At 45.1% G+C, this 72,089-nt stretch overlaps 2 protein-coding genes across 2 annotated transcripts; one reads left to right on the top strand and one right to left on the bottom strand.

Moving 5' to 3' along the window:
* Positions 1-16,995: 16,995 nt before the first annotated feature.
* LOC308157997 (prostaglandin G/H synthase 1-like) lies at positions 16,996-46,028 on the bottom strand (the record flags this gene model as incomplete). Its single annotated transcript, XM_080531590.1, has 10 exons — positions 16,996-17,345; positions 19,967-20,114; positions 24,613-24,899; positions 32,276-32,522; positions 33,444-33,527; positions 33,810-33,991; positions 36,333-36,476; positions 41,648-41,788; positions 43,388-43,504; positions 45,905-46,028. 10 exons carry the CDS (start codon positions 46,026-46,028, stop codon positions 16,996-16,998), a joined length of 1,824 nt encoding a protein of 607 aa, XP_080387716.1.
* Positions 46,029-64,049: 18,021 nt separating this feature from the next.
* On the top strand, positions 64,050-69,975 carry LOC308157996 (LIM/homeobox protein Lhx6-like; the record flags this gene model as incomplete). The annotated part of the gene is made up of 8 exons (XM_080531589.1): positions 64,050-64,127; positions 65,517-65,687; positions 65,908-66,029; positions 66,889-67,109; positions 68,149-68,249; positions 68,539-68,634; positions 69,167-69,341; positions 69,848-69,975. The coding sequence occupies 8 exons, from the start codon at positions 64,050-64,052 to the stop codon at positions 69,973-69,975; spliced, it is 1,092 nt and encodes a 363-aa protein (XP_080387715.1).
* Positions 69,976-72,089: the final 2,114 nt, after the last annotated feature.

Raw genomic sequence — 72,089 nt, 5'->3', positions numbered from 1 at the left:
TTGGGAGGGGTGGCTCCCCTGGTGCTAGGAAAGAAAAAAAAACTAAAAAAACAAGAAGGGAAAGGAGCTGGTTTACATAAATAAAGGCTATGTACACTATCCACTATACTATACTGTACAGATAAAACACTGTGCTGTACTCTAAGCTATGCTATACCTATTCTAACATTTCCTATTTCTCTGCAACCTTATGTACCCTTGGGTTGTCATATTGCACATAGTGTTATTGCACATTCATTTAAAGTGTCGCAGTTTGCAGGCTTGAAATGTACACATTTGTGCCTCAGCACTACACCTGATTTTTCAATCCAGCAGCTGCCATCAATCTGTCCAGACTGTCCAGGGCCCAGAACCTAGGTATTTGCTGTGTTCAGGGCCTGGGTGGCCCTGGGGTAGAAGCTAAGCTTCAGTCTGTTTGTCCTTGCGGCCATGGTCCTGTACCGCCTGTTCGAGGGCAGCCAGGCAAAGTGTCCGTACCCAGGGTGGGATGGGTCTCTGGAGATCTTGGAGGCCTTCCTGAGGCAGCGTGTGTTGTACAGCTCTTCCAGAGAGGGGAGGGGGGCGCCGGTGATCTTCTGGGCTGTTCTCACGACTCTCTGTAGCGCATTTCTCTCTGCGGCTGTGCAGCTGGAGAACCAGTTGCAGATGCAGTAGGTGAGGATGCTCTCCACTGCGCAGCGGTAGAAGGCCACCAGTATCTCCTGCTTGTTGTGGTCCTTCCTGAGGACTCTCAGGAAGAAGAGCCGCTGTTGTGCCATCTTGATGATGGCTGCTGTGTTGTTCTTCCAGGACAGGTCATCCTGTATGTGCACCCCCAGGAATCGGAGGGTTGAGACTCTCCACGCTCTCTCCGTCGATGAGCAGGGGCTGGACCTCAGATTTTTTCCTCCTGAAGTCCACGAAGATGTCCTGGGTCTTTGACTGGTTCAGCAGGAGGTTGTTAACCTTGCACAGCTTGCTCAGCTGCTCTACCTCATCCCTGTACGCCGCCTCGTCCCCCCCCGAGATGCAGCCCACCACGGTGGTGTCGTCTGCAAACCTTACGATGGAGTTGCTGGGGTGGACGGGGGTGAAGTCGTAGGTGTAGAGGTTGTAGAGGATGGGGCTTAGCACGCAGCCCTGAGGGGACCCAGTGCTGAGTCTGAGGGCTGTGGAGGTGTGGGAGCCCACCCGCACCCTCTGGGGGCGGTCGGACAGGAAGTCCTTGATCCATGCACATATAGAGTGTGATAGTCCCAGGTCTAGTAGTTTGGTCACTAGCCTGTCTGGAAGGATGGTGTTGAAGGCAGAGCTGAAGTCCACAAAGAGCAGTCTCGCGTAGCTGTTTCCCCTCTCCAGGTGGGATAGAGTGGAGTGGAGAGTCGTCGCGATGGCGTCCTCTGTGGACCTGTGGGCTCTGTAGGCGAACTGGTATGGATCCAGGTTGGGCGGGAGGCGTGTGACTATGTGGGCCCGGACTAGTTTCTCGAAGCACTTCATGATGATTGGTGTGAGTGCCACCGGGCGGTAGTCGTTTAGGCAGCTCACCGTGCTTTTCTTCGGGACTGGGATGATAGTTGAGGTTTTCAGGCAGGGTGGGATGGCGGCCTGGGACAGGGACTGGTTGAAGATGTTGGTGAAAACCCCGGCCAGCTGGTCGGCGCAGTCCCTCAGCACCCGTCCCAGGACGCCATCCGGCCCTGATGCTTTCCTGGGGTCCACCGCCTTCAGCACGCGTCTCACTTCATGCTCTGTGAGGGTGAGGCTGCTGAGAGCTGGAGAGAGTGGTGTTTGTGTTGTGTCGTCGAACCGGGCGTAGAAGGAGTTCAGCTTTTCCGCTAGCAGGGGGTCGTCCTCTGCGGCTGTGAGCCTGTTGGCTCTGAAGTTTGTCATGTGCTGAACCCCCTGCCACACCCGCCTGGAGTCGTTGCTCAGGAAGCATTCCTCAATCTTCTCTCTGTGGTCTGCCTTGGCCTCCCGGATGCCGCGCTTTAGGTTAGCCCTGGTGGTGCTGTACAGCAGTGTGCCCTTCCCTGCGAAGGCGTTGTCCCTCTCATTGATCAGTTTTTGGACCTTCCCAGTCATCCATGGCTTCGTGTTGGGGTAGACCCGGACCCGTTTGTCCACGGTGACTGAGTTGGTGCAGTTCACTATGTGGTTCAGAACCGACGACGTGAACTGTTCCAGGTCCTCATGCTCATATTCCTGCCATGAGGTGTCATTTAGGCAGATCTGCAGTGGAGCGGACCCTGCTGGCCAGGTTCTGACAGTCTTAGTGGTGATGGGAGCACTTTTCCTCATGGTAGTGTAGGCTGGGATCAGGAGGATTGACACATGGTCAGACATGCCTAGATGAGCTAGCGGTCTAGCCTTGTAAGCAAGCTTGATGTTGGTGTATACCTTATCCAGATAGGTATCCGATAGCTATGGAGAAGAGGAGGGGTGACAACGGACACCCTTGGTGTGTCCCCCGTGTCAAGAGGAAGAATTTGAACCTGATAGTGTTGGTGCATACGCATGTTTGTAGGGACGTGTACAGTAATTGTACCCAGGAAATAAAGTGTTGTCCGAAGCGAAATTTCTTTAGGGTAAAGAATAAATAGTTTCATTCTACCCGGTCAAAGGCCTTTTCGACATCTAAAGAGATGACACCTTCTGAAACAGTCATTGAGGCTGGAGAGAAGATTATATTAAGAGTACGTAAAAAATGAGTAAATACGTAAAAAATAAAGAGAAAAAACACAACAACAAGAGTAACAAAAAATTCAGACAATATATCATATTTATGAAATCTTAATAAACAAATACAGCCTACAGAGTCTAAAAGAAAATTGGGCCCCATCAACAGGATTCAGCCCCTTGGTCAACAGCAGAAAGACCTTTGGTCATCATCTTATATACAGTGCATTGCTCATAGATGGCTATCATGTTATACAGGACATGCCAGGGTTTTTCCTGGGTCAGAATGAGGCCTTGGCGGTTGATCTTGTGTAATTATTGTGTAATTATTATTATTATTAATTACAATTTACAATACAAATACAACAATTGGGGGTCCCTAAAAAAATGATTATTAATGTACCTGGTTAGAAACAAAAAACAGTTACCAAAACTGTAAAGTTGCAAAGTAGGCCTATCATCTCACCCAAATTAAGTGAGTAGGCCTATTTAAGAAACTCTATGCCATAGTGTCTCTGAGATAAAGGATACAATCCGTTTTCACAATCGTGTTGAATAACAGAAGATTAATGGAGGGGAAAAACATGAGTGTGAGAGGACGGAGGATGATGAGAAAGTCCCATCATGGATTTTATCTGGAATTTCACTGCCAATCTCTCCTCCATCACCCCGAAAAAGAGAACAGAGAAACGTAAACCAGTAACTTATGTTACCGGATGAAACAACTTGCGATTTGAAAGTACCAGTACTAGGCTACCAGATACGATGTTGTATGCACATATGTTGCTATCAGGGTTGCCAGACGGAATTGACAATTTCCAGCCCAACCAGTCTAAAAGCTGCCGAATCCACCCGTCCAGTGTGACCAAAAGTAGCCCAATCTGGCAACACTGCTTGCTACGTTCTTACATGCAGCTTGCGTGAACACAGGTTCTTCCATCAGCGCACGCCTCCCGCTTCGATTGCAGACTCAAGTTAACGCGTGTGCAGAAAGATGCTGTAGAATATTTTCTTTGTTTGGTGATCAAAAATTAGGGAAAAAGTCCTGAACAAAGTTAAGACTATTTATTCAAAAAAGACAGGATCGGGTCATCAGATTACACAGGATCAGGTTACACACAAACAGAGGTCCGGGTAGGGTCCGAGGAAAAAGAGACTGAGCTTCTGTGTCTTCAGGTTTTATACCGGTCCCTGAGCCAACCACATCACAGTATGTTCAATGCTTCTTGGCCAATCGTGATCCTTCCTCCTCGGCCTCTGCCCTAGTAAGGAGCTGATCGATTGGCCTTTACCCTTTGTGTGTGTGTGTGTGTGTGTGTGTGTGTGCGCGTGTGCGTGCGTGTCTGACCATCTGTCCCCAAACCTCCTTGTCTCAGAGGAATGTCCTTGTAGGCCCTCAAGAGAGGTCAACCCTTTATAAAGCTATATATCCGTGTTATGTGTGTTATATGTGTAAAAATATACGACACATCCCCCCTCGGACCACCCAGAGGGTGTTCCGAAACTAAATGATCACATAAAACAAAACAAAAACACAAACCTCACATATCGCAGCTAAGAAAAAAAAATAAAAAATAAAAAATAACAACAACAGACAGAAAAACCATATCAACACCTAACACAAGAAGCACAATAACACAGACCAACCCAGGACCAGTATTAGGAACCCAAAGATATCATGCAAAAAATAGAAACAAACCAATAATAAAAAGAATCTTGAAAATAACAATCACAATTAAACTAAATACAGTCCATCATGCACAAATCAATATAGAAACTTCCAACGACCGATGTTTTCTTTGTCCTTGAAGCGCCAGGGACAGAGGTTACTAGCACGTGAACCCAGTTGGAGAACAGCCTTTACCGCTGTCTCAGATTGATATCACTTTCATAGTCAGGAGCTTCCATTTTCTTCGTTGCGTTAGGAACAGAACCTCTTTCCTATCTTTGCATAACCACCACATCACTTCTCAACTGACATCAATCACATGATATAGAAAGAAACAAACAATACACAAATAATGACATTCAGTTATCATAACACATAATTCCCCAACAGTAAGCACAGGACAAAGGGAATGCATTAATGCATAGATCTTCACCTCAGGTGAGGACTAGTCTTCTGAAAAGTTCATCTACGTGGACTGAGTGACTGATTTTCCAAAAACAGTCAATGAGGCCCTGTCTCCTAAGAAAGTCAAAAAATCATGTCTGCTATAATAGGTGCTCCTATCTTAGCAAAATAAGTTTCCCATGCCCCTAAGACCGTTTCCAGCCATGCTATCATCTGCTGTCCATTCCCGTCATTCCCTTTGATCTGCTGCTTCACTACCCTATTCATAGTCTTTAATCTTTTCCTAACTGGTCGTCGTCCGTCAGTGTCATTGAGGTTCAGGCAGCCGCCTGGTCCCCTCCCACGCTGATCAAGGTCTGGGGAGTCGCCCTCAGCATCATCTGAAGCATGATGCAGGTACTCGCCCGCATCCCCAGTAGCACAGGTGTCCAGGCTTTGGACACTCCCAGGCTGGACCTCCAGACTGTCAACACTCTCTGCTTCGTTGGTTTCTGGTTCATTGGCATCTGGACAGCTTTCCACTGTCCCACTGGCTCTGGCAACACCACAGCATCTCCTCGTAGCTCCTCCTTCTCAGGTTCTCTGGGGACCTCGGCACCTGTTGGCACAACATCCTGCCTACTCTGTACATCCACCCCCCTGTCCACCACCCGTGGCCCTATTGGGGTAGGGATATGCCCAGACACCACTGGTGTACCCACTCTGATGTTGTTTCTCCAACAGACCCCACATTGACCTAAAGCATGGTCAATCTGTTCCATCAAATATGGACTCCAAAACCCATATTCCTTGGTGATCTTGCGTCTTACCTCCCCCCTAGCCACATGTGCTAATCCATGAGCTTCCCGTATTAACATGCCTATTAAATCTGAGGGTGCTACAACCAACCCCTCATGATTCCTCCATAGACCTGTGTCATCCTGACTGGCCCCCCTTGCTAGCCAAACGTTCTTGTCTAACGTAGTTACTCTACTCTGTAACATCAATAAATCCTCAAGTGTGACCATGCCCTGTAATTGCTTTTCACGTGTGACCAGAAGACCTTTACCTGCCTTGTCTGCTCCTGTAATGGCTTTGGCTGCATCATCTGCAGCCCTGTTACCTTGTGTGACATGTGATGAGTCAGATCTGTGTGCGGCACACTTCACTATGGCTAATTCCCTTGGTTTCATCATGGCTTGTAACAGCTTCATGATTTGAGCGTGGTGCTGAATAGGCGAACCATCAGTTCTCTTAAAACCCCGCCCCCTCCATACAGCTCCATTAAAATGACAAACATTATATGCATAGGCAGAGTCGGTGTACACTGTCACTCTCCGTCCGGTTCCCAAGTTGCATGCTTCTGTGAGGGCAATCAATTCAGCCAACTGAGCTGAGCAAGGCTGAGGAACTGCCTCAGCCTGTTCTACAATAAACTTTGAATTCTGTGCTTTAACTAAGGAATACCCAGCGCACAAAGTTTCTCCTACCCCGTAACAAGACCCATCAACCCAATATTCTATATCAGCTCCCTTTAAAGGCAAAGCTTGTAGGTCTGTTCTATGCTTAATCACTCTGGCTGTCGATGGAATCTGAACATCGGATGGCACCGTCACCTGACAGCCGTCAGGTGTGCATTTTACTGTACAGTTCAATTGGCATTGAGCATCTTTCCCTAGCAGCCCTGTTGGCGTGTGTTCTGACACAAATGTTGACAGAGTTGCTCTCTGTCCCTTGTACTCTAAGTCTACAAGCTCAGTTGTAGGAATCAGCTGTTTAATTCCCTCAAATCCGATTGTCTTCACATATTCTCTAGACATAGGGAGGTGCGTGGCGCCTTCAGGCTTCTTTGTCACCACCAGCTGGCACCTCCCACTCGGATCTTCCGGTCACCCCTGTAGGCCAGCTGCTGGGCCTCCGTAAGGGTTCATCACTCCTGGAGCAGATGTAGCAGGAGGCCAATATCCTCCTCCTTGGCTCCCCCCTGCGCCCCCCTGGGGCCTGTTGTAGCAGGTACAGGCTAGATGTCCATTCTGGTCGCATTGGTAACACGGTCCTAGCATCTTTCTCCCTGCTGCTGTCCATCCCCCTGGTGGTGGTCCTTGGCCAGGCTGGTTGTACATCTGGTATGGAACCGCTTTCACCCCTGGTGGCCCTTGTGGGTATGGATACCCCCCTTGTGGCCCCTGTGGGTAGGACTGGTAAGTAGCAGGATACCCCCCTTGTGGCCCCTGTGAGTAGGACTGGTAAGTAGCAGTCTGCACTCCAGGTGGCTGTTGCTGTGGGGCTAAAGCCTGCACTCTGTATGCTGCGAAGAGCTCTGGATCATAAACTGATGTATTGATATATCTATGAAGTCCTGCCTCCAATCCTGCAATAAAGGCTAAGAGTCTTTTCAGGTCTCCCATCGCGGCCTGCGTTCCTGTCAGTCTCACGTCGACCTCAGTAGTCCACGAATGTCCTCCCTCCTCCAGAACTGGGAGTTTCTCCATCACTTCAGACAGATCTGCATGATGCCACGGATGATATTCCATCTTGTTACCCCGAATCAGCACTGGACAGTTCTTTAATGTATTTGATGACCTTCGATGATAATCTTCCTCTTCCTCCCTTTCTCGTTGCTCCTTCAGCCATCTGTGGTGTCTTTTTGCTGTGGCTATCATCTTCCTGACCAGAGCGTGGTAGCCTTCGTCTGCACTGTCGTCATCTCTTGAGTCTTCACGGCCATCTTTGCTGTCATCTTCCTCGTCACTCCTGTCGTCCCCTTTTCCCCTTGGCTCCTTCTTGGCCTTCTTCTTCTGGGAATGGTCCTCCAGTGCCTTAGCATATGGAGGGGGACTGGAGACAGGACACATGTCTGTGGATGGAATGTTCCATTTCTGTTCCAGTGTTCTGGCCAATTCATTTTTCTTTTCCGATTCCATCTGAGCTATTTTCTGTCCCTCTACCTTAAATAGATCTAAAATAGCTAACTCTAACTTGCGTTTCTCTGATCTAATCTTTCCTCTTTGATATGCTTTGTGCACATTGATAAGTATTTCCAATGTTGCAATTATTTGTAAATTAAGGCTGCCCTCTTTCGGCCACGGCTGTTCAATGTATGCCCAACGGCTATTCCATTTCGTAGACATTTTGCTAATTTCCCTAACAAGAGGATTCATTTTTTCCACTACAGCCATAGGGGATAACGTAGCCAACATTCCACTAGGTTCACTAATATCTTTTAACACCTTCGTTGAATTTGACCCCATTCTACTTGCTCAATATGCTGACAATATTCTATATTAGATAAGGTGTACGCTTCTTACAACCCACCTTCCTATTGTCTTGTTTGCTAAACAAATGCTAGTCCAATATAACTGTATTAACCATCCCCACAAAACCCTGCAACTCAGAATAACAGATTTGCCTCTTGTGTATGTCAGTGCAGTATTAACTTAAATCTAATATCTGTATAAGTACTTTATACTTAAATGTGTTTCCTAATTGTTTATGAATATGTGTCACTTAATTACTCATTCAATACTAATTACAGTTCTGGTCAACACAATTATTAAATCACAAAGGCTGGTCAACACCTAAGTATTCACTGATTTACAAAAACCCTTTTACTGCTTAATTATCAATACAAACTATTCTGCTATTCCTAATCAAAAACTGTGAAAAATAACTTAACTTGAAATAAAAAGATGTAAAACACGAATATTAATTACAACCTGTAAAGAAATCGACTTGTCATTTGGAAGGAATAAAATGATTAATTAGACTTAGTCATTGACACTTCATTGATGTAAACCTGTGAAAGAAAACGTTATCCTTAGACTATTATAAACCAATTGATCAAAGTTTTGTGAAAACAGAAAATGAAATGATCTGAATAATTAATTCAATCAATTTGTAATTAATTAAATTAATTGAATTAAGGTAATATATTACAATCATTTACAACCATCCATTTATTATTGTATAGGACTATTTCATCGACCTCAGATGGATCATATCAGATGGATGCACTGAGAACCAGTGTTCCAAAATGTCTTATCGTGTTCCGTCCACCAGATGGCAGCAAGCAACTGAAAATGTCTTATCGTGTTCCGTCCACTAGATGGCAGCAAGCAACTGAAAATGTCTTATCGTGTTCCGTCCACTAGATGGCGCCGGCAGCCAACAGCTCTATCTCACAGAACGACTCTATCCCTTAATCTTACCTAAAACTCACAATCTATCTTTTACTTTTACAATCTATAAATAAATCAACTGTTAAGTGAAAGGAATGAATGACTAGTTAGAATTATTTATTATATCATCATATACATTGATTTAAAACTTGTGGAATCAATCAATTGTTTTGTGAAACAGAAAATGAATGATCTGAATAATTAATTCAACTGATAAGTAATTAATTAAATTAATGTAATACTGAACAGTCATTCACAACATCAATCTATGCATTAACCTTTTAGATTCTTTCACCAATATTCTGTAAGCAGGCACAGAGCCGCTTTATTGAGGGTAACGACTGGCCTATTCGCTTCGCGTGCTCTCTGTGTGTGTGAAATGTGCCTGCGCTGCCCATGCGCGAGTCCCCGTGTAAACTCCTCTGTTTTCCGAGTAACCGTACCTTTAAACTTATTTAAAATACCCCGAGATCAATTCACTATATCTCTATCTTTATCAATACTAGTCTATGTGTATGGATTTATCTTTATCTTTAAGAGATGAGTAATGAAATCAATCAAACTCAGCTTCCCTTTTGTCTACAAGGGCTTTCTGCTGCATGTACGATACTATAGCCTATTGTGCGCGTGTGTATTTGAAAAAATGGAGGACAAAGGGGGGAGAAGGCAATTTAACAATCCTTTGTCTTACTTACCGCCTCTGAAGAAAACCGCTGTGGACTTCTTAGATTAATCTTTACAACATAACATTGCTTTCCACAATAATGTTATTTTCCACGACACAGCAATTTCAAGATTATATTTCAATGCAGTTAACCGTATTATTTGCCAAAATAATCTTATTCAAATACTCATACCATGTGTATGCTTTCTACTAGAGGCCCTGTGTGTCCACGTGTCTGAGCGTGCGTTCACACAATGGAAAATGGCGTCCGCCCTTTCTAAAGGGCTCTGCACACAGCGTTAGACACACTTCTGGCCACAGTTCTGAAGAATTGATTTCTTATTCTGCTTCAAATACTGCTCTCCACGTTTTTTCTCCGTGTTCTCAAGTAAATGAACAATGTGTATCTTAGAATAGAGCTATTTCCTGCTCACAAACACGGACTATGCTCTTTCAAACTAGGAATTCAGATTCCATACCATAACACAATTTATCAGACTCTGTTCTGATCCAACACACTTATATTCACAAAATACTTAATATTACCAACCCATCAACCCAACGTCTCAGGTTAATTTTCTGTCAGCAAGGCCTTCACAAAGGACCCTATAACAGTACGTCTTCCTGTTATACCACACACACGATAAAGTATCGTACAATTAAACCGTATCAAACAGGAATTCTCATTCCTTACACTCATCAGACTATTTTCTGATACAAAACACATTTATCAGCCCACTGGGAAAACGTCTCTCCCTCAGTTTTATGCTAATAGCTTGTTCCCAAAACAAGCCTACATGCAGGTCACTCTCTGCTGTACTACAAACACGATATTTTAACGTATCGAACAATCAAATCACTATATTTACATATACAGATTTCACAATCCGGCTAATTTGTCCAGCCCCTACCCAATCCTTCAAGATAATATACTTCAACACATCAAGATTCTTTTAAATATAGCTTAGAATTTCAACCAGTGTTCAAACACCTCCTCCGCCGGCCTAGCGGAATTTCAACGGAGAGGGGAGGGGAAAATCCCTTGAGACTCACCTAGTTTTGAAATGAAGAGTTTGAAAAACGGCCGGTCATCTGAAACTATGGATCTTCTGGATTTAGGCTCGCCACATATGTAGAATATTTTCTTTGTTTGGTGATCAAAAATGAGGGAAAAAGTCCTGAACAAAGTTAAGACTATTTATTCAAAAAAGACAGGATCGGGTCATCAGATTACACAGGATCAGGTTACACACAAACAGAGGTCCGGGTAGGGTCCGAGGAAAAAGAGACTGAGCTTCTGTGTCTTCAGGTTTTATACCGGTCCCTGAGCCAACCACATCACAGTATGTTCAATGCTTCTTGGCCAATCGTGATCCTTCCTCCTCGGCCTCTGCCCTAGTAAGGAGCTGATCGATTGGCCTTTACCCTTTGTGTGTGTGTGTGTGTGTGTGTGTGTGTGTGTGCGCGTGTGCGTGCGTGTCTGACCATCTGTCCCCAAACCTCCTTGTCTCAGAGGAATGTCCTTGTAGGCCCTCAAGAGAGGTCAACCCTTTATAAAGCTATATATCCGTGTTATGTGTGTTATATGTGTAAAAATATACGACAATGCCACGAAACTCATGTCCGGTAGCTTTATTTAAAGGAATTTCAAAAATAGAAGTCCCGCTAAACAATTGTTATTTCTCGGTGTGAGAAATTTGAGGTGTGGCGTGTGAGAGTGTGAACTGGTTGATATGCGTGTGTCTCACGGCCAAAGCGTGAGACTTGGCAGCTCTGTATCGGTTATCATTAACTTTCTTGCCAAACAATAACCCCGCTCCGTCGCACATAAAGATCAGTCAAATAAGTGAATTGCATTTATCCATAGGAACAGGAGTCTGACATTATTATTGAAAAGTATAGGCTTAACATGAAACCAACATGAAATCATAAACACTGGGCGATGTAGCCCAGATAAAAGAGTTGTAACTGCAAAAAGTCAAATCACGTTATACAGTTTCAATATTGTCAAGGTCTAAACCTCGTGAGGCTACCTTTTATGTCCATCCAGCTATTTGACAGTCGTAATTAAACATCGCTGGCGTTGATTGAAGGCGTCAGGCGTTGATTGAAGAAGCACTCCTCTGCATCGCTGAATTTGTAAGCCACTTGTTGATGAGTGACACATAGCACAGCGGGATAGCAGAGGGAGAATTTGAAGCCCCTCTGTTGTAGTTTGGACTTGACAGAGTTGAATGTAGCTCGTTGTTTAGCTAGTGCGCTGCTAAGGTCTGGAAAGATTAAAATCTTAAGCCCTCGATACATTAGCTGGCCTTTTTTCCTTGCAATCGCGAGGACTTGCTCTTTCTGCTGGAAGCGCAGGAAACGCACGATGATGGGTCTGGGTCGCTCTCCCGGGTGGGTTGGTAAACGAGCCATTCTGTAGCACGTCAACAAACAGCTGTGACGTGAAGGCGGCAGTCGTTCGTCCCTCACATCCCTCTGGTAGTCCAATGACTCGCGAATTGTTTCAGCGCGATCTGTTCTTGAGGTCCTCTGTTTTCACAATTAACTCCATGTTGTCCCTATGTAGCTTATCCATCTGTTTTTCGAGGTGTTCCAGCCTGTCGCTGTGATCCGAGAGGCACCCTTCAATTTAATTAATGCGAGGTCCATAGGCTTATTACGCACTGCCTCCAGTGATGTAGTTATTGGTGAGAGATCTCGGACATAATAGCTACCCCATTTTTCTCGAGTTCGGTGCAGCGCAGAGAGGGAGAGCGACATGTCCTCATGTGGCTGTCCCGCATTAGCTTCTTGTCCACAGCGTTAGCTAGCTTAATAGACTCAGTAGGCTCAAACATGGTTTTCTTTTGCGAGGTTTTTCCCATTTGCAACTTTTTTTGCTTAACCAACATTAATAAGTAGTTTAGATGTACAAATATATGTACCGGTAATTGTGCTCAGAGCTTCTCTCCCGCGCTTTATTGCGTATACCCTCAGCATACGCCCTCTGCGTGCTGGAGAGAGTTCTTGTCTGACAATAATAAAGTACAAAAAATAATAAATGCTGGTCGCCGCCCTGGCAACCACACCCTTCCGGGAAACGCTCGCTCGTATAGACACTCCCTTTCGGGACTCTCTCTCTCACACACACACACACACACACACACACACACACACACACACACACACACACACACACACACACACACACACACACACACACACACACACACACACAGCTGCAGGCCAGAACGCACCATGCTCCCCACCGTCGCCATACTGGAAGTCGCCAAACAACTCTTGTTGTGAATGTCTTTTTCCCGGTTATTGGCATAAGACGAAAATTGAAGCGATGAACAACCCACTCGATATCATAACCAACAGTTTTACATTCATTAAATACCTACAGTTTGTTAGCAAACTAGGTGAGGGGTAGTATTTTTATTTATGTCCCTTTCGGTAATCCTGACCCGCATCCTCATAAATAGCCATGTGCGTGTGTCCGTGTGTTGACAAGACTGCTGCCATCAAGGACTATGTAGTGAGTTACATTCCATAGCCAAACGTGTTCGTTTGTTAACTAGTGTACTGAGTTACATGCTAAGCTGTGTCAGTGTTTACTAGGCTAGCCACACAGATGTTAGCTTGTTAGCTATCTAGTCTCTTGTTGTTTGTTGTTTTTTGTTAGCGTGGTTTTGTTTGTTGTGTACGAACATACACTATCTATTTTGTGTGTGTGTGTGTGTGTGTGTGTGTGTGTTTACTATGCTAACCAAACAAGTGTTAGCTAGCTAGATAGCTTTGTTAGGGATATTATAGAAAAGGTAAATGCTTTTGTAATGTTGTGTGGAATCAAAAATAATGATTCATTCACAAACTGCACACATGTTGCTGATTTGTAGATTTGCTGTAGAATAATACTGTGGATTTAAATTATTTCACTAGCCTATTTCTTTCAGTGCAGTATGTAGGATGACTTCAACAAGTACAGTACACTATACTGTTCACTGTTCATGAGTGTATGGAAAGCATGCAAGCCTACACTATAGAAGTGTCCACACCTCTGACCTGAAATGTGTCTTACATAATGACGAGGTAAGAGGTTCTGAGAGATGAGAGCTTGATGTGAGTCACCAGCACTTCAGGTAGGCCTATGTGTCATTGTCATTGTATTAGCAATTCTATTTTATGAACATAGTATTTTGTAAAAATGGTGTGTTGATAACAGTGGGCAATCATTTTAAATGTACTGCCTTCTATTTTTATTACAGCTTTCATGCCCAGATGGGACGGGAAGGAACTACACAAGTCCCACTAGATGCATTATGGATATAATAATGATAAATGCATACACACAGACAAAATATTATTATTGTTTCCTTTTGCCATTTGTTCCATTGCCATTTTGTTTTCTCTTGCTGCTGCAATGTCGACTGAAACTGAAATTATAAGAATGTTACTCTCTTCTACTTATTATAATGGGATATAATAAACTTTGGCACATGTGGCAATAATCATGAATCTTTAATTATTATTATTATTTAGCAATTTAAACATGTCAGCCCTGCAGGTTTGTTTCCTGAGGGTTGCTGACAACCCCACTGACAGAACACGGGTAGATAATGAGAGGTAGTGTAATGGGGGAGTGGTTGTCTTGAGGGAGTGGTCGGGGTGGAGTTAACCAGCTATTGTTCCCACCCATTACCTACCTGTGAAAAGTGGCTGTGAATACTTTGAGGCTGAATTTCTCAGCTCGTTGATTTGGGGGATATCAACATTCAAATATGCATACATTCTTCAACTTATTTCAGATTTCAATGTATGACACATCCTTTGAAAGCTTACAATACAGATTTCATAATCGGGGAAAAAACTGAAAAATTACGTTGCCCTACTTGGGGACCTTTTCATCAGACCCAGTGGTGTATGTGAGAAAGAGAAAGAGAGAAACAGAGTCGTCGTCCTCTCACATTGCCATTCTTGCATTACCAGCGTAGTATCAGTAACTGTCACAACTGCCCCCCCCCACAGATTGATCCTTCCCTGGAGGAAGAGAAGGGCTGCACCCTGTCCCAACCCAGCATCCAGCTGCAGTGTGTGGAGGACTGGGGGGGGAGTGGTGGTGGTGGAGCGGAGTACACACCGTGCCAGGATGCCCTCCCGCCACCCCCTTCGCCCCCCTTGCCCCCCCTCCTCCGCTCTCCCTCCCCATCTCCCCCGGCCATGCGGGAGGAGGGCCTGCGCTCCTCCCTGACCCTGCAGACGGCCGATCCTGGCGCCCCGCCAGTCCGCCACAGCCTCAGCATCTCCCACGGCAACGCCCCCCTCCTCCTCTCCCACTGTGTCTCCCTGGGCCTCACCTCTGTCACCGTTGACGTCCACTTCTACCCGGCAGCCCCCGCTACAGCCTCCGTCCCCTCTACAACCTCCGCCCCCGCTACAACCTCTGCCCCCGCTACAGTCTCTGCCCCCCCTGCTACAGCCTCCGCCCCTGCTACAACCTCCGCCGCCATGCCAGCCACCACCACCACCGCTGCCGCTCCTGCACCAGGGCCTCAGCTTAGCTCCCGATTGGCTCACAGTCAGGAAATTGTCCAATCCACTCCAAGTGTGTGCCAGAGTAAGTAGCCAGAGCTGAGCCAGCTGGAATATTCCAGCACTTGTTTGTTTCTCTTCTGGTGGACATGTTTGGCTTGATCATCTTCTGGGTGGCTCTGTGTTTCTACACATGTCTACAACAGTCTTTAAAATGGAAGGACTTTACTCTAATGCCGGTGACAGAAACACATACTGCACCAGGTACTGCGCTCTGTACCATCGTTTTGTCCCATATACTGTATTCATGTAGTCAACAATACAGTGTACTCTATCTACACATGTAAGTATGAACAATGTGTGCTTTTATTATGGAGTGGTGTGACATCTTGAATATCTTTTGAAATTATTATGTTGAAGTGCTTAAGTCATGTCTCTAGGAAGCAAAAACTAGAATATCTCAGAGGCCAAAAAATAGCAAAACAGCTACAGCTGACTGCTGTTATGTCCAGATGTGTTTTCTCTCACTACTTAGTTGTTGAGTGTTCCAGTATATTCTCAATGTATCTCCTTCATTCGGTGTATCATACTGTAAAAACAAGCTGGTTTATGGGACTTTTTGTCAGTTGTAGATTCTAGACTTGAAAGAAGCCAAGGACGGATAAATGTGTACAGTCAAAAGATAACAATGTTTGTAACTGTACACTTACTATTCAGGTAAACAACTCACTCTGTTGCACAGTACGCTGACTGTTATTTCGTCGCTGAAACCAAAGGTTGTTGGAGGGTGACAACACACTACTAATTCTGGGAAACTAAGTCTCAATTTGCTCAATTACATTTTGTGCTGTAGGTACATAGATCACTAAGATATAGCATTTGATTTTGAATATTCTCTTTTTCTCTTATTCTCTATATCTGTTTTTCTCTGTATTTACTGTATATTAGCAATGTACTGTAATACAATAACACAAGTCTCAAAGTCCTTTCATTACCATGCCAAGTATAAATTGTGAAAAATACAATGACAACAATAGTAATGGTATTGGTTAAGGGTGTCTTTTTTAATTTGTAATCTTTCTTACAGTGTATATTGTTTATTTCAGTGTATACAAATACTTTCAGTGACCTAACCTTTTTATGCATTAAATTGGCAAAAACATCTTACATTCACATACTGTAATTTGAAAACAATAATACATACTGTCTACTACTGGATGGATTGCGCAACAGCCTTTAAAAGGTAGAATTGATACTGTATTTCTGTGTGTTATTAGACTGTTAAAGTGATGGGAAAAAAAAGTCCTTTTGGTTGGCAACACCTCAGGCTGGATGGGGACGACAATGGGACAATAGGATTTGTTCATACACTGGAATGATCTCTTTGTCACAGTTGTATATACTGTACTGTAGAGATATACACATAATAAAATAAAGACCCCTTAATAACTATTGTGCTTTGTGTTTGGCCTTGTTTTTTGTCCTAATGGTGATGTTTCCTGTTACAGATCTACATTGGCAAATGTAAATCTTTAATGTCACCAACAGAGTTTACAGTAAGTTGACAAAAGCCAACCCCCATTTATTTCACAAATCTATTCAAAGGCAACTCATTCAATCTGTCAGCATTTTCCATATAGTAAAACATGGTGCTGACTACTGTCTGCAGTCCTTGCATTGTAAACACGGGATGAATGAACGCTTTAGATTTTTTGACAAAAACAATAGTAGACATAGGCTGAGGTCTAACGCTTAGGTTGTGGGTTCGATTCCCGCTGGGGCCATACATACAAAAAAAACGACTGCAATGTAAGTCGCTTTGGATAGAAACGTCAGCTAGATGGAATATATTATTATTATTATTAATAATAATAATAATAATAATTATCATAATAACAATATTATTATGATATTATCTAAAGCTACAGTTCAGTGGATGGTTTCATTGACTTCTCCTCTAGACTGACTGAGGGAACTCGGAAGGCTACGTATGGACACTTCTTGCTGTTGAGGCACACCAGTCTCTCCAGTGTGGCTGAGTTGACTATGTCAAAACCTCTCTGGCCTCCGAATGTACTGGGCTTCCAGTACTCAGGGGAGCAGATGGGGTTTCCCAGGAGGCCTTTCAGGGAGAAAGGAGCCCCCATCTCCACCATGCTTTCGCCAAATATGGCGTTGGGGCGTGTCCGCTCCAGCATGAGGGCGGGGTAGAACTCCAGAGCGTCAATGTCACCGTAAAGCTCCTCCAGCTCCCTGGCAACCTCCTCCTCACCTTTAGAAAAACATTCCAACACATTCCAACAACAGCTACATGAACATGACCTGGGGGTATTCCATCAATGTCGCTAACTCAATCAGCGCTTCATTGAAGACGCCCAGTTACATTTAACATCGACTGTGACTTAAGGCCGTTCCATTAACACAATTTGTGTTTCGTCAACGTTACCTCTAGCCAGACTTGGCTATGTGTCCGGCTCTAAGTCTGGCTTTGGGTGCACACGCGGAGTACATAGCAGCCCAGAACAGCCGATTGTCGAAAAGAAGATACTATGACGGAAACGAGAGTGCAGAGCACTGTTCTTTGCAGCACCAGACAAACCCTGCTGATTAAGCTTTATGAATCACCAAAAGGGGCAATAATGCCGCAATTAACAAGGTGAGGGAGAAATTGCAGACAGATTAAATGCCTAAATTATACTAGCCTATTTATTGTTTTATTTACATTTTTAAATAAATTAACATTCACTACTGTGGCTATATTATGAGCAGGCTAGATAATAGTAGATGTACATGTATGTTTAAAATTATGGTGCAGGCTAACTTACAAGAACTGACATAATTACAATGCATTTATAAGAACATCATTACTACTAATGATGTTCTTCTAGAATTGTAACTGCTAATGGCTCCTGGTGTTGGCATAGATAACTATTTCTCATGATTACTGATGGAGGGTGATTCACTTACAAATGTGAAAAGGTGGTCTAGTGAAATGTGGTCTGGTGAAAAGGGCAGCATGTCGGCAATTCTCAAGAAAAGCAAAAAGCTTCTTTTTTTTTCATGTGTTTTCCGTTTATCTGCGTAACGTGTTTTAGGATGTTTTAGGACGTGTCTTATTATGTGTAGTTGAGTGTTTTTAGCATGTTGACGTTCTATCAGTGTGTTGTTGATGTGATGAACATGCAGTTAAATGTCCTCATAAGCATGTTGTATGCAATTAGATCAGTAGTTCTCAACCTTTTTTGGGCCAGCGCCCCCCTGTCCATTATCCAGGTCTCTTACCGCCCCCCATCAAAAAAATACTTTCCTGAATATTAATGTTGACTAATATTCTGTGTTATATCATTTTAAAAAGCATGTCACTGAATGCCACATAATAGATTTGATTTAACTGGGCAGTTGGAATATCATTATCATTAGTTTACCAGAGAGCAGAAAGGCCATGTGAATGTGAATAAAAATGCTGTTTATGAGTGTTAAACAAACTCAGACAACATCAGAGAATACAAACAGACTGTTTTATGATGCTAATATTTATTTTATTTTTTTATTTTTTTAAAATTTGTTTTTCAGATTTTATCCCTTTTTCACCCAATTTGGTAGCCAATTGAACCCAACCTAGCATCCAATTATCCAGTGTTTCCTCTATATGCATTTATTGGTGGCAGGCTACTCCTGATTGGTCTAAATGTGAACCGGCATGAGAACCGTGCAGACTCAACCATCCCTGCTGAAAAACTGTCGCAAATTGAAGAACTCGCGCAAGTTGGAAACACTGGGAAACTTTCGCCAAGTTGGACATACTTTTCCTGTTGTGTTTGAGACGGAGCCAAGACTGCTCGTTTGGAAGGACATTGGATCCGTGAGTAACGTAAACCTTCAGAGCTGATGGATGGAAACCGGTATCACAAGTTTATATTCTGTATATTCATTTTATTTTTTTTGCCATCCTACCTCTAGCTTTGGTTGAAATTAGTTCGTTGTTTTGAGCGCGCGGGAAAAAAATCGGATAGGGCTCTCCGCCACCAATTTAAAAATTCCTGGAGGAAACACTGAATTATCCCCTGCCTATTGCGAAGGATCCGCCGCACGACCCCGTGGCCGGCAGCCCCAGAGGAGATCGCCAGGCAGACTAGCTGACTGGCTCCTCGAGCCCGACACCGTTACTCCAGCACCAGACGGGGGCGGTGTTGCTCGACGGATCCTTGTCCGGAACTATTCCTATACCGCCCTCGGGAGCGGCCGCTCAATATGCCGCTCCCTGTGTGTGCCTCGGCCATATCCGGATCTGGCGAGCTGGGATTCGATCTCAGTCCCCGGTGGGCAGCTGCACTAGTGGTTAGTGCTTAGACCGCTACACCACCGCGGGGCACATATTTATTAATTTTTGATTAGACTTTGTTAACAAAGTTCCAAAGTTCAGAGCACTGCGCTCTGGGACCGCTCAGAGATGGGTGCTCTGACTGAAAAGACGGTTTGCCCGAGCGAACTGACCGTTCGTGCATTTACGAACGTACCTGTAATAACACTTACGAACGTACCCGTAATAACACAGCGCCCCCCGATGTTGTCTGAACGCCCCCGTTGAGAAACGATGAATTAGATGGCAGAATGGGTATCTTATCTGCCATCCAGTGGATTTTCGCGGTACTGCGTTCAACTTTTCACACATTTTGAGGTCCGACAAAAAAGCCCCGAAAACGTAGCATATATAATACGTGCAGGGTTATAGGGTTAAAGATTCCCATCAAGAGACAAACTATTGCCTGCAGACTAGGCTACATGAATAATGATAGCAAAATCCTCTACATGAAACAACAGGCCTCTTTTAGTATTACCTGCCTTTACTAGTCTTGTTTTACTGAAAAACGTAGAGATACAGTATGTTCTTACCAGTGAATTCTGAGAAGGACGTGTATGGCTTGAGGTTGAACCTCTTTCTGTACTCGTTGAAGGGTTGCAGACGGAGAGCTCTGGACTCCTTAATGACCCCCTCCGCCACCTGGCTCACCATCGGGTGCATGTTCTGACCACCACCTACCTATAGAGACAGAGAAACAGGATACCACAGCTATATACAATATACCACAGCTTTCAAATCCACCCCTAGTCCCTTCTCCCTATACAGTATATCTATATCTATATATCTACAAGATACAAGATGTTTATTTGTCACTCCGGTTTTACAAGTACAATTGTGTGAGGATTTTGGAGGAAAAATTAAGTGTTATTAGACCCCTATACTTTCTTTTGTTTCTATAAAAAATATATATAACCCAACCCTGACTTGTACTTCTCAACAACTTTGTCTCTGACTTGTTTGGAGAGTTCCTTGGTCTTCATGGCAGTGTTTTGTTGGTGGTGCCTCTTGCTTAGGTGTTGCAGCCTCTGGGGCCTTTCAGAAAAGGTGTGTATATACTGACAGATCATGTGACACTTAGATTGCATACAAGTGGACTTCATTTCACTAATTATGTGACTTCTGAAGGTAATTGGTTGCACCAGAAGTGTTTAGGGGCTTCATAACAAAGGGGGTGAATACATATGCACATGCCAATTTTCAGTTCTTTATTTTTTTTAAATTCTTTTTTTATATATATATTTCTCATTTCATTTAAAAATTAACACTATTTTGTGCAGATTCATCAAATAAAATTCTGATTTAAATTTTTTTTAAATTACAGGTTGTAATGTAATAAAATAGGTAAAAAGCCTATACTTTTGCAAGGCACTGTACGTCATATTCATAAGTATTCATACCCTTTGCAATGACACTCTTAAAATGTGCTAAAATGCTAAAAATGTCATCTACAAGTCACTCAATAAGTTGAATTGAGTCCATCTTAATGCAAGGATAATAGTTCATGTAATTTTGGAATCAATTAAACATTTAAAAAATATACCCATAACTTGATGCAGCTACCACTATTCTTCACACGAGAGATGGTGCAGAAATTGCATTGCATTTAGTGCTCAATTTGCACTAAACTTAATGCTTTGTAGTAAAACCAAATAAACACATTTCCAGGCACTTTCTTTGCTGTATCACTTGAATTCATTGTTGCAAACACAATTATGAATATGATTTTTTTTTTTTCCATTAAGGGATTCTTTTTGGCCACTTGGTTATAGACCACTTTTGTAGAGTGACTGAGATGATGTTATCCCATCGTCTGTGCTTTTTCCTCTCCACCATTCAACTTTGTAGATTCATATAGAAGTCTCCCCAGGCCTCAGGGTAGCATTCCTGAGCAGTTTTGTTCCTCTCCATTTGCTCAATTAATAATAAGTAATTGATTCCTATGCAAATCAGAGACCCTATAAAAACATTGGAAGATATTCATTCCAAAATGAGTTCTATCAGAGGCCATGCCTATCTCCTGTGGGGTCCCCCAGGGCAGTGTTCTTGGGCCGCTGCTCTTTCTATTATATATTAATGATATGAAGGCTGCCTGCAGTAGCCCCCTGTTCCTTTACGACTCGGCCATTCTAGTGTCCCATAAGGACAAAAGCTGGAGGAGACATCCCAGGATATCCTAACAAATGACATTGGGAAGATTAAGATCTGGCTCTCTGAAAATTGGCTGTCATTACACCTAGGAAAGACTGAGTCCATGCTCTTAGGGTCAAAATTTAGGCTGAATAAGGAGGGTAAAATGGTCATAAATACCAGTGGAGTGACAATAACGTCCCAGCCCTCAGTTAAATACCTAGGTTGCATCCTAGATGAGACGCTAGGAGGCGCCCCTATGGCCCAGAATGTCCTGAGCAAAGTCAATACCAGGACCAGGTTCCTCGCCAGGAAGTCCTCATTATTAAACCAAACATTTCTTAAAACCCTAGCCTCATGCCTAGTTCAATGCCATTTTGATTATGCAATCAGCTGGAACCTCAACAAAACCAAACTTCAAACAGCACAACAAATTAATTAGAGTGGTGTTGGGCGTCCATTACAAAGCGCATGTTGGAAAGGCCCAATTCATAGAGCTTCAATGGCTGCCAGTTGAAGCAAGATGCGTCTAGTCAGATGCGTCTTGTGACAGTCCACAGGGTCCTGAACAACAGAGCTCCAGACTACCTACATCATTTCTTTGAGAGAATAGCACACTCACACAACACAAGAAGAAGCAGCAATAATCTAGTCCCCTGTAGACACAGTAAAAAATAGGAGAAGTTTCATTCAGATATACAGGTGCAGTGGAATGGAACAACTTGCCTTTAAGCATCAAAGAAACTGACGGTACAGCAGCTTTCAAGGCAAAGATCAGAATACAGCTGTTTAGCAACATTCCACTATAAACCAAATAGAGAGTTATAGGACAGAAGAAGCACTTGTATGTTCCATGCTAAATTATATGCACGTAGTATGTTCTAGGACGTTTTTATTGTTTTAATTGTTTTATTGTTTTTTGTTTGTAGGAAGTTTTTATTGTTTTACTTCTTGGTTGTTTTGATGCGCTTCGTCTTTGCACATCAAGGACCTGTTTGTCTGTCTGTTCTGTTGTACTGTATGGGAGTGGCTGTTGTACTGTATGGGAGTGGCTGTTGTACTGTATGGGAGTGGCTGTTGTACTGTATGGGAGTGGCTGTTGGTACGGCCCCTTCCCCTCGTGGACCTTTGTAACACCAGGGACAGCGACGGAAACAAGTCACAGACTTTATCGCTCTATCCCTGACAATCACAAGTAGGATCATTGCTTGGCCTATGTATTGTATTTTTTGTTGTTGTCAATAAATCAAATCAAATTAAAAAAAAATTTGTGCTGGTGAAAGGTACGACCAACCCTGAAACACCTCAAAATATCTTCCTTTTTCATAACACGCAAATTGAAGTTTTGTACCCACTCGATAACAAACAACAGTTTTACGATCACTAAATATCGATCTGCTTTGTAGAGTTTGGGGGTGAGGGGCATATCAATCAAACCAATCAAATTAAAGTAGGGGTGGGATAAACAAAAATGTCACAGCAAGATGGCGGCTACTTCACTGGAAATGGGGATATCTTACACTACAGTATCAATAAATATACACTATTTTGCATAAAAAAAACAAAAAACACTTTCTAAACACATTCTCTTTTACTAGCTGTTACTACCATAGAAATGGCCACGAAGTTTGCATTCACAAAGTTTGCGTTCACAAAGTTTGCGTTCACAAAGTTTGTGTTCACGTGGAGTGGAGAGACGCTTCACTTGACACGGAAAAACCATCACTCTGGCAGAATTTTTTAGTAGATCATAGAATTCTGTTCTGATGAGGCACGAAACATCACATGCCCTCCACCAAAATCCCACTAGATACATTATGGACTACAATGATAAATGCATAAATACACACGGACACAACATTATAATTTTTTACTATTCTATTATTGTATTGCTCAATTGTATCTTTCCTGGGGCAGTGGTTGGGGGTGTAGTTAACCAGCTGTTGTTCCCACACATTACCTGCCTGTGAAAAATGTGAAGTGACAAAGAAAAACTTTAAATGGGAATTATCTCTGCTTTGTGATTTCACATGAACCAACATTCAAATACACATATGTTCTTCTTTTTTCCAATTTCAATGTATGACACATCCTTTTTAAAGCTTACAATCTGTTCCTTCAGAATATGTAAAAAACTGAAAAAAACCTTTGGCTACTGGTTGCACTTTTCACCAGCAAATATATATACTGTATATATATATATATATATATATATATATATATAATATAACATAATACAATATAATGTAATATAATAATAATATATAATATAGCCTAATATAATATAATATAATATAATGTAATATAATAATAATATTGTGGGGAACATGGCGCGTTCTGGCCTGCAGAAGGAGCTAGACTGCCGTTGGAGGGGGAATAATGGGCTGATTACGGACAGGTGTCAGTGATCAGACTCGTTGTCCCACTGGTCTATTTAACCTGTGTGTGTTTGTTCCCTCGGGAGATGAGTAGGGCAGGAAGTACCTGACCGAGTGCAGACACTGTGAGACAGAGAGAGAGAGAGAGAGAGCCGCGGCGAGGACGCACGAGATCCCGAAAGGGGGTGAGGTGCAGGGAGCCGGGCGGACGGAGCGGGTCCCGAAAGGGAGGAGCAGCGGGGCGAGAGCGAGGGTTCTGCCAGGAGCGGAGCAGCGGGGCGAGAGCGAGGGCTCTGCCAGGAGCGGATGGAGCGGTCCCGAAAGGGAGGAGCAGCGGGGCGAGAGCGAGGGCTCTGCCGGGAGCGAACGAGTCCCGAGAGGGGGCGGGTCGCGGAGCGGGTCCCGAAAGGGAGAGACAGCGGGAGCGGGTCCCGAAAGGGAGAACAGCGGGTGCGGGTCCCGGAAGGGAGAAGCAGCGGGGGGGGGGGAAAAGACTCGCTCAGCACGTCAGTGACGGTGCTGAGCTGTGCTGGACTAAATAAAAGCATATTCTGTACTATTCCTCTGTGTCGACCTCCCTCTGTGCCTAGAGACTGCTACAAATATATAATATAATATTATAATATAAAATTATATATACAGTATATATATATATATATATATATATCTACCTGTCCAGCTTGCTGACGTGAGAAGGCATCCACCAGCTTCTCCACCCCAAAGTGGGTGAGGAGGGTGGTGTTGAAGATGAACTGAGAGTAGGGGATGTCTTCCCCATCGATGAGCAGGCTGTCAGGCATGAGCGGGTGCCAGTGGTAGAGCTGGTTGAATTCCACAGCGATGCGGTTCCTGTACTGGAACTGGGAGTTGAACAGCAGCGCCGGGTCGAACTTCAGTTGCAGCTGGTAGCCACTCAGGTGCTGGACGTAGTCCTCAATCACGATCCGGATGGTCTCTCCTGGACAACAATGTTCATTGTTTACGTTAGAAGACAGAGAGATGACAAAATGTAACACGTTCTAATGCTTTGGTCTTCATATTGGCAACCAATGAAAATGTTCTGACTTTTCTTTTGAAACACGGAACTACATTGTGATTCTGTTGAGAATCACAACACAAAATCGCTAGTCAAGCCAAAACTACTGCAATGCAATGGATTCAGTTAGTAATCCCCACTGCTACCTAGTTAACTATAACACTACTTTACATTGTCAGCAGGCTCACAAAACAAGCTGTGTTAGTTGACTAGCGATGTGTCATTGATTATCAACAACGCGGAAATGAATTCACATTTTTCAAAGAAAAGTCATGATCATTACATCAGATCCCATGAGGACCAAAGCATTAGGACGTGTCACAAATAACATGGGCCCACATTAACCCACATTGCACTTTCATTTCCAAATCCATTCACCATCCTTGATGTTCCACTAAAAGTGATTCCAGAGGAAATACTGTTGAGAATAGGAGCCTCTGGTTTTAATTACTGAACAATACCAACACAATATGAGTTTGATGGTTTCCAATATGTGACACAATCTGATGAAAAGTTCTGCATGTCGGCAAATCTCAAGTTGCGCAAATGACCAAAAAGCTTGTAAAAATAAAAATAAAAATAAAATGTAAATTAGGTAGGGGTATATGCATATTACAAAAGTTTAAGTGTTGAAGAGCCCACTCGATATATAACAAACAACAGTTTTAAGATCACTAAATACTTAATCATTTGTAAATTGGATTCACTGTCTTGTCTGCCATAGGCTCCTGAGTGATACATGGCTTGTAAACAAACTTACGTTTTAGGACGTGTAGTGGCATCCCTCTCACTGTCACTCATGAGCCAGGGCTTCAGGACCGCGGAGAGCGACCACAAACCCAGAGACAGAACCGCTGGAGAGAGAGCTATCCGCTCGCGCAGCTGTCTCGCATTCGCCAATCAACGAGGCACCAACCACGGGCTCATCAAGCGGATGCGAGGCAGCTGTGCCCGGACCAGCCACCCCACATAAAGGGAGAAATGCAACCCATGGAAGCGGGAGAGCTACGTCCATGATAGACGCGATCAGGACGGGTGAGAGCCACGTCCATGATAGACGCGATCAGGACGGGTGAGAGCCACGTCCATGATAGACGCGATCAGGACCAGTGGCGTAGCGGACGGGCCCGCAAGCGACGCACCGCGGGGGGGCCCCAGCCACTAGGGGGCCCCCTAACATTGGTTGCTAGCACCCCCTCTCATTGCTCTCACTTGTTTGTACCTTTTGCTAAGTCAAGCATTTAGAATGTAGAGTGCATATTGCGAAATTTCGCAACGTCAATAATGCATCGGACAGTGTTTCCTCCAGGATTTTTCACATTAGTGGCGGAGTGTTCTTTTTTCGCGCGCGTAGCGTATGCAACACGCACTGGCGCTCAATACAAAGACGTAATTTCACCGAAAAATAGAGGGTGGCAACATTTTTAAAAAATGTGCCCTGTTTACCCGTACCTCCGCCGTTCTGTTCGTGGTGATTTGGGAGGCAATAGATTATTTTTGCCCCGCGCATATTGCCCTGTAATTAGACCACGCGACCACAGCTCCGTTGTGTCTCTTATTGTCCAAATGTTCCCTGAATTTTAGCTGCATGTTTTTCCAGCATGTAAATCCGTTGTCAATAAAAATTCGACTCCCCTTCTTTCCCCCTGCCAATACTGTGTCGTTTGTGACATTTACCAACGTTTATGCTATCAATAGTTCGAAGCTAGCGTTAGATGCGAGGCTGCTCGGGAACATTATTTGTTTCACAAAATAGCCTCATTTAGTTGACCATGAACATCAGAGACTAGACTACATTACGAATGTTCATTTAAAATACTCTATAGTGAGCACTGGTATAAGAACATGAACCAGAGAACAGCAGTAAATGCAAGAACCCAAGGTCGTCGCTGATGATGTTGCATTTTCGATTAGGATACGTATGGGATTAAAGGGACCGGCGACGGGCGAAGAGAGAGGGAAGGGATTTCCAGAAATCCAAATGTCCCGCTAAATTCGGACCAATCACAAAACTGTTTTGCAAGCGCGTCGCCGACGAGGTTAATTGCAACATTGTAACATATTGTAACTTACTACATCCTAAATCGGAACGAAATGTAGGTCTGAAAGCGGCCTAAACGAAACGAAACGAAAAAACGAGTCCAAGATGGCCGCGCGCTTAGACGCTGCAGCTGGAGTGGCTTCCACACTGGTGTTTCTTTGTGTTTTTAAGTACATTTGTATGTACACTTTTTTTTTAGTACTTATAGGGAACAGTTGTGTATATAGTACCTACAGCAGGCTCGACTTATTAGAAGTCGGCACGCAAAACGACAAGATAGTTACGGCGGAGTTTCTGGAGCAATACAGGATAAACAAAGAGATCGCCCGTCTACCGGGAGAACCTTGGTACACAGTTCCCTCCCTGAGGCGGAAACGCCGGCGGCGAGACCGTAGGAAACGACGAGGCCGCCGGGGAGGCCTGCTAGCAAGATTAAGACGTAGCCCAAACAAACCTGCTTTGCCAAGTATTTTCCTCTCCAACGTCAGATCCCTGACGAACAAGATGGATGAACTGAGACTACAGGTTGCCAAAAACAACATTGTAGGGGATAGCTGTGTGATTATTCTGACTGAAACCTGGCTAAATGACAACATTGTGGACGCAGCTGTTAGCTTGGAGGGGCGCACGCTACATCGCGCTGACCGAAAGGAGCTTAGCGGCAAGTCAAGAGGAGGTGGGATCATAATATCGACGAAGGATAGCTGGTGCTTAAACACGAAAACTGTAAGTAGCCACTGCTCCCCAGACCTGGAATACTTGACTGTTAAATGCCGACCCACATACCTCCCGAGGGAGTTTAACGCGGTGCTAATAACATGTGTGTACATAGCGCCTAGCGCAGACAGCAGCCTAGCATTGGCGCGACTATATGAAGTCATCAGTGGCCAACAAAGCACTGATCCACAGGCTATTCACATCATAGCGGGGGATTTCAATCATGTCGACCTGAAGGCAGTACTACCCAAGTTCTATCAGCATGTGAAATGTGCAACGAGAGGAGAAAAAACACTGGACAAGGTATACACCAACATCAAACGTGCTTACAAGGCTAGTCCGCTAGCTCATCTAGGCATGTCTGACCATGTGTCAATCCTCCTGATTCCTGCATACACTACCATGGGGAAAAGTGCTCCCATCACCACTAAGACTGTCAGAACCTGGCCAGAAGGGTCCGCTCCACTGCAGATCTGCCTAAATGACACCCTATGGCAGGAATATGAGCATGAGGACCTGGAACAGTACACGTCGTCGGTTCTGAACCACATAGTGAACTGCACCAACTCAGTCACCGTGGACAAGCGGGTCCGGGTCTACCCCAACACGAAGCCATGGATGACTGGGAAGGTCCAAAAACTGATCAACGAGAGGGACAACGCCTTCTTCGCAGGGAAGAGCACACCGCTGTACCGCTCCACCAGGGCCAACCTAAAGCGCGGAATCAAAGCGGCCAAGGCAGAGCACAGAGAGAAGATTGAGGAATGCCTCCTGAGCAACGACTCCAGGCGGATGTGGCAGGGGGTTCAGCAGATGACAAACTTCAGAGCCAACAGGCTCACAGCCGCAGAGGACGACCCCCTGCTGGCGGGAAAGCTGAACACCTTCTACGCCCGGTTCGACGAGGGGCAAACGGAGGGAACCGCAACACAAACACCACTCTCTCCAGCTCTCAGCAGCCTCACCCTCACAGAGCATGAAGTGAGACGCGTACTGAAGGCGGTGGACCCCAGGAAAGCCTCGGGGCCGGATGGCGTCCTGGGAAGGGTGCTGAGAGACTGCGCCGACCAGCTGGCCGGGGTTTTCACCAACATCTTTAACCAGTCCCTGTCCCAGGCCACCGTCCCACCCTGCCTGAAAACCTCAACTATCATCCCAGTCCCGAAGAAAAGCACGGTGAGCTGCCTAAACGACTACCGCCCGGTGGCACTCACACCAATCATCATGAAGTGCTTCGAGAAACTAGTCCGGGCCCACATACTCACACGCCTCCCGCCCAACCTGGATCCATACCAGTTCGCCTACAGAACCCACAGGTCCACAGAGGACGCCATCGCGACGACTCTCCACGCCACTCTATCCCACCTGGAGAGGGGAAACAGCTACGCGAGACTGCTCTTCGTGGACTTCAGCTCCGCCTTCAACACCATCCTTCCAGACAGGCTAGTGACCAAACTACTAGACCTGGGTCTATCACACTCTATATGTGTGTGGATCAAGGACTTCCTGACCGACCGCCCCCAGAGGGTGCGGGTGGGCCCCCACACCTCCACAGCCCTCAGCCTCAGCACTGGGTCCCCCCAGGGCTGCGTGCTAAGCCCCATCCTCTACAACCTCTACACCCACGACTTCACCCCCGTCCACCCCAGCAACTACATCGTAAAGTTTGCAGACGACACCACCGTGGTGGGATGTATCTCGGGGGGGGACGAGGCGGCGTACAGGGATGAGGTAGAGCAACTGAGCAAGCTGTGCAAGGTTAACAACCTGCTGCTGAACAAGTCAAAGACCCAGGAATTCATCGTAGACTTCAGGAGGAAAAAGTCCGAGAGCCAGCCCCTGCTCATCGACGGAGAGAGCGTGGAGAGAGTCTCAACCCTCCGATTCCTGGAACATCACATGCGGGATGACCTGACCTGGAAGGACAACACAAAAGGCACCATCAAGAGGGCACAACAGCGGCTATACACCCTGAGATGCCTCAGGAAGGAACACAACAAGCAGGAGATACTGGTGGCCTTCTACCGCGGCGCAGTGGAGAGCATCCTCACCTACGGCATCTGCAACTGGTTCTCCAGCTGCACAACAGCGGAGAGAAATGCGCTACAGAGAGTAGTGAGAACAGCACAGAAGATCACCGGCGCCCCCCTCCCCTCTCTGGAAGAGCTGTACAACACACGCTGTCTCAGGAAGGCCTCAAAGATCTCCAGGGACCCGACCCACCCTGGGCACGTACACTTTACCAGGCTGCCCTCGAAAAGGAGGTTCAGGACCCTGGCCGCTAAGACAAACAGACTGAAGAACTGCTTCTACCACAGGGCCGTCCAGGCCCTGAACACAGCAAAGACCTAAGTTCTGGGCCCTGGACAGTCTGGACGGATTGTATGGCAGCTGCTGGACTGAAAAAATCAGGTGTAGTGCTGAGGCACAAACATGTACATTTCAAGCCTGCAAACTGTGACACTTTAAATAACGTGAAAAAATACTATTGTGCAATATGACAACCCTAGTTGACTATCTGTGCAGTATAGTACAGTAGCCTTTATTTATGTAAACCAGCTCCTTACCTTCTTGTGATTTTTTCTTTTTCTAAAAGTGTTTTTTTCCCCTTTCCTAACACCAGGGGAGCCACCCCTCCTAAATTTCGTTGTTTGGTACCTGTACTGTAGCAATGACAATAAAGTCCATTCATTCATTCATTCATAAACTAGCTTCAATCTGATTTTTTTCTGTTCTCCGGTCATAAAGTGGACTGAATCAATTAGTGGCGGAGAACATGTATTCGTGGCGGCCCGCCACGCACGTTTTTTTTAACCTCCGTTGCGAAAGGGCCCCCGCCGCCACCTTGCGGGGGGGCCTCGGGATTTTGCGGTACGCCACTGATCAGGACGGGTGAGAGCCGTACTTCCGGCGTGTACTTTTAATCTGTTATAATAACGGGTGTCATTTATGTAACTGACCAGCGCACCGAGAGGGAGGGACGGAACGTACCCCCCCAGAGCCACAGAGCCGGAGCCAGGGTCCGACCAGACGAACCGGAGTGGGACCCTACAGATTAAGCACTGAGCGGGTGAGAGCTGCTTTGACGGCGCTAGCATTTTAAGCCTGCCATAGTAACGGATGTCGTTTATGTAATGGCGCTTTTCCAGGCTGGCCCGGCCTGGCCCTGTAATGGAAAAGTGCCATAACGGACCAGAGCACCGAGAGGGAGGGACGGAACACCCCAACCCCAGAACCACAGAGCCGGAGCCGGGTTAACCCCCAGCACTACGGAGACGGAGCCTGAATGCAGCCTACGGGCCAGTCCGACTGACCAGAGCGCCGAGAGGGAGGGACGGAATACCCCCTACCCCAGAGCCACAGAGCCGTAGCCAGAGACCGGCCGACGAACCCCGAGCAAGACCCTACGGATAGAGTGGTGAGAGTCGCCGGCAACGACGTGGGAACATTAACAGAGTAACGGCTGTCCTGAGGTAACAGACCGACGAACCCCGGGTGAGACCCGACGGACCAGAGCACCGAGAGGGAGAGATGGAATACCCCCTACCCCAGAGCCACAGAGCCGGAGCCAGAGACCGGCCGATGAACCCCGAGCAAGACCCTACGAATAGAGCGCCGAGCGGTGAGAGTTGCCTACGGCGCTATCCTTTTAAACGTTAATGTAATAACGGCTGTCTTTTAAACGTAAACGGCTGTCTTTTTGAGCAGAACGGAGGGCCCCGGGAGACCCGAGCCCAAGAGCTAGAGAGACGGATAACCCCAAACTAACCGGCGAGAGGTACAGAGTACCCCCCCCCCCCCCCCGTGCAAGAGAGCGGGGCGGAACGCCGCCTTATCCCCCCCGGGGCCAGCCGAACCACCCTGACGCCAGCCATTTTAAGTTAATCCCTTTTTTTGTGTCGAACATTACGGCAGAGCCGTCCTTTAGAGTGGCCGGTGCCCACCATCCTTTAAAGTTAGGAATAAATATGCCGACAAGGCTAAAGAAACCTATCGTCTCCTCGTCTCCCTAGCTCGTATGTGCAAATTTCCCTGGTCATAGTGAGAGATACCACAGTGTTCAAAAGCAAGGACTGTGTGATCATCTAATTATGGGTAGTTATGTGTTTCTAGCATGCTGATGTTCTCTCAGCATGTCGTGATGTGCAGTTAGATGTTCATAGCGATGTTCTTTGCTAGCTACTAGCAGCTGTTTTGCGTGTTGTTTTTTATTCAGGGCCAGTTTCTCCGGTATTTGGTTTGAGGGGTCCCAACATTCAAATGAGCATTATCTTCAACTATTTTCAGATTTTCTATGTATGACACATCATTTTTCATCACAATCGGCACTTTCATAATCCGGAAAACAAAACTGAAAAAACTACCATGCCCTAACTTGAGGACTTTTTCACCAGACCCTGTCACATATGGAATGTCTGAAATGAATTGAAATGAGTCGTAATGAGTCTGGCAGGAAGGCTGAACAAAGTCCCGACATATTGATAAAAAAAATGTTTTAAACTAAATAAAAAGACCCTTGGCTAACAGATGTCCTCCTCACCGATGATGATAAGCCTGGCGGTCTGGAACAGCTGCTCGTCCCCCCAGGTCGGGTGCTCCCCCCGCAGCACGTCACAGACGCGGTTGTGCTCCCGCAGCCACAGGGTGGCGTACATGGTGAGGCCTGGCAGCATGCCAAACACTTCCTGCCCGATGGCCATGCGCTGCGCCGGGGGCACCCCAGGAGGGTAACTCATATTCACAGGGGCCTGGGCCACCGTCGGGGGGTACACCTCTCCGTTGATCACCTGGTTTAGGAGGACGAGGGTGCACCGTGTGAAAGGAAAGGAAAATGAACAAAAGAAAACGACGTCCAGTAAATGAGTTCTTACCCAACAGCTCCCTGACCTGCTGTGACTCACTTGAAACCTTGCAGAGTTCCGTTCTGACCTGTCACATCTGAGTTCCGTTCTGACCTGTCACATCTGAACAATACAACATGTTCCTGGCAGAACCCAGTGTTTTGCAGCAACCACCCAGGAAGAACAAATACCTTTGGTTTCTGCCACTTTAAAAAAAAAAAATTTGGGAGTGGGGCAGTCTCATTCTTTTTTATCAGACAGAGACAGTGGAGAGAGACAGGAAAGGACGGGTCAGCAGGTGGCATGGGCTGGGTTCAAACCCATGCCAACACAGGCATATGTGCACTGTGGGCCATGGTGCTAGACCACTGGACCACCCCAGGCCACTCCCCACTCCCTTTCAACCTAACTTAAGTCATCTCTCCCTGAGGCATTGTTTTCAAAAACATTTCACTGTTTAGATAGAAACGTCTTTACCTACGCTATCTCTGACTCACCCCTCTGTTTCCCCCTAAACTGCTACCATTCCCTGAACTCTATGATGAAGTGACCGCAGGTGAATACCACCATGTGGGAATCAGGGGAAGCTGCTGGAGGTAGACATCGGAGGACGGGCTCATTCGAATAGATGAAATAGAATGCGGAATGGTATCAAACACACATGTTGTGGTTGTCTTCTGATTTCTACCTCCACCAGCCTCCCCTGGTTGGAATGCAAGAGATCAAGCCCAGGCAGGATCAATTGATTCATTATACACTTGGAGCTTGGAGTCAGCCGAGTAAGGTACGATGTATATACGTATATATATATATAAATCATTCCAGTTAGGACTTGGCAATGCACCCTCTGCTGCTTGAATCCTCTACCTGGTATTTGAGCTTTCCGTCTTGGTGAAGCCTGAGGTTTAGTTGACGTACAAGGTTATCTCCATACACATGTCCAGCATCGACCTGTGTGTGTGTGTCAGACATCTGGTAAGACTTTAAAAAGTAGATTAAAACACCCCACAACAGGGCAAACACAAACAAGACACTCAATAGACGCACCAAACACAAAAAATCACGAGATTTAGTACAGAGATTGACATTTCTCTTACATACACAAGATAGATGAGTGATAGTGATGGAGATCCCCTAGATCTCATGTCTCACAAAACACCTTGATCTGGTACATACCTTCGGCTTTCATGTTGTCCTGCAGATAACTAGACAATAACATGTGGACCCACTCACCCCGTGCCCGAGGGCCCTAGTAAAACCTAGTCCCATTCGCTTGTGGGTCTTGAAGAACTGGTGGGTGAAGTGTTGAGCAAAGAAAGCAAACATCAGGTTGGTTCCCTGAGGAGACGGTCGAAACGTCCTCCTCAGCAGAAACTTCTCCACCAATAACTTTGGATCTGGGAGTACCGATTTCCCTGGTGGAAAAGGAGAAACACGTTGGATTTTCCATGTCTCTGATCAGAAGTTTTTTTTTGTTTGTTTGTTTTTTTTTTTTTTTCAGATTTTATCCCCTTTTTCACCCAATTTGGTAGCCAATTGAACCCAACCTAGCATCCAATTATCCCCTGCCTATTGCGTAGGATCCGCCGCACGACCCCGTGGCCGGCAGTCCCAGAGGAGGGCGCCAGGCAGACTAGCTGACTGGCTCCTCGAGCCCAGTACCGTTACTCCAGCACCAGACGGGGGCGGTGTTGCGCGACGGATCCTTGTCCGGAACTACTCCTATACCGCCCTCGGGAGCGGCCGCCCAATATGTCGCTCCCCGTGTGTGCCACAGCCATATCCGGATCTGGCGAGCTGGGATACGATCCCAGTCCCCGGTGGGCAACTTGCACTAGTGGCCAGTGCTTAGACCGCTACACCACCGCGGGGCACGATCAGAAGGTTTTTTAAAGGTACAGTACACAGTATTTGTAAGTAAGTAAGTAAAACTTAAAAAATTATATAAACCCCTCAAAAAAAGTTCGGAAACACTTTTTTGTTGATTATTCCTCCCCTTTAATAATACCAATTGGTATTGTATTTTATATCGTTGGAAAGCCTGATTAGTCACCTTTACAACGAGGTACAACTTGTAAGGATCATGCATTCGTGGAATGAGCAACACAGCTAAACGTGTGGGTAGCGGCCCAAAAATATTTGCCAAAATCCCCTATATTCTTCTGTTGGACTCTCATCACACTCTCATTTTGAGTTGCTTGGTGGATTGGATGATTGCACTCTCCCACAGTAATAAGGAAAAAACAACACATTATTACACATATTGGCCATTTTTACACTTTATTAATTTTACATTGTCAGGGACCTCAGTAGTGTGTGGAAGATCCATACGCAGTCACAACAGCTTGGCACCTCCTCCTCATGCTGGTCACCAGCCTGGTCACACACTGCTGTGGGACGGCATCCCATTCCTCAACTAGGATTTGCCGCAAGTCAGCCAACATGGTTGCGTTGGTCACTGGCACGTACAGCACGCCCAAGCTGATCCCACAAGTGTTCAATTGGGTTGAGGTCTGGACTCACGGCAGGCCATTCCAACCTCTCCACTCCCAAATACTGGAGGTGCTCTGTGATGATCCTGGCTCTGTGGAGGCGAGCGTTGTCATCAGGGAGGATGGAGTTAGGTCCCAGATTCTGGAGATATGGGATCGCCACTGGCCCCCGAATATCATTCCTGTCAATTAGGTGCCATTCAGGTGCCAGTCACACACCTGTAACTGACATACACCTGCCAGCACTTGAAGCTCAAAACGAGAGTGAATACCAACAGAATATTCTGCAGGGGATTTTGGCAATTTGTTTTGGGCTGCTACCCACACGTTTAGCTGTGTTACTCATTCCATGAATGTATGATCCTTACAAGTTGTACCTCATTATAAAGGTGACCAATCAGACTTTCCAACGATATAAAATACAATACCAATTGGTATTATTAAAGGGGAGGACTAATCAACAAGAAAAGCGTTTCCGAACTTTTTTGGGGGGGTTTATAATATATATATTATAGCACCCTTCGCAGCACGGATGCCCAGGGTGCTTTACATCAAAATAAGAAAAGTGCAATCAAAACATACAAGGATTAAAAACAAAACAAACAAATGGGGGAACACCCCACAGGGGACAACATAAACAGAGCAGAAACAGGAACAATAAAATGGCTATGGGTGACTGCCGGCCTGCCTGAACAGATGAGTCTTTAATTGCTGCTTAAAAATTTGTTCTGAGGGAGCGGCTCTCAGGTCAGGGGGGAGGGCGTTCCAGAGTATTGGGGCCATCACCTCAAACGCTCTGTCCCCTTTAGTTCTTAGTCTGGTCCCGGGTACGACCAGGAGCTCCTGGTCGAATGACCTCAGTGACCGGCTTGTCTGCACACTAATAGCCCTAAACGCAAGATTGTGGCTGACCCCTCACCAGCTCACAGCTTGTTTGAATTACTCCTTTCTGGACAGCGTTCAAAAACATCACGCCACTTGAATAGTTTCTTCCACAAAGCCATAGCCCTCCTCAATAACTCCTGACCATTGCACCTTGCACTTTACATGTTTTTGCACTAAGTTGTACAGTATATTTATTCACTCCTATTGGTACTGTATATATTGTCTTGAGTACTGTTGTGTTGTGGTCTTGTTGTATGTACTGTAGCTTGTTCAGCATGGAGAATACCAAGTCATGTTCCTAGTGCACTGCACATGGCGAATAAAGTTGAATTAAATTGAAACTGGGAGAAAGACAGCGACCCCTGAATGCCCCTCTTACCTTTAGTGCCCATGGGCAGGGGGCAGTCTTCAGGCACGGGGGGGAGGATCCGTGTGTAGTAGGAGACGTTGGAGTAGGACTCCCAGCTGAGGTATCCATACTTGGAGTTGAACGTGGGCGGACTGGGGATCAGGTTGGATCTGGCTTTGGGAGGGAGAACACCGAACTGTGTGACACAATGTTTACATTTACATTTTTGGCATTTAGCAGACGCCTTATTCCAAAGCGACTTACAATCAATACATTTGACTAAGCAAGTGAATCATCAGTTCACCAGTTGCAGCAGGAAGAGTGATCTAGCTCAGGCCCGGGGCCATTGGCAGTCTCCGTGATAGAATAATAAAAAATAAAAAATAGAATGAGTCCGTGATAGAAGAAAAGAAATATTATATAGACACTGGAGAAACAGAGAAACAGTACAAGGGGGGCAGTAGAAGTCTTAGGAGACACAGTATAGGGGAAAAGCGGGTGTCTCAGGAGATGCAGTGCTGGGGGATAGTAGATGTCTCAGGAGGAGCAGTTAAGGTGTAGCCTGAAGAGATGGGTCTTCTGTCTCAATGTTCATCCTCATCCTATACTAGAGTCAGGGGAGGCCTGTGGAGGTAGATGGCCTCATTGTAACGAATGGAATGGAATAGGTAATGGAACTCTGATTCATACCTCCACCAGCCTCCCCTGTATACTGTATACTGCAGAGAATACTATACATACCTTTACTACTAAGGTTATAAGAAGTACAACAGATGAAAACATATAAATAATAATAATAAATTAAAATCAAGCCGATAATGTGATTGTTATTATTAGTACGTTTGCAAATGCTTCTGCTTTTTAACATGAAACACACTGATACCAATCTGAGAAATGTGCAGAGTGCAAGTGGACTGTTTTAAATGATTAGAAAATGTGTGTTTTCATCTGCTCAAGCACAACAAAAACGCTCCTTTATACATAACACACCGTAAATCGTTCTTATGTTTTTACTCAGTGGGGTTATTCAAATATAAACACTTGTGGCAGACCATTCCAAACAAGTGACTGCAGTAAGACAGCCTATCTCACAGCGAGGGAGAGAATCTAATCCTCTGTGGAATGTAGCCACCCGCCCGAGAGGTGAGGCGAGGACACCCAGGAAAACTGGCAAATGGAAGCAGGATATCTCAGAGACCATAGAAGATTAGAGAGTAGGAATTCTTCATGACGTTCATCATCACCACATCATGGATTTATACGGTGCTTACTGTGGCTGACGATAAACAGGGTGGTGGATGTCAGCTTTTAACACAAAAGTCAAGTTAGCTCATCCTACACTTATAGGACATAACAGAAGTGTTCAGGGCATAGTGAGGTGACCTTACCCTCCTCTTACCGATAAGATACATAGTAAGCCTTGAGAACCGATGGTAGAAATAGAAAGTAGAAATACAAAAAGTAGAAATACAAATACTTTAGAAATACAAATACAATACGGGATAAGGACAGCAATCAACAATATCTGTATATACAATAGCGTCAGAGCGTCAATAACAGAATAGGTGATAGTAGCAGAATGCAAGTCAGTATATCAACATTCTTAATTTAAACAAAATACTGTCAAAAATACGATGTGACACACTGTCATACAGTGTGCAATATGGTGCAAGAGTAGTCTAGAGTTCAGGTAGGTAGTGACCAGGTAGTCAGGTGGTCATAATGTATTAGTTAGTACAGTGGGGGTGCAGTGGGGGGATTGCCTTGTGCCAGTGCGTTTCCCTAGGAGTCTGATTGCTTGTGGGAAATAGCTGTTCGGTTTATGCCCCAAGGCTACGGTACTGTTTCCCAGACGGCAGTAGTTCGAACAATTTCCTGTTTGGGTGACTGGGGTCCTTGATAATCCTTAGGGCTTTGTTGACACACCGATCACTGTGTTCATCCCAGGTGTTCATCCCAGGTGAGGTCGTTGGTGATGTGAACCCCGAGGAACTTGATGCTGTTAGCCCTCTCTACAGCAGACCCGTTGATGGTGATGGGGTCTTGTGCCTGCCTCTTTTTCCTGAAGTCCACCACCAGCTCTTTGGTCTTGTCGGCGTTGAGAGCGAGGTTATTAGCCTGGCTGTACTGGGCCAGACGGTCAGAAACCTCGTTTCTGTAGGCCGTCTTGTCCCTGTCAGTAATCAGGCCGATCAGTGTTGTGTCGTCTGCGAACTTGATTACCGTGTTGGAGCTGTGGGTGGCCACGCATCCGTGGGTGTACAGGGAGTAGAGGAGAGGGCTCAGGACACAGCCTTGGTTGTGCCTGTGCTGACAGTCAGAGGGGCAGAGGTTTTAAGGCCCTTGCACACCAATGCGTTTTTTACATCCGTTAAAAAAATAAATAGAACTCATGTTGTGTCAATTGCGATTGCACACCGAATCCGAAATACTCGTCCGTCATAAAATTTTTCGGAACAGGTTGGATTTTCTGCGTTTTTCGCGTCCGTCAAAATGATTTGAGAGTTGTTTTTGACCACTCCGCCATGGTATAGACTGGGACACATCATCAAATTAGAACTGCAGGACAGTTGGATTAATGCTTACGGAAGTACATGTCTCAAGTATTATCTCGGCGGTTAGTTGAGTGAAAGAAAAACAACATACAGATGATAATTCACACAATATAATACCACGAAAGCGTACGGCACTAAACAATAACATTCATTTGGGTAGCATCATACTCAAACTCAAGCAGAAGGGCAGGGTCCGGGCAGGTGCACACACTGTCACAGACTGCCAATGCATCATATAGGCACATAATTCATATCAGGATATTGATGATCTTCTCAAAGCATGTGCTCACTATGGAGGTGAGAGCAACAGGGCACTAGTCGCTAACCCTTACCCTTCTTCGGTACCACCCCACCCTAGTAAGCCTTATCTATGTCCATTTCCATTTCCATTTTACATGTTTGGCATTTAGCAGACGCCTTATTCCAAAGCGACTTACAATCAATACATTTGACTAAGCAAGTGAATCATCAATTCACCAGTTCTAGCAGGAAGAGTGATCTAGCTCAGGCCAAGGGCCATTGGCAGTCGTCGTGATAGAAGAAGAAAGAAAGATTAAATGTATTAATAGACACTAATAGACACGAGCAAGGGGGGCAGTGGAAGTCTTAGGAGGCATAGTATAGGGGAAAAGCAGGTGTCTTAGGAGACAACCCCCCACCCGACCCTCTTCCCTTACCACCCCACCCTAGTACGCCCCAGTGACTGCCAGTTCAGGAGGTCCAACCCTGCTTTCGGGGAGAGGAAAGAGCCCATGGAAGGAAGTCATATCTATAAAGCAGGATGGTAAATCAGCTGGAGACTGAGTAAACATGGACAGGATGTCAGGTCGACGGAGGGTATGCCACTCCACCCTGGCCGCTACCAGTTAGCACATACACAGAGAGAGAGAGAGAGAGAGAGAGAGGGGGGGTGAAATGCAAGCACAAAAGCACAAAAACAACCTGACAAAAATGTCACCCACAAACATGAAACACAACTGCCAGTTCATGAGTCCAGTAGAGTGAAAAAGGTGAGACACAAATATCAATATACAGAACAGCAATTGACAAGAGTGTGTCAATGAGCTGGCAGTCCACTCAACAACACCAATGTGAACACTATTACAGTGTGAACACTCTTAGATGGTGCACATTGACATTATTTTGCAACGATTCAACTGGAATTGGAATGACGCCAATTCATTAAAATCCCAGTGAACCAGCCAGTCTTGACACATCAATACACAGCTGTGTGAACAGGGCCTTGAGCTGTGTGTGTTCCCGATCCATACAGGCTACGGATGGACAGCAGAAATAACAGGGGAGTTAATAGTGTGTGTTTTATGACACATACTGTACAGAACCTATTAGGGATAGAGCCTTCACAAAGGCAGCCCCTAGGCTCTGGAATAGCATCCCCCTCCACGTCAGATCTGCCCAGAGCGTTGAGGCTTTTAAAACCTTAGCTAAGACGTACCTCTTCTCCCTGGCCTTTGACCTAAGTTGAGCCTGCCTCCCGACAGCTGCACTTTTCTGCACTTGTTGTATTTTGTATTGCACCTTGTTTTTTGTTTTAGTGTATTTTTATTTGTTGTTTTCTTTTACTAGTGTTTTATCTGTTAAGCACTTTGGGCGGCTGTTTTGTCGTTGTAAATGTGCTTTATAAATAAACCTGACTTGACTTGACTCAAAATACTGTAATAGTGTAAATGTTAGAATGGCGCAGTGACTCATACAAAGGAGTAGGCTGAGGGTACTACTACGTCGTCCTTGGACGAGCCCTCCATCGGCGCTTCCAGTCATCCCGATCTTCCATACATGATCCACCAACTCTCAGTCGAGAGAGGACGCTGGCGTTGCTTGTTCGCCGCTTCTCCACCTGAAATCTAGGTGTGATTGCAGTATACAGAGTAGATTGTCCTACAAAGACACTTAGATTTAGATTTAGTAATCTAAAAATGAATTAGACGCCTATACTTTCTTTAATCAATTTTTATTTTTATTTTACTACTTGATCTTTTCAGTTTGTAAAGCGTCTTTGAGTGTCTAGAAAAGCGCTATATAAGTGTAATGTATTATTATTATTATTTTTATTATTATTATTATTATTACATCTGGCTAGCTGTGAGTGTTGTAGGTCGCAAAAGCTATGATTATTATATGAAACGATATCCCTATTACTGCAGCTGTAGTTCTATCTAGACTATCTATGTGAGCTGTGTGCGTCTACATCTGCACGTGTGGCGAGACCGTGCTGCCCGCCCCCTCCCTGTACTCTTCGTGCCTCTCATGCACACCACTCAAACAACACCCTCAACCCTGTTCCTTTTCATCTACATTTACATTTACATTTTTGGGCATTTATCCAAAACAACTTACAACAAATACATTTAACCAAATAAGTGAATCATCTATCCACTCGGACCACACAAATACGCCTCAAACCACTTGAACTCTTCTCCAGGTCAAACTGGTGGGCCTGCAGTAGACAGGATAATGACGTGATCATTGGCCAATAGGTGCTATCCAAATATTTATATGTAGCTAACATAACGGAGGAGAATTGAGGACAGGGCAAGCGAATAGCCAGTATACAGCTTGTCTGGTCTGCAAATGGTTTGTCTGGTTTGAAAATTAATCCTTTCCAGTAACTTCATTGACTGATTGTCGCCAAAAAATCGGAAGGTACCAGTCAGCAACTGTCTATTACAATCCCCCACACAATATTCATGTTTAACAGCCGTATGGGTGGTGTGCACCGGCCATTTAGTGTCATAATGCTCCCGGTGATTGCAGTTGCAGTGGACTAACCTGTGAGGACCACCCGCATGAGCGTGTCCCGGAGGAAGCTCCGGTTGACGAGGCTCCACAGCCAGTGGAAGTGGGTGAGGATGTAGTGGATCACGTCAGGGCTGGGCTTCAGCAGGTGGTGGACCCTTGTCCAGAACTCAGCTACAGAGAGAAAGAAGGTACACATCTGGTCAAAACTGTACACAGCTTTGCCTAAAATCATTGTTCAGGGCTGCATCCTGCCAAAAGTTGAAACCAACTGCAGCCTAACTAAATGTAACAAGTGCTAGACAGTAGGTCCACAAGTAGGTCCTACAATTTAGAATACTCATCAATGATCTTTGACATCTCTGCTACAGTTGAAGTCGGAAATCAATCCCAGAACCGGTGCAAAAGTGTCTATAGGTAAAGGTAGTAGATATTAAATTGGCCATGGTATTGGAGTGGCCATCACAAAGCCCTGACCTCAATTGTATAGAAAATGTGTGGGCAGGACTGAAAAAGCATGTGAGAGCAAGGAGGCCTACAAACCTGACTCAGTTACACCAGTTCTGTCAGGAGGAATGGGCCAAAATTCCACCAACTTATTGTGGGAAGCTTGTGGAAAGCTACCTGTTTGTTGACCCAAGTTTAACAATTTAAAGGCAATGCTACCAAATATTAACTAAGTGTATGTAAACATCTGACCCACTGGGAATGTGATGAAAGAAATAAAAGCTGAAATAAATCATTCTCTCTACTATTATTCTGACATTTCACATTCTTAAAATAAACTAGTGGTTTAGTAGTGAACTAAGACAGGGAATGTTTACCAGGATTAAATGTCAGGAATTGTGGAAAAACGGAGTTTAAATATATTTGGCTAAGGTGTACGTAAACTTCTGACTTCAACTCTATGTTAAGATTTTCATCACTGTGGATTAAATGGATAATTTGTATTTCATTGATACGGGTATTAAAGGTTGGTGGGTTTTGGACGCCATGGCATGAGAAGTGATACACTGTACCTCACTTAACCTCAATCTATCACTCCCCCTCGTGTGATATTGCTTATTTCTCTTCTTTTATTGTATTTCATTTTTACCTTCTTTTTACTGTTTTATATACTTCCCCTGCTTTTATATTCATTTTATGCTTGTATATGTTTTTATCCTGTTGTAAAGCACTTTGATCTGCATTTCTTGTATGAAAGGTGCTGTATAAATAAAGCTTTACTTACTTACGTACTTACAACCAACAGAACACACTGTGAGTACGTCACACCGATGTCACAATGACTTGGAATAAACACCAAAGTAGTAGAAGTATATATTTGTTCATTATCATTAATGTTATTGAGAGTGGCAATTTTTTCCCAATACAGTGATCTTCCCAGAAACCCCACATTTGTTTGCCATTACACAAACAATACAAGCGTACCATGTGAGCTTCATGTGTGTTACGATGTTAGGATGGATGGAAGAGAAAAAAGAACAAATGAAATAAAGATAAGGATGGTGAAAGGACCAGTTACACAGGCTCCGATGTTTCTCTCGTAGTCTGTCACTTCAAAGTGCATCATAACAAACAGACATGCTTGAAAGCATCTTTCTGGCTTGGTCAAATCCAGCTGGGTAGGACATAATCAGTTTTATGGGTTGGAAATGTTATTTCCTCAGGACTGATGTTTTGTTTTTGGGGGAAAGGATGTTCTGAGTCCAAGCTGGAAATGGAAAATATGACCTGAATCAAATGTAGGTAGAGGCAAAATAGTTCACTTACGACTAGTGCAATTCTCCCCATAGAAACCTGTGTGCGTGCAGTCACATTCGTAGCGGTCCGTGTCAAATCTCACACACAGTCCCCAGTTCTGGCAGGGGTAGTAGCAACAGGGATTTACTGCAAATGAGACAGTAAAAATACACGTCAATCAATCACCCGTCAATTAAATTGTAGTGTAGCACCATGGTCATGAATGTAGATCTGTATATGCACACCTCTAATGCTGGGGGTACCATTGTAAATGTCACTGGATTAGCCAGTGTAAAAGAGAGAGAGAGAGAGAGAGAGAGAGAGAGAGAGAGAGAGAGAGAGAGAGAGAGAGAGAGAGAGAGAGAGAGAGAGAGAGTCAGTTGTTGTGTACAATATAGAGTCCATAACACTTGTTTCTACATGTGTGTTCATATAAAGAGGGCCATGGTGAGAGATGCTATGACTAATACCCCCTTCACAGAATTCTGGTAGATATCGTATGCTAGCACCGCTTTACTCCTCATGAGTCAACATCAGTCACACACAACAAGTCTGGTGAGTGGGCCAAGAGTTAAACAAGTGTCCAGACGTAATATCAAAATGGTGTCCAATGTGTAACTAGCCTTGGTGGGAGCCAGAGAGACATTTATTTTGCAGAACAGGGCTAAGGCAAAAGTCTCAACCCAATGTGTTTGGCTTCTGCTTGGTGATGAAGAGATTCATACGCTAGTAGTGTGACAACATCTGATGAGGATGGTGCCAGAGCCAGGAATGAGAGAGGGAGGGAGGGAGGGAGGGAGGGACAGAAAGCTGTGGTGAACCCATAAGCCCGGGAATGAGATAGGGAGGGAGAGAGGGAGAGAGGGAAAGAAAGTTGTGGTGAGCGCATAAGCCCGGGAATGAGAGAGGGGAGGGAAGGAGGGAGATAGAGGAAGCTGTGGTGAAGGAATGCCTGCTAGGTCACAAGACAGAGTAAGATGCCAATGTCCACATCCTCTTCCCTGTCTGTCATTGTTATGTCATGTTATGGCTTCCTGTCCTTCATATTCATTGACATTATCATACATAGTGGTTCTTTTATTTACAGTGAAGTGTGAACAATGGCGCACAATTTCTTTTGATTTATTTCGTTTACAACTGAAACAAATAACGAGGCTAAAGGTACTCTGGTACTCTGGTAAGGAGTACTCTGGTACTCTGGTAAGGGGTACTCTGGTACTCTGGTAAGGGGCACTCTGGTAAGGGGTACTCTGGTACTCTGGTAAGGGGTACTCTGGTACTCTGGTAAGGGGTACTCTGGTACTCTGGTAAGGGGTACTCTGGTACTCTGGTACTCTGGTAAGGGGTACTCTGGTACTCTGGTAAGGGGTACTCTGGTACTCTGGTAAGGGGTACTCTGGTACTCTGGTACTCTGGTAAGGGGTACTCTGGTACTCTGGTACTCTGGTAAGGGGTACTCTGGTAAGGGGTACTCTGGTACTCTGGTACTCTGGTAAGGGGTACTCTGGTACTCTGGTAAGGGGTACTCTGGTACTCTGGTAAGGGGTACTCTGGTACTCTGGTAAGGGGTACTCTGGTACTCTGGTACTCTGGTACTGTGGTACTCTGGTACTCTGGTATTCTGGTACTGTGGTACTCTGGTAAGGGGTACTCTGGTACTCTGGTACTCTGGTAAGGGGTACTCTGGTACTCTGGTACTCTGGTAAGGGGTACTCTGGTACTCTGGTACTGTGGTACTCTGGTAAGGGGTACTCTGGTACTCTGGTACTCTGGTAAGGGGTACTCTGGTACTCTGGTAAGGGGTACTCTAGTTGTACTCCTGGTTATATTTACCTTACCTGATGAGGTGAATAAGCTGAGGCTGACAATAGCAGTGTGACGGTTTTTCCAAAAATAAAAATCTTACTTCTAATACTGGGGGGGGGGGGGGGGGGGGGGGCATGTCCCCCCTGTCTCCAACGCCTTGATAAGTACATCCTGCACATTGAGCTGCTGAGACCCTATATGACAGATCTGAGATCTGAGGAGGAAACTGGAGCTTCTTGATATGAGACATTCAGTAGCCTACTGTTGCACTGTGACAGTGACTGACAGCTACAGTATTAGTGACTAATAATAGCATAAAACATGTCTACACTCTTTTAATATGACTAGCGACAAGTAGGCTTACATTTGGAAGCAGGTTCATTGAAGGTTATTTAATAATAATAATAATAAATGTAATCATACATTTTGAATTTTCATTCAAAAGAATCTCAGAGTGCTACAGAGAGAAAGAATATATATACTGTATAATGGCCTGAGAAATCATGACTTTTCAGTAATCATTCATAAGCACATGTCATGGCCAAGTCATGACAGATTTTACAAAGCACCAAATGCAAGTAAATTATTTGAGAAGCATTAGGCCAATCCACACTATTGACAAGGCTGGAGTGTCAAACAGTATTTTGTAAAGGTGTTGTCTAAGGTCTTGTCTTGAGGTGGGTGATCATTGATAAACACATAGAATAGATCCAAACACAGACACTAAGCTCAGACACTCACCAACATTTGCAGAGGAGTCTTTAACTTCATCACCATGACTTGTCTGTACCAATAGCAGCAGGAGGATGAATGTCCAGATGGAAGCGCTCTTGCTGAACTCTGGCAACGCAGGATAAAGACACATCTTAACTTACAATTTAAGAAATTTACAAGACTAAAAGGGGGGCCTTGCTGTGGTACTTTCTCTGGTACAGTCCAATCAGTCTTTGCCGGAAATTGTTTCCATATCATCTATTATGAGAACTGCAAACAGCATAACGTCATGACTGTAACGGCACTTGTCGTATTGTTGCAAGAGGCGGACACAGACGGTGTGGTACCTCCCCCCGGTGGGCGAATTTCCGAAATCTAGTGTACTTGGAGAAGGCTCATGAATATTCAGAAAAGAAGCGCTACCTGATTGGCCGGTGTCACAGCTAAGCTCAGCGCTGCTCATATTCATTCATTTCTGTCGGTAACTTAATCTAATAGTTGTCACAACCACAATCTGATGCTAGCATCACATCAAATACATCGGTAAATATGTAATATAGTATAGGTCTGTAGTTAAATCATCCTTTGGTAAATATGCCATAAAAGATAAACATCTTGTTAGAATATGAAGATAAACATCTGGTTAAAATATGATTCTGTAATAGTTGCATCAAATGTTGTATTTTGATGTTTTAAGGTAAACGCATGCTGAACGAGCCCCCTCCCCCCCGTTTGTTCGGTTTGGTGTTTTAGATTAGATTAAATCCAATAATATAAGAAAGATAGCGATAGGTAACTATGCAATGTACAGTATATGCAGAGGTAGTATTTTAAACATCAATTCGTTTAGAGGTGTACAGTTATGAGCTATGAGCTGTTTCCCCGGCCAATCAGGTAGCGCTTTCTTTCTGAATATTCATGAGCCTTCCCCAAGCACCCTAGATTTCGGAAATTCGCCCCCGACAGTGTGGTACCTCCCCCCGGTGGCTCACTCACTCTCCACGAATCATTCATTTGTTGAGAAGTTTTCAACTAAAGTATGTATCATTAGCCTCATAGCATAATTGCCGAAGTCATGCTTCACTTGTGGTCAGCCGAGCCATCTTTGTATGTAGTGTCAAACATGCCTATCAAAGAGATGACTTGGGCAGATAGTGATTTTGGAATGTAACATTCTGATAGGCTGATGGCATAGTAGGCAATAATGCCCAGTGAATCAGCAGTGTTTGGAGAGTTTGGCAGATATCTCAATTTGGCCAAAATATGACTTAGGCAATTATGCTATGAGGCTAACGATATACTAATAGTTGCTTTCCAGTTTCTTTGTGATTATATGACATGGAATAATCGGAGTTGCACAGTGAACAAGATTAAGATTAAGAGTAGACCTAGGCTACTACTGTTTCCAACAACAACAAAAAAAACATCTCCTAAATCACTAACGATCAGCTGACGTAGTTCCTGGGTCCACTATGCTGTTTTCTTATTTTATCGTTGTTGTGAAGGCCCACAGTTTAGAGCCAGTTTAGTTTCCCCAAACCAGCCCTATTTTGCCCCAGTTCTTTCCTTTGTTATTTTCTATACTATTCATATACGTTTCGTGAAGTGTATTTATTGTTATTGTAATGTTTATGTATATGTTTGATGACGTGGTATATCCGGGGTGTGTCCGTGACCCGGATGCTAGGTTCGGTGGTGTATATATAGGAACGGAAGTGCTCAGTGTGTCAGTGTGTGATGAGAATCAGAACGAGAGAGACCAAACGAGAGAGAGTAACGAGAAGTCAATCTAAGATGGCGGATTCAGTAACACGCACACCGTGCTGAAGCTGAAGACCAAGAGTGATTATCGAGTTCAGAACTGTTATAGCCCGTTTAGTTGTGTTCCCGTTAGACAGCCTTGCCAGCAGCCGGCTGTTAACGATTGGACCAAGCGAGACGCCAAACTGGACCGAACCGTCGCCTCCACAAGCGGACTGCGACCGAACGCTGACTCCATCGGAGCTTACCGTGAACCACCCGGACCTGAGCCCTTCACCCCTCGGCGCGGACTACGAAGAAGGCCCTTTCCCTCCGCGTTGCTACGTCACCCCCCCCTCTTTTGTCTGCTACCTTCCTCGACGCACATGCCATCCAACCAGGCCTCAACGCGCACCACAGTCCGGGACTATAAGCCTGTTCAGGCCAGATACTATGAGTGAGTGATTGAGTGTGTGTGTGGCCGGCGGGGAGGGAATGTATATATCTGGGGATGTATACATCAGTTATGTAAATAAATGTGTTGTTCATATGGGATACCGTTACCGTGTGTTTAGTTGTTTGTATGCGAAGGCTAATGCTAATTCCAAGGCTAATGCTAATGCTAATTCCAAGGCTAATGCTAATGCTAATTCCAATGCTAATGCTAACGATAGTAACTGCTAGTCTAACGGTTTGCTGGCGCCCCCTGCCTGTATCCTCCTACACTGCCTATTTAGCTCAGAGTTAGTTAGATAACCAGCCCCTTCCTAAATTCTACAGTCCTTTTAGCTACTCCCTGGTTACAATTGGTCCTTCGAGCCGGATAGGTAGTGTAGTGATAGCATGGCTGAGCGCAGCCAACCAGACCAGACAGTTACCCCCCCTTCTCCGCCCCCTGAGCCAGAGCCACGACCACAGAGAGTCCCGCGGTTGCCTCCGAGGTTACAGGAGTATGAGCTTGAGCTCGAAAGCTCACTGAGTGGTAGCGAGGAGCGCACTCCACGGGATACAGTGGTCGGAGAGGCCGAGGTGTCCGCCGGCGCGCGGGTGGCTAGCACTGAGACAGCCCTCAAAGAGCACCAGCCTGAGGATGAGATGGCAGAACCGCAGGGTTTTGCCGTGGAAACGGAAGAGCAGGAAGGAGAGGCCCGGTCCGACAGCGCCTGCGGGCGGAAGAGGGAGGGCCTCAGCCTTAACGATCTGCCTCCCAGTACGGCGCGCTCGAGACCTAGCTCCTGCCGCTCAGTGGCTTCCTCCCGGTCCAGGGTTTCCGTGGGCAGTTCTGCCTCTGGGGCGGATAGCCTGCACTCCAGAGGGAGTAGTGCCGCGCTGTCCGAATGTATGCGCCAACAGGCCGAGGTGGCGTTAGAGCGAGAACGCCTCCAGTTTGAGCGTGAACGAGAGAGGGAACGCATCCATTTCGAGCGCGAGCGCCTCCAGATGGAGGCGGCGGAGAGACAGCGCCAGGAGGCGCTAGAACGTGAACGCTTCCAGATGAAGGGAGCGGAACGCGCGGCGGAGAGACAGCGCCAGGAGGCGCTAGAACGTGAACGCTTCCAGATGGAGCGCGACCGCCTCCAGATGGAGAGAGAGCAGCTGCACGCGGAGAAGATGGCGGAAATGATGCAGACCATGCGCGACGTGTGCATCAGCAGAGCTCCGTCGGCCCGTAGCTCCAGAGCATCATCCGCACGGCCCTCTCGAGTGCCATCTCCTGAACCCCCCGCCGATGGCTCCATGACCCCCGCCATGACTGTCCAACTACAGGCCCAGCTGACCACCTGGAAGGAAGAGGACCAGGGACCCGACCGCTACGCGGCCCAGAGGGAGCCAGCGTCGCTGCCCGGGAGGGGAGCCATCCCCCAAGAGCGTAGCACACCCCTAGGTCCTCCAGTGCACCAAAATGCATGCAGGCCGGACACCCAGACCGTCACTCCAGCCCCGATCATCCACTACAGGATGTTTCCCCAGGTGGAGGGACCCAAGTTCCCCTTCTTCAAGGACGAGGACAGGAGCCAGTATGTGGAGCTACGCATCTGCCTAGACACGCTCTTGGACGACTCCTGCTCAGAGTCCTACAAATATGCGATTCTCCTTCAGCATGTGAGGAACCCCAGAGCCCACAACATGGTTCTGGCCCATGCCTCCGCACCGACACCTTACACCAGAGCGCTCGCCGACTTGGATGCCCGCTACGGTCGTCCCTGGAACCACGCCCTTGCTGAACTGCAAGCCCTCGAACAGCAGGCCCCCATCAAGGATGACCGGGCGCTGGATGACTTCGCGCTCCGCGTGCACACCTTGGTTGGAATGCTGAAGACGCAGGGCCCAGCTGGCGCCAGCGAGATCAACAGCACCTCCAACGTAGAGCGGCTGCTCCGCAAGATCCCACGCTTCCGGCAGGAGAGGTTCCGGCGACAGCAGCGCGTTCGTAACCCCGGGAAGTTGGGTCTGAGCATGGCTGCCTTCGCGGAGTTCCTACTGGAGGAAGTGCATGACACCAACGTAGACGCCATGGGTTACGCTGAGCCGAAGAAGGAGAGGGAGAAGGGAGACCGCTGGGACGGGCCGAGCTCGAACAGAGGACGCCCAGTAGGAGTGCTGCACACGGAGGAGGAGCCTCGGAGAGAGAGGAAAGCCCGACCTGAGGGAAAGGATTCCTCTCAACCCCATCAAAAGGGACGGAGAGGTCCACCGCCATGTCCGTACTGCACCAGCGAGCACTGGTTCAATGAGTGCAGTGACTTCAACAACCTGAGTACCGAGGCCAAGCAGAGGTGGCTCGAGGAGAACAAGAGGTGCTGGAACTGTGGGCGCGACCATCTGGCTAAGAACTGCACCTTGAGGAGAAAGTGCAACCGCTGTGAGGAGGTCCACCTCAACATCCTACACGAGGTCTCCCTCGCCAGGTCCACGGAGGGCACCAGAAGCCCTAGGTCCGGTAGCGCACCGGAAGAGGCAACACCTGTCTACTACCTAGACCCAGCCCGGAGCAGCGGCTCCAAGGTCCTACTGAAGGTGGTGAAGGTCCGACTTCACCACAACCACGCTGTGTACGACACGTACGCCGTTCTAGACGACGGGTCGGAACGGACCATCCTTCTCCAGGGGGCAGTGCGCCAGTTGGGGCTCCAAGGGACTGCGGAGAAGCTGACTCTGCGCACGATACGTCGCGACCTTAAAGAGGTCACCGGGGCGAGAATCAACTTCTCTATCTCCCCGGCGGGGCGGCCGTCGGACAGATATCGGCTTCGGAATGTCTTCACCGCAGACCAGCTAGCGCTCTCCCGCTACGACTACCCCCTGGAGAGATTACGCGCAAGATATTCCCACCTACGGCGAGTAGACCTACATCCGATAGAAGGAGCGGAGCCAACCCTTCTCATCGGCTCGGACAACGCTGAACTGATCGTGTCGCTCCGTCCTCCGCTGAGAGGACCACGAGGCTGCCCGATGGCTGTTAAGACTGCGCTTGGGTGGGCCCTCCAAGGCGCTACCGAGTGGAGAGATAGAGACGGGAGAGCTACGTCATCCCTCCATTTCCGAACCGAAGAAGTGCAGACCATCCAACGCCCTGGTCCTTCGCCGAGGAGGGAAAGATCTACTAGCTTGTCGGTGAGGAAGAGGTCAGCTCAAAGGAGGAAGACGCCGGCGGTGCCAGAGCCGGACGATACTCCGCTGACCGCTGAGTTGGAGCTAGCTCTGCCTGCACCTGTGGCCATGGCCTACACCCAACTGAAGGTGAAGGAGCCGGAGCTAGAGGCGGAGCCAACGGAGAGCAGCGGAGTTGTGGTGTTGTTGGACGACCCCGTAGCCGAAGACACGAAACCACGCATCCGTAAAAGTCCGTTCAAATACGGCAAGAAAAGGCGGAGAAACTCCCTCAAATTACAAAGGACACAGACTCCAGACACAGGCAATGTTTTGGATGTGTTGAACAACATACAAATTGAGAATGTGGAAGAGGCCAACTTCCTGAAGGACAAGCTGTGTCATCTTCTGAAAGAGTTCCAAGCCAACAGATCAGAGAAGGTTGAGCACAAAAGCCAAGGTCCAACAGTTGTCTCCAAAGACTACAGTCGCATGAGCAAGGGCCCCCTGGAATCTACTAGAGGTTCAAGGAGAAACCATTATGAAGAGGTCTTTGGACAGGTTGACAGGTACCCACCATCCCATGCCTGGCAGGAAGAGCCATTGAAGTATCCGGAGAGGTCCCAAGGGTCCATGTACCCAGATGACTATCCACCTGCTGTGGATGAGGTTTATGACCCTTACCAACCTACACCCCCCACTCGAAGGGAGTGGGGATATGGGATGCCCCCTGGCCCTCAGACCTCCACTAGCCAGGACACTATCACCTCATACCTCACGCTGCTAGAGCAGCCTAGCCAGTGTGCCTTCTTAGTTAACTGAAACCGAGGGTTTCATGGGGCGGCTGTTGTGAAGGCCCACAGTTTAGAGCCAGTTTAGTTTCCCCAAACCAGCCCTATTTTGCCCCAGTTCTTTCCTTTGTTATTTTCTATACTATTCATATACGTTTCGTGAAGTGTATTTATTGTTATTGTAATGTTTATGTATATGTTTGATGACGTGGTATATCCGGGGTGTGTCCGTGACCCGGATGCTAGGTTCGGTGGTGTATATATAGGAACGGAAGTGCTCAGTGTGTCAGTGTGTGATGAGAATCAGAACGAGAGAGACCAAACGAGAGAGAGTAACGAGAAGTCAATCTAAGATGGCGGATTCAGTAACACGCACACCGTGCTGAAGCTGAAGACCAAGAGTGATTATCGAGTTCAGAACTGTTATAGCCCGTTTAGTTGTGTTCCCGTTAGACAGCCTTGCCAGCAGCCGGCTGTTAACGATTGGACCAAGCGAGACGCCAAACTGGACCGAACCGTCGCCTCCACAAGCGGACTGCGACCGAACGCTGACTCCATCGGAGCTTACCGTGAACCACCCGGACCTGAGCCCTTCACCCCTCGGCGCGGACTACGAAGAAGGCCCTTTCCCTCCGCGTTGCTACGTCACCCCCCCCTCTTTTGTCTGCTACCTTCCTCGACGCACATGCCATCCAACCAGGCCTCAACGCGCACCACAGTCCGGGACTATAAGCCTGTTCAGGCCAGATACTATGAGTGAGTGATTGAGTGTGTGTGTGGCCGGCGGGGAGGGAATGTATATATCTGGGGATGTATACATCAGTTATGTAAATAAATGTGTTGTTCATATGGGATACCGTTACCGTGTGTTTAGTTGTTTGTATGCGAAGGCTAATGCTAATTCCAAGGCTAATGCTAATGCTAATTCCAAGGCTAATGCTAATGCTAATTCCAATGCTAATGCTAACGATAGTAACTGCTAGTCTAACGGTTTGCTGGCGCCCCCTGCCTGTATCCTCCTACACTGCCTATTTAGCTCAGAGTTAGTTAGATAACCAGCCCCTTCCTAAATTCTACAGTCCTTTTAGCTACTCCCTGGTTACAATCGTATTAAAGTAGCAAAGACCACATTGCATTCGGGTATTTTTGCCCTCCCGTTATGTCCCCGCTCCTTTTTGGGTGGTAGAAGTGTTTGAAGTTTGACTGGCGGTCAATGCAAATTTGTGGTCTTTGCTACTTTAATACGATAAAATAACAAAACAATATTGCTTTTTAGCTATTAATTGCCCAAATCCGATGGCCAGTCAGGCAAATAATGATATAGTGTCGATTATATATGGGTTAGTTGCTAGGGTGCTGGGGTTAAGGTTAGGGCTAGGGTTAAGGTTAGGGTTAGGGTTAGACATGCCAGCATGTACCAAGTCACCCTAGCACATAACCCTAACCCTAGTTTTCCCACATGTACCGTATTACCCCACATGTACCGTAACATATATATATATATATATATATATATATATATATATATATATATAATATGATCGATTCATTAGTGCAGTCATACTCATACGTCATCTCCCTGTCATCAGGGATTTGTAGTTCTTCATTTGACTTGCCGTGTAAATCCCTATATATATTTATATGAAGATGTTACTTATAGCTATCAAGCTAGATCCAAAACTAGGGCCGGTGGAGGAGGGCAATTGTCACACTGTACAGACTACCAAAACTGAAAAATAAAGTATCAGCAAAAGTGATAGATGTCAGAAATACATTATCTGGAGATTCAATAAGGTAGTTGTATATGTCAGGATATGGGTTAGGGTTATATGACACCTCAGGCCATTGGGTCGGGTCGTTCATCCACATGGATGGAGGCAGAATGAAAGGAAACACATCAACCCCGACCCACGACATCGATCATTGATCGGCAACGACACTCTAATTGTTTGCCTGACTTAATAGTATAGCCTAATATATAATATGAGTCATTACAATTAGTGATTATTTCGGGAAGTTGATTCATGCTTTCAACCTGTTTAAATCGTCATGTGATATACTCATATTATTGAAGAACAACTGTTGTGACCTTTAAAATGGTGAAGTTACGAGGGTTTTATTTTAATGTTTTATTTATAATTTTATTCACACATCACGGAGAATTAACGTAGAACGTCCGCGTGGACCCACGAGTGACATCGCACCTTGGTACTCGAGTTATTGTAAGAGTTGCAATAGTAATGTGCCACATACGTCCACTAGGGGGAGTGGTGGTACTTCAATTCTGCTGTTGTGAAAGTGCCTCACGCGTGCCTTCAGGCTCAGGTCAATGTTGATATCGAACTTGTGTGTGAGTGAACCGACTCTACGTCATGAACAAAAAACAACAGTCGAGATAAGTTCCCATTATCCAGCATCACACAAATATCTGTCAACATCTTGTCATCCTCCTCAGGGTTCTGCATTCTGGCTTTGCTTTCAATGGAGACATGAGCTCAGCCTATCTCAGTGTTGATGTCAGCCAAGTTCACTGTGTGTGTTCTGGAGGGGGACGGCATCACTCTGCAACCCTGAGGCTACATGACAGAGAGAAGGTCCTGCTGCTGTCCAAAATGCTCAATACTGTGTCAGCAATGTAACCTCCACTCTGACAATGGCTGACTGTCTCTGTCGGGGAGCACAGACATGCTGTTTGTGACACAGCTTTACTCCTTTAACTCTCATCACAAGACTGTCAGTTTGCATTTGACCTTTGGAACATTGAATGCTATAGACAAACCATTGATTTGTTAAGCTGTGCAAATATACAATTGGCAAATATGTGTCTCTACATTGTAGTCCTACAAGTACACAAGGTCCGCTATACCATAATATATTATTATTAATTAATTATTAATGATATACCTCATAATACAAGTGGGAACGTGATTATGTCTGATGTTTCTCCAAATTGAGCACACAGCTAGAAAACAGCCATCATCTCATGATTGATATGAAATGGAATGAAAAGCATCAGGAACTAATCATCAAATAATCATTTTCCCCCTTTTCCAAGTGTGTGAAGAAGGCTTGTATCTGTGTAGGGGAGGGGCTACGCTTTCTGCTGGTTGCCATGGTGCTGTTTGCACAGGGCTCACAGCCTCCTATAGGGTCCCAGTAATTGAGATCAGATGCTCCATCGAAACCTAGGCTTCAGAGTAACCTGGAAGCATTTATTTTATGGAGAAGATGTTTAGTTAAGAGCCGCAGCGTCGTTTAATGAGTCTAGACTCGAGGGCCAGGGTCGGTGATGAATACGATCGGTGAAAGCACTGAAGGCTGGTTCCTGACTTCTTCCTTCCCCAGAGTCGGGTTACAGATTAGCAGACTTCCTGTCCAGTTGGGGAAGGGGACTACTCCGACGGATGGTGGTGGCGGGGAGCATCATGCATTACCTCAGCTGGGCTTTCTGACAGAGCCACACAGCATTCTGCTTCAGAAGAGGCCCTCTGAGTCTCGTTTGTTAAACCTGTGATGAGAAGCAGCTATTCCAAACGAGCCCCCCCCCACCCCACCTTTCCACAAGTGGATATATATACATGTATCTACAGGGCTGTCGGTGGCGATGTGGTGTGGGATTTCTCTTCTAGTAGGTGGTCTCCAACTTCATAAGGAATCTCTCCTCAATTGGGTCATTTGTGAGATTCTTTTTTCTGCTTTGAAAGAATCTAATTGATTCTTTCAGAATCTTTTCAGAATCAAATTGAGTTTGATGGAAGTTTCCATACTGTGATGAAGTCAATGACAGGAACCGAAGCTTAAGAACTTTACCCTCTTACGCTTTTGTAATGGGACGTCAACAATAGAACTTGAAACTTGAAAATAATCCAGGTAAGGGTTCAAAGCTCTTATGACATAGACAGGTATTACACAGTAGACAACTGACCTATAGCCATAGCACAGAATGGGTTCCAGCGTGTGGTGTATACTGTGGTACGTAATGATCTGGAGGCTGTAGTCAGGGGCTGGGCTCATTTCTCCGAAAGTTGGCACAGTTCACTGTAGAAAAACACAGGGGCCCCTTATTCTAATGGAGTCACTCTACACACAGGGAGACCTATAGGGCAAGGCGTCCATAAGAGATGAGTCCTTTATGGGGTTGTTTCTGCTCAGCCAGACTGTGCATCACTCAACACATTGCTCAGAGGTTACCCGTGGGGTGGTGTCAGATTTGATGATGTGTGGCCTTCATTTGATACAGGGAGCTCATAAGGGCCTGTCACTAATCGTTTTCACTCCTCAGCCCCATTGAGAAGTCCAATTGCCTGTAACGGCACTGTGTGCTTCTGATCTCCTTCCCAATAGTGGAGAATGACCAAGGAGGGACTCGAAAGAAACGTCTGGAGGGGGAGAAATTATTCTGATTGTGGTCCAGGTTAAAGACCCAGGATCCAATCCCCCTCTTAAAACACTCCTACCTGTCCCCACCTCCCTCGCTTGATCAGAGTGCAGGAGGGGCGGGCACCGGCCACCTCTCTTTGACACTGCTCAATTGTACACTTTCGGAGCTGTTAGGATCAACAGGGCAGCAGGATATTGCAATCGGCATTAAAACTAAACATACGATGCGTCCTGCACATATAATCTCCATGTTGAGCCAATTTGATCTGACAGTTTAAACACTTGAACTTAAACGGCCTGTTGGAGGTAGTGGTTCTGTTGGAGGGGGTGGTTGTTCTGTTGGAGGTAGTGGTTCTGTTGGAGGGGGTGGTTGTGGTCTGTTGGAGGTAGTGGTTCTGTTGGAGGGGTGGTTGTTCTGTTGGAGGGGTGGTTGGTCTGTTGGAGGTAGTGGTTCTGTTGGAGGGGTGGTTGGTCTGTTGGAAGGGTGGTTGTGGTCTGTAGGAGGGGTGGTTGTGGTCTGTTGGAGGTAGTGGTTCTGTTGGAGGGGTGGTTGTTCTGTTGGAGGGGTGGTTGTGGTCTGTAGGAGGGGTGGTTGTGGCCTGTTGGAGGTAGTGGTTCTGTTGCAGGGGTGGTTGTGGTCTGTTGGAGGTAGTGGTTCTGTTGGAGGGGTGGTGGTGGTCTGTTGGAGGTAGTGCTTCTGTTGGAGGGGGTTGTTGTGCCTGTTGGAGGGGGTTGTTGTGCCTGTTGGAGGGGTGGTTGTGGCCTGTTGGAGGGGGTTGTTGTGGTCTGTTGGAGGGGTGGTTGTGGTCTGTTGAAGGGGTTGTTGTGTCTGTTGGAGGGGTTGTTGTGGCCTGTTGGAGGGGGTTGTTGTGGTCTGTTGGAGGGGTGGTTGTGGTCTGTTGGAGGGGTGGTTGTGGCCTGTTGGAGGGGGTTGTTGTGTCTGTTGGAGGGGTTGTTGTGCCTGTAGGAGGGGTGGTTGTGGCCTGTTGGAGGGGTGGTTGTGGTCTGTTGGAGGGGGTTGTTGTGTCTGTTGGAGGGGTTTTTGTGGCCTGTTGGAGGGGTTGTTGTGGTCTGTTGGAGGGGTGGTTGTGGTCTGTTGGAGGGGTGGTTGTGGCCTGTTGGAGGGGGTTGTTGTGTCTGTTGGAGGGGTTGTTGTGGCCTGTTGGAGGGGTTGTTGTGGTCTGTTGGAGGGGTGGTTGTGGTCTGTTGGAGGGGTGGTTGTGGTCTGTTGGAGGGGTGGTTGTGGTCTGTTGGAGGGGTGGTTGTGGTCTGTTGGAGGGGGTTGTTGTGGCCTGTTGGAGGGGTGGTTGTGGCCTGTTGGAGGGGGTTGGTTGTGTGCCAGGATGCGTTCTGGACATGCTGCCTGTGTACCCAGGGGTTGTTTCCCTGACTACGGGCCGGTTTCACCTCTAATTGCTCGGGGTCACTGTAGGTGAGTGCAACTGGTCGGAAGGAAACACTTTTCCTCCTGGAGCTAGTTACCTGATTGTGTAAGTAGCTGACCCCCTAACCCCCAACCCCACTCCACACGCCTAGATCTAATGCTGAGGCAAGGAGTTGGGGTTGGGATCAGAGGTAGAGCCGTGGCCAGATTATTAAAGCTGGAGATGTTCCAGTTGCATTGCTGCAATCAATCAATCAATATAACATTCTTTATATAGCACGAGTCATACATTGAATGCAACTGAACATTGATGTGCTGAACATAAAAACAATAGTCAATAAAATACAACACAATAAAACCAGAAATAGGAGATAAGAAATAGATAAAATATAACACAATAAAACCAGGAATAAAACAAGAAATATGAGTAAAAGTGCAAGTTAAAATAAACGCTAGATAAAAGCCAGGCTAAAAAGGTGTGTTTTAAGCTTTCTTTAAAACATATTCACACTCTCTGCTACACTAGAAGACTGCTGTTTATTTCTAGGATGTTTTATGTATCACTGTCATTGCGATACAGTATGCTGTTATTACTGTGAATGTTATTGCTGACTATTTATTGCTACCATGGTGATATTACCCACCTGCCTGTCCACCCACCTGCCTTTTAAACTGGGCTGTATTCTCTGATGCTGTTGCAAAATCAGTAGGGTACAGTAGCGTGCATTGCATACCAAGGCAGGAACACAGACGAGCTACTATAGCGCATTGCAAGTATGTGTGTCTATTTTCACTGGACTGGTCCACAGTGGAGGGCCATTCACCTGGATACCTAGACGGTCAGCTACGCTGTACACACACACCTGCAGCAATGGGACAATCCATCTCCATGTTTACAGTGGCCACTCACAGGCTGTATATTTGAATCCAGCTGAAAAAAAAAGCATTAACTCTCCTGACTGCTCAGGGGAACCTATCCACTGCCTGCTAGTTGTAAACACTGTAAGCCACTTGATGAATATCAACTGAAATAAAGCAATCAGCTGAAAGCAATTGGCATGTCTGTGTTGAAGCCAGGGGCTGGTGATTTTCTCTCCTGCCATCCATCATGAACCGCCGGCTCGGGCCAAAATACACAATACCCTCAAATTGCTGTCATATGGGGCCCCAAGTGCTGAAAAACTCCACAATTTCTCCTCCTTTGTACTTCAAATAAACTCTTGTTTGTTTAATGACTGGGGAGTATTTTCGTCCAGTCACGGACGGTACAACAATGCTTTAGAGAGAGGGTTGGTGTAATGTGATATTTCCTTTGTTTGTTGAAAGGTTGGCTGAAGGACCTCAGTGTAGATGTTTATGATCTGTGGGGTAAATTCTTCTCATAGACTAAATTCTCCTCATGGAGATTTTCCAAAAGCGCCAACCAGCCCTACTATTGCTATAGGCAACTGGGGGCCAGTATCTGTGTTGATCAGAAATACACACCACGGAGTTCTCCCCCCAATGAAAGTTTTCTCAACGACAAGGTCAACGAGACGCAACATATCTCCCTTATTAAATGGACTAGTGCGCCAGACTGAACATTGGTTATAATCACACACTATTCACAATCAGCCCCCCCCCCCCTCCCCCAATTCCATCTCCACCATGTTATCAGTGTGTTGCTGGTGACACAGTCACAGTGGCCTGTTGCTACAGAAACAAGATAAGGCTCAGTGCTGGGTATGGGCTTTGCCGTGTCCTTCCCCAAACATTTTTCTTTCAGCGAACATGCCAAGCGGAGCATCTGTCATTCTGTCACTTGGCTTTGTGCTGTGTGCAGGACGTCTGTAATCAAGACCATCAGGGGGGAAAGCCCTCCAAAAGGAGACCAGGGTGCTGCATCTACACAACTTCGCACAGGAAAGAACAACACAGAGAGAAAGAGAGACTTGCTTCAGATTACGCAGGAGGGGACAAAGATGTCTGGTACCAACTGCCAAGCCGTTTCTCCTCAGACTCAGATTAGATACAGTCTATATTTGCAGGGTGCAAAGTAACAATCAGTCTTCTCACACAAGGAGCTTTCAATATCCAAGGTTAACACCCAAGATGTCAGTGTGAAACAGAACACAATAGTCTGTTTTCCTTCCTTAATGGGATAGTATGCAGATATTATTTAAAATAATGATAAATGGCCATGACCATTTGGTCCACACAAGGCATTCTAAAATCTGTTGTCATGCCGCTGGCCTTTACCTACCATTTGTAGGTTTTGCGGATAAACACACATGTTCCACCATTAGAAAACATAGCATAATTGTACAGTATATTTTCTGATTTTCAGTCTCACCAAAAAGGACAGCAGCACACAAAACATGATACCCCTTTAGTGCCATACTAACTCCATACTACTTTACTAAGAGTAGTCCGTGGCTAATCTGGTTCTATGTCAAGCAGAGGAGGTTCACTCACTCAGAACAAAGTATATTGCTAGAAAATAACATGAGTCTAAACATCTAAAATCTATGAGTATAATTCTCACCTGAAATGGCACTTACCACCTTAACATGTACTTAAAATGCCTGGTTAGTATTTTGAGAGTATATGTCACAGTTTGGAGTGAACACCCTTAAACCTTCCCGGCACAGAATATTTGATTCTCCAACACACACCCTCGCACAGAAGACCAAGACGAGCGTATGAAAATAATCATCTTTATTTCAAATTTCATATTACACATTGCTAAAATCCATATAAATTGACTACTTTAAAATCCACCCTTCCAACCCACACCCAGTACACTCACTACCCTTCCCTGACTTACAATGTGGGGATGAGGAGCCCTTACAAGTGGGTGTACTATCAGATAATAAATAACAACTGTGAAGGGGAAACCACACACTGTACCCTGGTAATTTAGGGAGGACACTGCCAATATCAAAAGAGCACACTGCACTCGATAAGACAATCTCTGGCACGGCAATCATCAAACAGGAACACTGCACTCGATATAATGGTAATAATAAGGCACTGCAATCAGGAACCAATAGGGTACTACACTGCACACGTGATACTCCCATAAGTACCCACCCGTGGTGCTATCCGTCATCTCCCACCCATCTACAGGGACTTAGTGCTGGACTAGGTGGAGAGGGTTTGAGGGAAGGCGCACATGACATACAAACAGAGTTCAGGTGCGTGGGGTAGGCTCTCCTCCTCAGCGCTACCCCACAAAAATCAAAACCAAAGAAATAAACAAAGAGTCTCTATTTGCCTGAGTTGAAACGAGGCCTGTCGTCGTGACGTCGGCGGGGCTCCGCCTCCGAGAATCCCCAAGCTCACCGGTATCCAGAGCGACTCGGCAGTAGAGTGATTTTTCCCAGTAGAGTCCCCCCGTCAGCAACCACCGTCGGCTCGGCTCCACCGAATAGTCCGTCGGCGGCGGCCACCACTCGACCAGGCAGCGCCTCGACCAAGTGCCTCGACCAGGCAGTCAATCCGCCACACAGGCACTCCACTAACTGCAATATAGGTTTGTCGTACAAAACAGCATGTGTCCACTCACGACAATACAATACAACCCCCATGTCTCCCTCTCTGTCCCTCCTAAAACTCTGGGGTTTTTAAAAGGCGCAACAGCCAATCCACTGGCTAGTGCGCCCAATCAACCAAACCCAGGGCAGCTGTGCTCACAGACGTGCCCGCAAACTACCTACGGCTAGTCCCGCTTTCATCTCGTGACATATACCGTACTGTAGACCAAAAGTCAACATGTTGTTAAATTCTTCTTGTTATTCAAGACAAGATCCAGCAATTGAACTCCACCTTAACTCTGTATTTATAGAGTGGACAACACACATAATACTTTGTTGACATATTGACCCCATGAACTCTCCACTGGGGCCCAATCAGTGTCTGTGATGAATTTAGCATGTGCCATGTTGTTATTATTAAGGAGGGCGGCTAGAAGCTCATGCTGTCAGGACTGCAGAATCACTCCTTATCTGCCCATCTCTCGGCCTATCTCTTCAGGCTACACCTTAACTGTCCCTCCTGAGACATCTACTTCCCCTCTACCCCCCAGTACAGTTTCTCTACTGTTAAAATGTTTTATATATAGAAATGTCCTTCTTCTAGCACTTCTAGCACAACGACTGCCAATGGCCCCTGGCCAGAGCATAGATTACTTTTTCCTGCTAGGACTGGTGGATAGATGATTCACTTGGCTGATTCACTTACTTAGTCAAATGTATTTGTTGTAAGTTGCTTTGGATAAAGGCGTCTGCTAAATGTAAAAAATATATATATTTCAATTGTTTGTATGGAACATAGACAGATGTGCGAAACGGAATGGCAGAGTAACAAGGAAGAAGAGGAGCCATATAAGAATATACACTACAACTTAACACTACAACCAATACTGTCTAGCACCTCACAGTCACCCATCCACACAGCAAAACAGCATGCAGCAGGTGGCACATCCCTGTCAAAGACCCTCCCCTTTGTGAGGTCAGAGAATGTTCTGCTAGACTTCATGTTCACTGATTTACAGCCAAAACACAGACTCTCTTTATGCACTCCAAATGACATTAAGATTATTGATTATCTTAAATGACATTTAGAATCATTCATGTAAATTCCAACACATTATCTTTTATGGCTTAAAGTGGTTATTTACTCCAATCTCTATCACTAACAAAAACATTGTCAAACTGTTTAGTAATTAGCAAGAAGTTGTGTGAATCCCTATAGTGCAGCAACACGGGGTTGTTCTTTTCAAATGATCATTTGTTGCGAGCAAAATTCTGTCAATCCATATCTAATAGGAAATATATCTTTCCACACCTTGAATTATGTCAACCATTCTCTTCAAGGGGGAATAGTTGTGGGGGAGAATACCCTTTAACTATGTTTTATTTGACCATGTTGTGTATAATGCACTAATATCGTGACCACCTTTCTTCCAGTCAACCCTGCTCAGCCCTAGTGATTATTTCTACTGTAATGCCCTAGGACAACAGACTGAGGAGCATTGCTGCATTACAGGTGAGAACAAATGCTGAGGGGGTTTTATGGGATCAATAACAGCCCATTGGCTTCAATTGTCAATAGTTGTCAATATTGACTACTTGAGTTGTAGCTAATTACTGTGATTTGTTTGGTTAAATAAGTGCATTACATATGTTGTTCTCTTCAACCACATACCTGCACCATGAGCATTTCTCTCTCTCTCTCTCTCTCTCTCTCTCTCTCTCTCTCTCTCTCTCTCTCTCTCTCTCTCTCTTAATCTCTCTTCCTCTCTCCTCCTCCTCTCTCTCTCTCTCTCTCACACACACACGCACCCACCCACACACCCCCCCCCCCCACACACACACACACACACACACACACACACACACACACACACACACACACACACACACACACACACACACACACACACACACACACACACACACACACACACACACACACACACATATATATATATATATATATATATATATATATATATATATATATATAGATATATATATAGATATATATAGATATATATAGATATATATACAACACACACTAAAAGTGAAGATTTTGTTTTTTGCCAATAACATTTTCCCCTCCTCTTACCAGTAGGCCTAATAATAAGAGTTGCAGCCTCCCCAGGATGATAAACCCTCCAAAACTATTTTTTTGGTCAAGTATGCTCAACCCTTTTCCTGCGATAAACACATGTTGCTCGTATTGGGAATAACATTGCAGAACATACAGTAATTTATTTATTCAAGTAATCAATTATGTTGTGGTCATTGAAAGCATTTGACTACAGTATAGTGTGAGCTTATATAAACGAAACTGTAAATTTAAAGATTTAAAGATTAAGATTTAAAAAATAAATTATTCCTCTGTATCCCCAGGGCGGATGGGGAGTTGCCTAACGTACAGTGAATGTTGAAGAGGTGGAGAGAGGGTGAGTGACCGTAAAGACCATTGATTGTCCATTTCTAGAGGTGGAGGTAGGCTGGATCTCTCCAACGCGTCGACTGCAGCCGGCATATGAACATTCGCCTCAGATGTGTAATTACTTATGGAACAGGGACGACCCTAATTTCAAATAACAAACGTAACGAACCTATTTCCAACCTATTAGACTAAAATAGGCAGTAGAATAGGCACAACCTCAGTCAAGATCTCTAGTGAATGGACGAAGGCTTACCTAACATCATAATTTGTCACGGTACCGAACACGTCCCGGTTCTTGGATATCTGAAGGCTGTCGGCATCTCTTGTTGAAAGTGTCTCCTGCATGTACTGGAAAAATGAAGTTCCATCCGCACATCCAATTGAGGATAAAGTCCCACTGGACAATGTTTTCGTTAAGCAGGTAATGACATCTATTATGAGTATTATTAGTTAATAGTAAATGTCTGCATTTCAATGACAATGAAAGTGAAGTCTTTTTGTATTTTTTTGTATTTTTTTTTAACATAAAATCAACTCCTATTCCTTTTGTTTTCAACGTCTATGTTTTGTGACAATTATCATCATATTCCACATTCGTGCTAATGTCGTTTAAATGAAGGACGAAACCGATTCTGAATTTTATCCAAAAGCAGATTTTTTGGCACTCAGTGAATGCCGTTATAATCACCAAGCGAGCCTGCCTCAAGTACTTAACTAGCCTATCATAAGCGAGACAATCACGCTCTTTTATGTTTCAAGATCAGTTGCATCTTCTGTACATTGTCTCTGATGAATAGTGTGATCTTCAATTGAGCCTCTTCACATAGTAGTCCTGTTTGGAGATCGATTTTCGATTACGGCTATTAAAATTAAAATATGCAATTCTTCGGGTGGACCTATGCCTTCTCTGATTGACAGCTGAAATTGACACTCTGGCTGCCTCTTATCCCGAGCATGTCAAGCCATTACTAATTGCAGGTAGTCTATCTTTTCACTGCTTTCGATTACATGGGAACTAAGAGGTAAGAGGTAGCATAAGAGGACAAATCTATCATAATTCTAATTGCTTCATCAAAATTAGCTTTTGTTGCCAGGGTTTAAATGCAGGAGAAAGTGTTATTCATTGTTTTGGACCGGATATAGCTTGCAGTTTGGGCTGGTAGTGATGCGTAACGCGCAAGGCAGGGCGCAGAGTCGACTTCGGGCACTGCTATAGGGTTTATCTTCACCGGGGTTTTCTTCACACAAGCGGAATAGACCCAGGCACGATTATGGTGAGTCAAAACATAACATGTTTTTACTAAAATCAAAAGACTTCGAGTGGTTACATTATTACATTTGGCCAGCTTCACTTTTAAACATGCATGGAAAGCAATCGTATTTGTTTTCCTGATGGGCCTTGCTCTAATAGATCGATATTTTAACGTGTAATATTGTTGATATAGGCAACTTTTAACTCATCCAGTTCAACTGTGAGTCTGGCAAACGATATTGATAATGATAATGATGTGAAGCTGCTGGACTAGGGCCTTCCCTTTTCGTTTCGATAGCCTATTTTAAAAATAGTGACACATTATCAGCATAAAAACGTAATGAATCTCATGTAACGCGTAGCCTATACATTTCATTGGAACCTTTGTTTCACTCCAAGTCTGTTGCATTCCTCAACATGTAGCATGTTTTTATGATCTATCAACACTTTATCCAAAAGGCCTAATCTAAAAGTGGGCAACTCACCGTCAGGCCATTGTATCTTGCAGATATCATTTTCATAAAGTTTCCAATACGATGACATATCTCCCAATAACAGTCTCACTCGGATGGGGAGTCTCATTCGGGTGTGAAAGAGGACCTCTCCAGTCCTCCGGCCACACCTATGTGCTCCCCTCCGTCGTTGGCCTCACCCGCGGCCGTGCGGTCCTCAGGGAAGAACCAGTGCGCCAGCTGCGGTACGCACATCCACGACAGATACCTGCTGAAGGTGAGGTCACTTTTAGGCTACACCATTACGCACCATCCACATTCTATAGACTTCGATTATTTACAATGTCGACAGATTAAAGAATGCATTGTTGATATTATTGTGGTTATTGTGGTTATTCTTATTTATTTATGTACTATTATTGTTTATATTAGGCCTACATTAGATATATGTATTGCACAAAATGGAATGTTTACACTATTTCATGTTATCTTTTTAGGTGAACAATTTGAATTGGCACGTTGGGTGTTTGGAGTGTTCAGTCTGCAGAGCGTCACTACGTCAGCACAATAGCTGCTACATTAAAAACAAAGAAATATTTTGCAAGTTGGATTATTTTAGGTAGGTAAGTCTTGCAACTGATTTTACATTCCAACGTCGACCAGCAATCTAAGCTGTACCTATTGTGCATGTCGGTTTCTTTGATGCGAAGGCCCTATATATTGGTTTACGGCACTTCATTTTGTTAAAACCTCAAAACATTTAAAATGTCTAATAAAATTCCGAACATTATTAAGTTCTAACAGCCAGGTCTCAAGAACAGCACAAATTAAGCGCAGGTATAATTAATCATTCCGCACCAAACGAAATCCGTTCAGGAAAAGTGTATCCAAATAATAGTAAATGCATACTTCTATACCCATTATTCAAATAACATTCTGTCGTCTTTTCTTTTTTCGTTTTTAGACTTTGTAATGGTGGTTTGGTGGAGATGATGAGCTTTTAGCCTCAACCATTTTTCGCTTTGTTTGCTTTTAGACATTTTATCGTTGTTTCTCCAGCTCTTTTTTTCAGCCATGGGCCTCACTGTTTATGGTGAAAATATTATATATTTTGGTTACATAAAAACATACTCGTAATTATTTGTTATGATGAATATTATTGTTTCATTTGTTGTTGTTGTTTTGATGATGATGATTATTGTTATTATTATTGTTATTATTATTATTATTATTATTATTATTATTTGTATTATTTGTATTATTATTATCATTATAATAACAATAACAATAATGACAATTATTATTGTTATTGTTATTATACTTTGTATTATACTTATTATATGTATTTATTGATGATCACATTCACACTTGATCTCATAGAGTTATTCACAAGTGATTAATGCCTAATGAAGTTCTAGTTCTTCAGATAGTGGTGTCTGTAGTCATTCACACGCTCCCTGTTCCTGTCTGTCTCACAGTAGGTTTGGCACCAAGTGTGCCCAGTGTAGCCGCCAGGTGTACGCCAGTGACTGGGTACGGCGGGCCCGAGGCAGCGTTTACCACCTCGCCTGCTTCGCCTGCTTCTCCTGTAAGAGGCAGCTGTCCACTGGGGAGGAGTTTGGCCTGGTGGAGGGCAGGGTGCTGTGTCGCAGCCACTACGACACCATGGTGGACAACCTGAGGAGGGCCGCCGAGAACGGTCAGTTTTCAGACAGCAGCATAGACTTACAGCATTTACATTTTGGGGATTTAGCAGACGCCTTTATCCAAAGCGACTTACAATAAATGTGTCTAAGTAAGTGAATCATCTATCCACCAGTCTTGAAAGAGTCATCTATGTTCGGGCCAGAGGCCATTGGTCAAAGTCAAAAAATGCTAGAGGAAGGAAGAATTTGTATTTATTTGTATTTTTGTATTATTATTTAGAGGTTTCAGGAGGGACAGTTAAGGTGTAGTGTGAAGAGATGAGTCTTCAGTCTACGCGGGAGATAGGGAGTGACTGCAGTCCTGACAGCAGTGGGAAGCTTGTTCCACCAGCGGGGTACCAGCACGGTGAAAAGTCGGGACGCATAGGCTTAATGTCTGGGGGGAGGGGATCTATGTGTCTAGCATATAGCCTCACCAATAATAGTGATAATGAATCATATACTCACCATAAATATACCATATACTGTACATGGGGTCACACATTTCCTACCTTTGGACTACTATATCTCCACTGTATAGGTTAAGAACTCAAAGTGTATGGGAAGCCTCTTTTTTTGTTATCGTTGCAGACAATTTGTTTTTTTATAATTTCATTTGACATCCGGCACTTGCACAGAGCCATATGATTGTGTATGTTATAAATCAAATCAAAGTTTATCTATAGCACATATTGCAATGCTCTTCATCCAAAAATGTCTCTTTCAGGTTAACGAGTTGATCTCTGTGCTAGTGAACGTTGTTGTACTAACGTTCCCTTCCTGTTCCTGTGCCATTCTTCAAATGAACATTTTGTCTTAACGTAAATGTATATAATTCGATAATTTAATCAAATTTTTAATATATTTTTCTTTGCCTCTCATATTTAGTTATCAGGCTATATTCTATAGGCTTATGTCTTCTTATATGCACCCTAAGTGAAGCCCCCCCCAGCGGAAGTATCTCACACGATTATACTTGTATAACCGGCAAATAAACATCTTGTATCTTGTGTCTTGTCATGTTCCCTTCCCTGTTCCTGTGCCATGCTGTAGGGACAGGTCTCACTTTAGAGGGAGCCCTGCCCTCCGATCAGGACAGTCAACCCAAGGCTTCCAAGAGGGCCCGCACCTCCTTCACCTCGGAGCAGCTACAGGTAGAGTAGTACCACACCTCCTCCACCTCCTCCACCTCAGCTACAGGTAGAGATGGCCTAGGTGTGGGTGGGTTGTGTGCATGAGAGAGAGAGTGCAAGCATGCGTGCGTGCGTGTACGTGTGCGTACTGTATCTGCATACAGGCAGGCACAACATATATGCAGTACCTTTACAGCATTTATGTATTAAAATGTAAGAAAAAATCTTCTGGTAGCAGATTTGCCGTAAATGCCTTAATAAGGGTAGCTAGATATTGTGCTAAGTGAGTAGGCTAGTCGTGTGTCCACAGGTCATGCAGTCCCAGTTTAACCAAGACAACAACCCTGACGCACAGACGCTCCAGAAGCTGGCGGACATTACAGGACTGAGCAGAAGAGTTATCCAAGTACGTTTACACATGTCACACATACTCATGACATTCTACTTGTAACTATTTAATTTGATTTGATTGTACTATTTGTATTGCTACTTTTATCCTGTCTTATTTGTCTATTTGTCTCCCACAACTGTCACTTGTCCAAATGCCTCACTTATGTCTTGTACTATTGTCACTTTATTTATTTGGACTTATCTTGCCTTATTGTCTTGTGCTGCAATGCCAGGAACCGAAGCCTAAGAATTTGACTCTCTTACACTGTAATGTGACAGAACAATAAAACTTGAAAGTTGAACTTGAAACTACTACTGGTTGTAATGTTTAAGATAACAAATTAATTGACAGTATACAGTTACAATAATATAACATCAAATAAAATAACATATTCTATAATATTATATAGTATACTAATATTATATAGTATGCACGATATCACAATATATTATAATACAATGTTATGGAATAATACAGTAATATGATTTATATACATGAATACTACAGCATCATATTCATCCCTGGTAACGTTCCATTTTCATATTAGGTTTGGTTTCAAAACTGCAGAGCAAGACACAAAAAGCATCCCCCCCTGCATAACGGCCCCCCCCAAGGTGCCCCCCACTCTCGGATGCCCCCCTCCCTGCCTGACGACCTTCACTTCTCCCCCTTCAGTAGTCCTGACCGACCACACCTGATGGCACTCCACAGATACATCGACAGTGAGCTTTCTCCTTTGACATCACACATAGAGTACATGTACAGTATGTACGTTCTTATTACTGTCAAACATGACTGTGCGTTCATCTTGCTATGTGTTGATATATCTATTGAAATGTCACGTTTCATGTCACACAAAAGATCATTCGATATGTATTTATCTGTAAGTAAATGGATATGAATGGACCACCACCACCATCCCATGTGTCCCCAGCACTACCTTAATTAGGCCCCTATACTTTCTTCTATTTACCTTTTGCTTCTTTTTATTATTGCTACTCGATCTTTTCAGTTTGTAAAGCGTCTTTGAGTGTCTAGAAAAGCGCTATATAAGTCTGATGTATTATGATGATGATGATGATGATGATGATGATGAAGATTATTATTATTATTACTATTATTATTATTATGTATGTTTTGCCTGACAAAATATCTCTTGTAAGATGAGTTGAGTTCAGTTGAATTGAATAACGTTGAATTTGGTGTCTCTGTTTCTTTCTGTGTGTAGGTCATCCCTTCTCAATGCTGGCTGCCCCTAACCACCACCTCACCCACCCAGCGCCAACCATGACCTTACCACAGACCTTACCACAGACCTTACCACAGACCTTACCACAGTTACCCATCAGCCGCTAATCTCCTTCACCAGACACATCTTCTCACTCCTCTCTCAACTTCTCGATACCAGCCTGGGACTAAAGGCTCATCAGCCGCCTATGCCACTCAGTCTCCTGCACCCGTCTCCCTCCCGGACCATACCACTTACACGCTCTGAGGAACTTGGAGAAAATGGCCTCCTTCATCAGACTGATAACGGGACGTCTGTGGTTTCTTACATTTCGAAGGCTTCAGGCTTGTCAAGTGGACTGACAGTTTTATAATGACACTTGTTATTCATCAGTGGTAAGTGATCCCCATTGCATTTCACCTAGGACTCACTTGGACCAGAGATGACCACCACCACCACTACCACCACCACCCATTAATTCACCGGGAAGGTGTTTGCTAATTCAGGATATAGGAAAATTCATCTAACTGGAAACCATTTTTGATGTGTTCTGGATTACAATTTCCTCACCCAATTCACCAACTGATACCACCAAAGGTATTTTATGTTTCTATCTTGAGCTTGCAAAACGTATTTTCTGTCGCTCACGTTGTCTCCTCATCTTGAATGCTCACACGTATGGACTGAAATACATGTGTCTGTATTGGTGATGAAGACATTTCTTATCTATGTTGAGGGAGACTCTGTGTTGTGTGTTGCTGTTTATTTGTTTTGGTTGTAATATTGAAGTCCTTTATTTATTCAAAAAGAAACATTGTCTCGAAGCACTTTTAAAAATGTTTTCAAACTAAAGAAATCATTTATTGTTAATTATACATACTGTACCAATGTAATAAAATGTCCTTCAAAGACGGAAATGGTTTTTGTTTGAACATTTTTAATACACACTTTGAGTTGTGGACTCAAATGCACATGACGTATTAAAGTCTGACTGTTATTCTTGTGTGAAAAGGAACATGCTGTTCATAATATAGAAATAAGACATACATTACTTTGGTATTACACACACACACACACACACACACACGCACACACATGCAAGCACACACACACATGCATACGCACATGTACACGCACACACACACACACACACACGCACACACACACACACACACACACGCACGCATACAGACCATCCATTAGGCCACCTAGTACCCTGCTGTTAAGAGCCATATTCCTACGTATGTAATGATCACTCTATGGGTTGAGGGTCCCCAATTTCCTCTCTGTACGTTTAATGGGAAGGTCAATCAATTCAATGGTGAAAACCGTTCTAAGAATTTCCCTCTGTGAATGTTATTGATCTAGCGCTTTGTTGGCTTTCAAATGACCTTTTAAACAGATCATCTGAAGTTGTTATATTGATCAGCAGCACTCAAGCTGCTATTGTAGCTAGGAACAGAATAATGAAGTGAGCAATGCAGGCATCTCTTTTCTTGAGCGTTGTTACACTGTAGCCTGGATCAAGGCCCTGCACTCCACTTCATGTTTCTCATCTTCTCCTCCAGTGAGCATCCAGTTCTTTTCTTTATTAAACAACAACATTTGAGAATAAGCCAACATACTCAAGGCTCCTCCAGCTGCAACACAGTACACTGCTTCAATATGTCTTAACATATTGGTATTTATGGTTAACAATATATCTATTTATATGAACAATCTGGTATTCAAACTCAAATGTTCCAAATAAAAACTGATGGATTATGTAACATTTTCTTAGTACAGTACACTGAAAACAACATATGTATGTTTAGCCTGAAACATTTGATCTCTCAGCTACAATAATTCCTAGCCCGTGACATTTGACTGGTGCTTTAAAAATAGCCCAAACGCTCTCATTTCTGGCACACCCGTCGGAACCTCTCTCTGAAAAGCTGTCAGAATGAATTCACTTGAAGTGAAAGATCTTGTTTTTGGCCTTCAACGGAGGGAAGTGTGTTTGTAATTTGATGTATGAGAGCATCAGTGAAGTACGCTTGGCAATGGTAAGTTATCTGTCCACTTGATTGTGCGAGAATCTCATGGATTTTGATAAATACGACTGTGTTGGTTCAAGTCTTGTTGAAGCCGACCGTAATGAGAATAACCCAGGGTACCTTCTCCCCGCCACCAGGGGGCAGACAAACAATGACCACATCAGGGATCAAACTGCACCAAACAGTCTCTGGAGTAAACTGTCACG

The sequence above is a fragment of the Nansenia antarctica genome, assembly GCF_963989245.1.
Source record: "Nansenia antarctica genome assembly, chromosome: 5".
Classification (NCBI taxonomy): domain Eukaryota; kingdom Metazoa; phylum Chordata; class Actinopteri; order Argentiniformes; family Microstomatidae; genus Nansenia; species Nansenia antarctica.
This window is presented reverse-complemented; position numbering and strand designations above follow the sequence as displayed.